This window comes from Phoenix dactylifera, unplaced genomic scaffold (genome assembly GCF_009389715.1).
Source record: "Phoenix dactylifera cultivar Barhee BC4 unplaced genomic scaffold, palm_55x_up_171113_PBpolish2nd_filt_p 000612F, whole genome shotgun sequence".
Lineage (NCBI taxonomy): Eukaryota > Viridiplantae > Streptophyta > Magnoliopsida > Arecales > Arecaceae > Phoenix > Phoenix dactylifera.
In genome coordinates this window covers 14,383-86,077 of record NW_024068008.1, presented here as the reverse complement: position 1 = coordinate 86,077, position 71,695 = coordinate 14,383, and the positions used below count along the sequence as shown (strand labels likewise).

The 71,695-nt window shown below is 43.8% G+C and overlaps 2 protein-coding genes and 1 pseudogene across 12 annotated transcripts in view; 2 read left to right on the top strand and 1 right to left on the bottom strand.

Annotated features, from left to right (window-relative positions):
- The first annotated feature begins 23,169 nt into the window (after positions 1 to 23,169).
- Positions 23,170 to 63,160, top strand: LOC103697743. 3 transcript variants are annotated; one of them, XM_039119774.1, is made up of 20 exons: positions 23,170 to 23,549; positions 23,642 to 23,730; positions 23,861 to 23,970; positions 24,054 to 24,102; positions 40,474 to 40,562; positions 43,358 to 43,424; positions 43,506 to 43,568; positions 43,672 to 43,842; positions 43,973 to 44,066; positions 44,147 to 44,226; positions 44,359 to 44,434; positions 44,566 to 44,609; positions 44,983 to 45,050; positions 47,499 to 47,584; positions 47,701 to 47,858; positions 47,954 to 49,268; positions 50,273 to 50,559; positions 53,443 to 53,667; positions 53,757 to 53,913; positions 61,727 to 63,160. In XM_039119774.1, exons 1-20 carry the CDS (start codon positions 23,438 to 23,440, stop codon positions 62,029 to 62,031), a joined length of 3,645 nt encoding a protein of 1,214 aa, XP_038975702.1. In that variant the 5' UTR covers positions 23,170 to 23,437; the 3' UTR covers positions 62,032 to 63,160. The 3 variants fall into 3 exon arrangements, with proteins under 3 accessions (XP_038975702.1, XP_038975701.1, XP_038975703.1); XM_039119773.1 differs by lacking the exon at positions 61,727 to 63,160 and adding an exon at positions 56,857 to 57,387 and having other exon boundaries at positions 23,176 to 23,549; XM_039119775.1 differs by lacking the exons at positions 23,170 to 23,549; positions 61,727 to 63,160 and adding an exon at positions 56,857 to 57,387 and having other exon boundaries at positions 40,481 to 40,562.
- LOC113461384 lies at positions 32,816 to 32,913 on the top strand (annotated as a pseudogene).
- A 3,455-nt stretch (positions 63,161 to 66,615) lies between the features above and the next one.
- Positions 66,616 to 71,695, bottom strand: part of LOC103699671 (polycomb group protein FIE1-like) — a 17,039-nt gene continuing 11,959 nt past the window's right edge. Inside the window, exons 8-12 of one of the 9 annotated variants that reach the window (XR_005508782.1) lie at positions 68,017 to 68,094; positions 67,851 to 67,907; positions 67,625 to 67,705; positions 67,196 to 67,431; positions 66,616 to 67,031 (exon numbers count right to left, since the gene is read on the bottom strand). Coding sequence is in view for 3 of the 9 variants with exons in the window: in XM_039119769.1 (XP_038975697.1) it covers positions 67,645 to 67,705; positions 67,851 to 67,907; positions 68,017 to 68,080 (182 nt within the window). In the remaining 6 variants the exon portion in view is untranslated. The other 8 variants (XR_005508781.1, XR_005508783.1, XR_005508779.1 and 5 more) reach the window with 8 other exon arrangements.

Here is a 71,695-nt window from a genome sequence, read left to right as displayed (position 1 = left end):
TAATTGGATTAGGATTCCTTAAGTCTAAATTAATTATTAATCTAATGAATCAACATGACTCCTAATTGGATTAGGATTGAAGAGTTCAATTAAGTCATGATTCATTCAAGTCCTAATTGGATCAGGACTAGCATAGATTGAACCCAATTTGGCCAATCCTAATTAGATTAGGATTAAACCATGAGAGAGGCACCTAATCCTCTTTGGAAGAGGATTAGGTTAACCAAGTAAGAGGGGCATCAGCCCCTCTCATCTTGGATGGTGCGGATTGAAGAAGAGAGGGGCCGGCGCCCCCCCTTCTTTCTTTGGAAAACCATCTAGGGCTCCTACTTTGGAGGAGCCCTTGATGGCTATAAAAAGCACCATGAGGCCGGCGCCCTAGGTATTGGAGTCCTCTTCCTCTTGCTGCCGCCACCCTCCCCTCTCCTCTCTTGGTTCAGCCGCAAGCAAAGGGAGAGCAAGGTCCAAGCGTTGGTGTCTTCCTCTTCCTCCAATCCTTCTTCCAACGCAGGGAAAAGAAAGAAGGCTGCAGAAGCTGTGTTCTTCTTCCTTGAGTTCCTTCTTCTTCTTCCTCCTCTCAAGCACTTTCAAGAGTTGAAAGAAAGAGAAGAGATCAGCCATCATAGGAAGTCTTTGCAAGGGAGCTAGCACCCCGGGAAGACAAGAAAGCTTTGATCGGTTCTCTACTTCGTGTGGATACCCGTAGAGGCCGGACGTTTGAACGGCTTCAAACGAACCCTCTTCCAAAACCACGAATTCAGATTTGCGGTGATCATCTACCCGCGCAAGGTGAAGATTTGATCTTCCTAATAGTTTTAAAAGTTTTAATTCTTACCTAATTACGAAAGATCTCGAAACAACGTTCATGCGATGAACGTCGAACCCGTGCATGCCGATTCCGCTGCCATCTGAAAATTTTTGAAATATCAGCGGCATGGGCGGGTTCCCAACAGAAAGCTTGATTACTTTGAGTGGAATGGTTGTTCTCTACCTTGCTACAGTCTTCTGTGGCTATTTAAGCCATCCTCCACGGAAACTAGCCGTTAGAGACCTTTTTCTGCCCGTTCTGCACACTCTGCACAGCCTGACAATATGTCCGTTGGTGGGTTGGAGTCGACTCGCGCGATCAGGAGTCGACTCGGCTGTAGCGGGAGTCGACTCATGCTTTTCTGGAGTCGACTCGGCAACTGTTTCGGATTTGAATTAAAGTCGCCTCTTCGACTGGGAGTCGACTCGCCAACTTCTGGAGCTGACTTGGCATTTTCGGAGTCGGCTCATCCCATGGAGTCCGCGGATCTATTTTTGAACTTGGTCCACTCGAGTCGACTCGACAATCCTGGGAGTCGACTCGGCGCTCAGAGCCCGAACTCTCGATCTACTGTCTTTTGGCTCGTCCAGTCTTGGAGTCGACTCGAACTATTCCGGAGTCGACTCGGCTCTCAGTTTCCGAAACTTATTCTTCTGTGTTTTTAGTGAAGCGCTGCCTTGGAGTCGACTCGAGCTGTCTGGGAGTCGACTCGAATCTCAGAGACAGCAAATTGGTCTTCTGTCTTCTTTGGGGTCGCGGTGTCTCGGAGTCGACTCGTGCAATGCGGGAGTCGACTCGAATCTCAGAGTCCGAAAAACGCTCTCTGACTTTTGCCTTGTGTACTGCTGAGAGTCGACTCTCACTATCTTTGGAGTCGACCTGCCAACCATCGGAGTCGACTCGCGTTCCACAGGAGTCGACTCGAATCTCAGGGTCGAAAACCGCTCTGTGACTTTTCTGCCTGTAACTCCTTGGAGTCGACTCATACTTCTCCGGAGTCGACTCGGTAAACATAGGAGTCGACTCGCGCACTTCAGGAGTCGACTCGCTGACAGATTTTGAGTTGATGCTTTCTGTTTGTCTGTCTGTTCTCAGTTGGAGTCGACTCGTAATGGTCAGGAGTCGACTCGAGCCCGTGCCAGTGATCCTGATACGCTTGGAGTCGACTCGTAATACTCTGGAGTCGACTCGAGTCTCAGACTTTGGTTCAAACTGACTTCTTAACTTATCCAAAATATTATGAACCAAGTCTTGAGACACTTAGACAAGATTTTCACTGAAACACTCAATTGAATTCATTAGTAAACAACATATATACTCTAATGCTTTGAGCTCATCAAAATCAAATAGGGTTTTAATCAATCACTCCACAGAAATCAATCGAACAAGTTCAATATTTACAACCATACATCATTATAATATTCCAAAATAAAACTTATCCAGTAATAAAATACTTCTCGTCAAATTCATGCATCATAAATAGTAAAATCTGAATTTATTAACATAATAATCTTATAATTTGTCAATAAATCTAGAACAAGGGTTATATTACTTATCTTGCAAGTGAAACCAACTATAGATCCAAATAATTTCGAGAATTCAGCTTAGAACCTAAGAGTTCGGTGAGTGCTCAATCGAAATCTCAGGTGAGCACTTTGAGCCAAGATCATTGAACGCAAAGAGGAGAAGGAATCGATGGTGGTTTAGTGGTAGTAATTGGCAAAACCTATCAACAGTGAGGCAAAAGGGGGTGTGGAGGTCCTTAAATAGCTGTTGGAGATTAGATTTTCTACCTCTCATAAAAAATTGGGATGGAAGAGGAGTCTGTCTCTTATCCAAGTCTAACTGGGTTCTACCCTTTTTTTTTGTTTCTATATCCTAATCCAAGTCGAACAAGGCTCTATCATTTTTTCCATCTCCTACTCCAACTCTTATATTTGGACTGGTCAACTAGACTAGGTTCAGTTTCTTATTAGCTGGGCTGGGTATTACATATTATTTTTGCAAAATTTTCAATTTCTAGATGCCACACCTCCAACAGCCTGTCCTGGCCTATGCCAATTCAACATCTCTTAGCCTACTTTCATAGGAAGAAAAGAAAAGATCTACTGAGATCCTCATTTTCTCCCTATAAGATTTAGGATGGCCTACTTTGAAGATTTTCATGTGACTTCTGCAAATGTAAACCTGGTTTGACCTGTGGCCTTGTGAATTCTATTGAATTGCATAGGATTATGCATACATGCTCTTGAAAAAACTTTGTTTGACTAGATGTAACTGCAAGAAATACGGTCGTGTTGTAAATAAAGAAGGGATGAGTGCAAGCATGTGAGACACAAGCTTAAATAAAAAAGGAAAAAAAGAAAAAGATAGTGGTGAGCTTACCTCCCAAGCTTCTTCAGTGCAGAAGATGAGAATAATGAAGCTTGAGATTCCTCCATTATAAGATTTTTGCAAATCTTTGTGTTGCTGGTGGTCCAAACCGAGAACGATTGGCACAGCGGTGTGAACGGGGTTCCCTTGGAGTTGGGTTGATTGCACTCCACCTTCCACCGGAAAACCTGCAGGCAAGCCTCGCACCACCACTCGGATAGTGGGGGCCCTCCGACGATCAAGTCAGAGGAGATTGAAAGAGAAGGAGAGATAGTAGTAACGGATAAGAGAATACTCTGGAAAACCTTTTCCTACCCTCCCCCTTCCCCCCCAGCCTCATATATATCAGGCTGGGGGGTTTTTCCGGGGATTCGTCATCGTGTGGCACGATGGGGCTGCCACTGACATGGCCGTTACAGGGCGTCGTGGGGCAGCGCTGGGTACGGCCCTGGCAGGGCATAGTGGAGCTCCGCTTTGTACGGCTGTTACAGGGGATCGTGGGGCAGCACCGGATACGGCCGTTGCAGGGAGTAGTGGAGCAGGGGGCCGCGACGTGCCTCAGAGGAACAGTCTGTTGTTGTCGAGAGATTGCCGACTCGGGGTCGGATGACTGGATCAGGGGGCAGCCGACTCGGGGTTGGGCTGCGGAGCCGAAGATATCCGACTCGGGGTCGGATTGCTGGATCAAGGGGCAGCCGACTCGGGGTCGGGCTGCGGAGCCGAAGATATCCGACTCGGGGTCGGATTGCTGGATCAAGGGGCAGCCGACTCGGGGTCGGGCTGCGGAGCCGAAGATATCCGACTCGGCGTCGGATTGCTGGATCAAGGGACTGCCGTAGTCTTCCTGGGCGCGCGTGCCGGTCACGTGGGGCATGGTGGCTAAATTTCCCCGTAACAGTAGCCCCCCACTTCCGAGCCTGGAACCAGGAGGGGAACGGGTGAAGGGAGTGATGCTTCGAGATTACCGCCATCCCTCGGAAAGGCGCGCGCGCTTCGAGCTCCCCGCCTCCTTTATGGCGTATAGCGGTTGTCGCTGATCTGACAGTCTGCGGATTTCGGCGGACATCCTTCCTTAATGGCGTCGATTCGCCTTTGGGGCGCGAGCGACCCTTCGGCAGCCAGGCGTCCTCTGGCGTCACCGAGGCGTCACCCGCCTTTCCGCCTATTTAACCGGGGGCCCTCCCCCGTCCGCTTTTCTCTTCGCAGGCATCTTCGAGTTTCTCCCTTGCGCTGCTGTCGTTGCCGTCGGACTGTTTGCTCGCTCCTCCTTTGACGCTCTCGGAGCCGTTCTTCCTTCCCTTCCGGTGAGTTGCCCCATTCTTCAATTTAGGGCTCTCCATACTTTCTCCTTCCGTATTAGTGTACTTCAGTCGTTCCGGTCCTTTCCCCCTTCTTGGCCCCGTCCTGACCGTAGATCCACTGGCCATTAGGTATGGACGAAGTAAGAGCGGACCGCATTCAGTCGGATCTGGTCCCCGAAGACTTAGATAGGTTCGTGGCCCGGTACCACCTTCCCGAAGCCTGCAACGTTACGCTCCCGGGGCCTGAGGAGAGGATGTCCCATCCTCCTCCAGGGAAGGTCGCCATCAACGAGGACATCCTTCGGGCCGGGTTCCGCTTTCCCCCCTCGGACTTAGTTGTGCAGGTGCTTCGGGGTTTAAGAGTGGCGCCGACGCAACTGGTGCCGAACTCATGGCGCGCCCTAACGGCCTTCCAGGTTCTCTGCCGCATGCACGAGGTTCCCGCCACCCTGAATGTCTTTTGGGAATGCTACGGCCTGAACGGCCACCCCCAGGACAGAGGGTGGTGGTGCTTTGCGGCGCGGCGAGGGTGCGGCCTCGTCAAGGAGGCTCCTTCCTCCATTCACGGCTGGAAGGAGCGTTTCTTTTTCATTGACGTAGATCCCTCTTGGGGAATCAGGGCAACCTGGGAGACGCCGATGAAGTCCCCGATCGGCCTATCGAGGTTGTCGAGGGAGGAATCCGATGGCGTCGCCGTCTTGAAGGGGTTGGTTGCCGAGGGCCGGCTCCCCCCGGTGTCTCGTCTTATTTTTGAGGACACCTTGGTGAACGTCGGCCTGAGCTCGGTCCCCGCTGACCGTGAGCCCGCCACCACTTCTTTTTTGGCTTTTTTCTCCTCTTTCGTTTCTTCTTTCCATCAGCTTCTCAGTCTCCGACCATCTCGTTCTTTTTGCAGAAATCGACGACGTCATGCAGTCGGACAAGGCGATGGCTGTTGGTAGGACGTCCCTACTGGAAGCGGTCCGGAGGAAGAAACGGACTCCTCCGAGCGGGGTCCCACCGGCGAAGAAGTCCCGCCAGCAGGCGACTCCGACGCCGACAGACGGGTCCGGACCCACCGATCAGGGGGACGCCGCGGGCTCGGACCGACAGTTGGCGCTGTATCAGCCCTCCGGTGATGAGACTACCGTTATTCCGGAGGTGTCATTCGAGCGCGCCCGAGACGGCCGGGTTGGACGCGATCGGTCCCCAACCCGGCCTTCGACTCGGTCGGCTTCGGATGACACGAGAAGGAGGGGCGCACCGAGGCCCCGGCCGAGCGGGACCCTGTCGATTCCTGGAGCGGCCCCCGCCCCGAGCACGGTCAGCATGACTCTTCCCCAAGCGATGGGTAAGGGTAAGGCTGTAGAACCACCGTCCGGCTCCGGGACGAAGTCGGGGTCGGCCTTCACTTTCGCCGGCGCCCGAAACCTCATCGAGACGGTGCTGCTGGAGAAGGACCGTAGGCAGGTCCGGCAGATGAGGATCCCTGACGTCGGGGCTGCCAGCTGCGTCTGTCTTATGTCGATGAGTGTTCTTTTGGTCGCTTCCGCCACTCATAAGCTCTATTGATCCCCGTCTGACGCTCTCATTTTTCCTATCTTTTAGCTCGCCCAGTACATGATTCGTCTGGAGGAGAGCCACGAGGAACAGGCGAGGCTCCAGGCGAGGGCCGAGAGCCAACTGAAAGCAGTAGAGGAGGGAGGCCAGGCTGCGGCGGGGAGGACGACCAGGGACCTCGAGACGAGGCTCCAGGTGGCCGAAGAGCGGGCACTCGGCTTCGCCGCCCTCGAGAGGCAACTGTTGGAGGCTCAGGAGCAACTCAAGGTTGCCTCGGGTCTCGAAAGCGAGGTCAGGAAGGCGGAGGAGCGGGCCGAAAAGCAGTCCCGGAAGGCTGCCGACTTCCGGGAGAGGTGGGAGAAGGCCCAGCGGTCAGCCGACAACGCCCGCAACCGAACCCGGTCTCTTGAAGCCAAGCTGGGCGAATTGGAGTCGGTCTTGGAGGAGTCCCGCGCGAGCGACCAGGAGCTTCATTCGCGCCTGGAGGAGGCTGAGGCTGCTCGCATTGCTGCCGAGGCGAAGCACAAGGAGGCTCGGGCTGATCTGCTGAGGGTCTCCTCCGAGGCGGACGACCGGATTGTGGCGAAGGTCATGGAGGTAAAAGCTCAGATTACGGAGCGAGCAGAGGCGGCGCTGGCCGAGAAGAGCGCGGAAATCGGGCGTCTGGCGGTACAGGCCTATCGTCAGTCCGCCGAGTTCATCCGTGACATGTCGGAGGCAGTACAGGCCTATCGTCAGTCCGACGAGTTCGTCCGTGACATGCCGGACGCGGGGTCCGACTCCTTTGTCTTAGGCTTCGATGAAGGCTTGGCAAGGGTGTCGGCTAAATACCCCGGGATTGACCTGAGTGGGGTCTCCCTCCTCGACTCCCCTCCGGCGCCATTGCCTGCTGATTTTCCAACCGCCTCCCTACCCCTTGCGGACGTGCCCGGCGTTCCCGACCCAGGGGTTCCTCCAAGCTGACCCTCTGTACCTTTCTTTGTCCTTTTCTTTGTATGTTGGCGTTTTGCCAAGTTGTATGGGTCTCGGCCCTGAAACAATGAAAGTTAATGCAAATAGAGTGTTTCTTCATTTCACTTTCGTCCTTCCTCTTTTTAACTCTTGGTAGCGTCTCGCCGACTCCTAACTCTTGAAGTTCTTCCGGCGCTAGGCCAGGCATCCGAGGGTTAGGCCTCAGGAAATTCTTCCGGCACTAGGCCAGGCATCCGAGGGTTAGGCCTCAGGAAATTCTTCCGGCGCTAGGCCAGGCATCCGAGGGTTAGGCCTCAGGAAATTCTTCCGGCACCAGGCCAGGCATCCGGGGGTTAGGCCTCAGGAAATTCTTCCGGCGCCAGGCCAGACATCCGGGGGTTAGGCCTCAGGAAATTCTTCCGGCGCTAGGCCAGGCATCCGAGGGTTAGGCCTCAGGAAATTCTTCCGGCGCTAGGCCAGGCATCCGAGGGTTAGGCCTCAGGAAATTCTTCCGGCGCTAGGCCAGGCATCCGAGGGGTAGGCCTCAGGAAATTTCTCCGGTGCTAGGCCAGGCATCCGAGGGCTAGGCCTCAGGAAATTCTTCCGACGCTAGGCCAGGCATCCGAGGGTTAGGCCTCAGGAAATTCTTCCGGCGCTAGGCCAGGCATCCGAGGGTTAGGCCTTAGGAAATTCTTCCGGCGCCAGGCCAGGCATCCGAGGGTTAGGCCTCAGGAAATTCTTCCGGCACTAGGCCAGGCATCCGAGGGTTAGGCCTCAGGAAATTCTTCCGGCGCTAGGCCAGGCATCCGAGGGTTAGGCCTCAGGAAATTCTTCCGGCGCTAGGCCAGGCATCCGAGGGTTAGGCCTCAGGAAATTCCTCCGGCGCTAGGCCAGGCATCCGAGGGCTAGGCCTCAGGAAATTCTTCCGGCGCTAGGCCAGGCATCCGAGGGTTAGGCCTCAGGAAATTCTTCCGGCCCTAGGCTAGGCATCCGAGGGCCGAGCCTCAGGAAATTCCGCTCGTTGGTCGGCCAAGGCTGGCGCAAGCCGAGGCGACCGGTCGGGGCTTCAGGCTAGTCTGCTCCCGAGATGATCATCGGGTTAGCCTGGCATCCGAGGGCCGAGCCTCAGGAGATTCCGCTCGTTGGTCGGCCCAGGCTGGCGCAAGCCGAGGTGACCGGTCGGGGCTTCAGGCTAGTCTGCTCCCGGGATGATCATCGGGTTAGCCTGGCATCCGAGGGCCGAGCCTCAGGGAATTCCGCTCGTTGGTCGGCCAAGGCTGGCGCAAGCCGAGGCGACTGGTCGGGGCTTCAGGCTAGTCTGCTCCCGGGATGATCATCGGGTTAGCCTGGCATCTGAGGGCCGAGCCTCAGGGAATTCCGCTCGTTGGTCGGCCAAGGCTGGCGCAAGCCGAGGCGACCGGTCGGGGCTTCAGGCTAGTCTGCTCCCGGGATGATCATCGGGTTAGCCTGGCATCCGAGGGCCGAGCCTCGGGAGATTCCGCTCGTTGGTCGGCCAAGGCTGGCGCAAGCCGAGGCGACCGGTCGGGGCTTCAGGCTAGTCTGCTCCCGGGATGATCATCGGGTTAGCCTGGCATCCGAGGGTCGAGCCTCGGGGAATTCCGCTCGTTGGTCGGCCAAGGCTGGCGCAAGCCGAGGCGACCGGTCGGGGCTTCAGGCTAGTCTGTTCCCGGGATGATCATCGGGTTAGCCTGGCATCCGAGGGCCGAGCCTCGGGGAATTTCGCTCGTTGGTCGGCCAAGGCTGGCGCAAGCCGAGGCGACCGGTCGGGGCTTCAGGCTAGTCTGCTCCCGGGATGATCATCGGGTTAGCCTGGCATCCGAGGGCCGAGCCTCGGAGAATTCCGCTCGTTGGTCGGCCAAGGCTGGCGCAAGCCGAGGCGACCGGTCGGGGCATCAGGCTAGTCTGCTCCCGGGATGATCATCGGGTTAGCCTGGCATCCGAGGGCCGAGCCTCGGGGAATTCCGCTCGTTGGTCACGCGCCTGTCACTTGCCGCTCGACGAGATTTCTCCGTGGCCAGCTACGATCGTGTTTCTCCTCTTCTCCAAGCGTCGCCTGGGGAACACCAGAAGGGTATTAAATGCTAATTGAGGCGTTACCTGGGGAATCGGATCGCCAGTTGCTGCTTGCAAGGAGTGTCAGTTAAGCGGCCGCGATACGCGCGTTCTTCGAGGCGGATGCGGCCTGGGCGCGAGCGGAGATACGTGGGCCGTGGGATACACACCGTCCGGAGTGTTCTGCATGAAGAATGCAATTAAGGAGAACGACGCTTAGGAGATCGTGGGAGGATACGCCTCGAGAGCTGGAATGGCTCCGGATTCGGTGCGCCCGCCTTTATTGGAGCCACCCGCATCGGAACGACCGGGGGGCCACAGTTTGGCTATAAATATAAGTGCAGGCGCGGTGGAGCCTGCCAAGCCGGAGCTATTCAGGTTACCATGGATCGTGGACCTCCTCTCCGGCGTGTGGCTGGGAAACCCCCGCCGGAGGAACGGGAGGCGCGCCCCTCGCGACTTCCGCCAACTAGCCGTTTCATCTGGGATCAACAAGGAGGTTCTCCCCGGCGGAACTCCGCTCTAGGCGTTTCATCCGGGATCACATCCCCCCTCCTTTCAGCCCCGCCTCCCGATTGAGCTCTGCGCCAGACGCTTCATCCGGGATCGCGCCTCCTCGCGCTCTTCTCCCTTGTATTCCTTCCCTCCCCTTCTCCTGGGGAGGACCGGAATATCCCTTGGAGGTGGCGTTTCTCTGGAGGCAGCGGAAACTCCTCCTTCGTCCACTTCTTCTTCGTCCGCGCCGGCTCTTCGTCCTTTGCGTGAGGCGTGGATGGTGCCTCCGGAGAGAAGCACCCACGCCCGGTGGGATTGCAGCTGCTTCGGATGGAGGGTTCGGGGTCCCAGATCTTCAGCTCCACGGAGTCTCCACCTCTTCCTTGTTTTCTTTACTCCCCAATTCCCCTCTGGAAATTCTTTGTAATCACACGAACACACCGTTGTAACCAGGAATTATTGAAATGAAAAGAATTGTGTATTTTTCGAACTGTCTTCCTGGCTTTGTCGCTCTACTGGTGATACACCCGCAGGTTAGCGGAATTCCAGCTCCTCGGAATTTCTCGACCATCTAGGGCCTCCAACTGGTAGGAGCCAGGTCGGTTTATCCAGCGAACCCTATACGGGCCTTCCCAATTTGGCGCCAGCTTCCCACCTTCCGCGGGTTGAGATGCTTTGGCTCGCCTTAGCACCAGATCTCCGATTCTGAAAAGTTTCGGTCGGACCTTGGAGTTATAATATCGGGCCACCCTCCGCTGATACATCGCCATCCGCACCTGTGCCATTTCTCTTGCTTCTTCCAAGAGGTCCAGGTTCCCTCGGAGTTGCTCCGAATTAGCCTCGGGTCGGTGCGCGGCGACCCGGGGCGAGGGGAGTCCGAGCTCCACGGGAACAACCGCTTCCGTGCCATAGGTTAGGCTGAAAGGCGTCTCCCCGGTAGGGGTCCGATGCGTGGTCCGATACGCCCAAAGGACATTCTTGAGTTCTTCGACCCAAGCTTGCCCCGTCCGATCGATTCGCGCCTTAATTCCTTGGAGGATTGTCCGATTTGTGACCTCGGCCTCACCGTTGGTTTGGGGATGCGACACAGATGTGAACCGATGCTCGATCCCGAACTCCTCGCAGAAGTCACGGAAATGCTTGTTGTCGAACTGTCGACCATTATCCGAGATGAGGACCCGAGGTACCCCAAATCGGACAATGATGTTCTTCTTCACGGACTTCCGAACTTGCGCCTCCGTGATAGTGGCCAGCGGCTCTGCCTCCACCCACTTGGTGAAGTAGTCGATTGCAACAATCAAAAATTTCCGCTGGGTTGAAGCGATGGGGAATGGTCCGAGGATATCCATTCCCCACTGTGCGAAGGGCCAGGGCGCGGTGATTGGTGCCAAGGGGACAGAAGGGACTCTCTGGACATTGGCGTGGCGCTGGCAGGCGTCGCATTTCCGTACGTGATCCTTCGAGTCCTCCAACAAGATAGGCCAATAATAGCCTTGCCTCATGATCTTGTGCGCTAAGGACCTAGCCCCCAAGTGCGATCCGCAGACGCCCTCATGGACTTCGCCGAGGACGTAGGCCGCCTCCGAGGGGCGGAGGCACCTTAAGAGGGGGGCGGTGAACGAGGTCCGATACAGCCTCCCTTCATAGAGTACGTAGTGGGCGGACTTCTTGACAAGTCGCCGAGCTTGATCTTCGTCTTCAGGGAGGATCCCTTCGGCGAGGTAGGCGACGAGCGGGTCCATCCAAGACGGCTCCGGATCAATCGCCATCACCGCTCCAGCCTCGCCGATGCTCGGGGCATCCAGGGTCTCCAGGTAGATTGCCCTCGACAAGTTGTGCGCCTCTGTGCCCACCAAGCGGGACAACCTGTCGGCCCTGGCATTTTCGCTTCTGGGGACCTGCTGAATGTCGACACTGCCGGGGTCGGAAATGAGTGCTTGCACCTTCCGGACGTAGTTCTGCAAGGTCGGGCTCCGGGCCTCGAACTTCCCACGAACCTGCCCGACAACCAGCTGGGAGTCGGTGAAGACCTTCAAATGCCGAATGCCGAGCTCTCTGGTGAGTTTGAGTCCCGTGACTAAGGCCTCGTACTCCGCCTCGTTGTTGGTCACTGGAAATCCAAACCTCAAGGCATACTCGGCTATCACTCCATCGGGACTGGTAAGGACCAGCCCGGCTCCTCCACCCTCGGGGTTCGACGACCCATCGATGTGAAGCGTCCAAATCGGGAGGTCGAGGCTGGGCGTTTCCGGCGGTCTAGGTTCCGCCTTCTGCACCGTGCACTCAGCGAGGAAGTCAGCGAGCACCTGGGCCTTGATGGCGAGTCGAGGCTGGTAGCGGATGTCGAACTCACCGAGTTCTACTGCCCACTTCACCAGTCGTCCCGCATTCTCGGGGTTGCTGAGGATCTGCCGTAGTGGTTGATCGGTTAAGAGGGTGACCGAATGGGCCTGAAAATAGGGGCGAAGCCTCCTGGTCGCGGTCAGCAGCACGAAGGCGATCTTTTCAGCCTTCGTGTACCGCGTCTCGGCATCCCGTAGGACCCGGCTGATGTAGTACACAGGCTTCTGGAGCTTTGCCTCTTCCCGAACCAGCACCGCACTGACCGCGGTTGGGGAGACCGCCAGATAGAGGTAGAGCATCTCCCCTTCTTCCGGCTTGGACAGTAGGGGAGGAGATGCCAGGTATTCCTTGAGCTGGTCGAATGCTGCTTGACATTCGGCCGTCCAGAGGAAGTCTTTTGGGCGTTTTAACACCTTGAAGAATGGTTGGCAGCGTTCGGCCGATTTTGCCACAAATCGTCCAAGCGCGGCGACCCTTCCAGCGAGCTCCTGAACCTCCTTTACTTTGGTCGGAGGGGACATACCTTGGATGGCCTTGATTTTGTCTGGGTTGGCTTCAATACCCCGCTGGTTGACAATGAAACCGAGGAACCTCCCGGCCGAAGCGCCGAAGGCGCACTTCGCTGGGTTCAGCTTCATGCGAAACTTCCGCAAGGTGGTGAAAGTCTCCTCCAAATCCGCGATGTGCTGGTCTGCATGGCGGCTCTTCACCAGCATATCGTCCACGTACACCTCCATATTCCGGCCGATTTGCTCTTTGAAGATTTTGTTGACGAGGCGCTGGTAAGTGGCGCCAGCATTCTTCAGACCGAAGGGCATTACCTTATAGCAGTACAGCCCCCGGTCTGTTATAAAGGCAGTTTTCTCCTCGTCCTGTGGGGCCATCATTATCTGGTTGTAACCGGAGAAGGCGTCCATGAAAGACAGCAGCTGATATCCGGAAGTCGCGTCGACCAGTTGGTCTATTCGCGGAAGCGGAAAGCTATCCTTAGGGCACGCCTTGTTGGTATAGTCGATGCACATCCTCCACTTCCCGCTCGCCTTCCGGACAAGTACAACATTTGCCAGCCACTTGGGGTAGCTTACCTCCCTTATGAATCCTGCCTCCAAGAGCTTGTCTACCTCCTGGTCGACCACCCGGATCCGATCCGGGGCACAGTGTCTCTTCTTCTGCTTTATTGGTCGGTGGGTCGGGTCGACGTTGAGGGCGTGAGAAATGACCTCCGGGTCGATCCCAGGTACATCGGCCGCCGACCAGGCAAATACATCGGCATTGGCTCGGAGGAATTCCACCAACCGGGCCCGAGCTCCCGGGTCGAGATTGGCGCCGACCCGGACCGCCCGGTCGGGGCGGCCTTCCTCAAGGGGGACTTCGACCACTCCCTCGGCCGGCTCCCCGTGCCGCAAGGCCACCTCGTCTCTGGCATCAAGGGACTCGACGCTTAGGGCTTCCACGGGCTTCTTCCCTTTGAGGGTTGCTAGAAAACATTGCCGTGCGGTCGGTTGGTCACCTCGGACCTCTCCGATCCCGACCGCCGTGGGGAACCGCATGAGCAAGTGGTACGTGGAGACCACCGCGCGAAGGGCGATCAGCCCGGGTCGCCCGAGGATAGCGTTGTAGGCCGAGGGGATACGGACGACCAAGAACCCGAGTCGCACCGTGGCTTCTGCGGGTGCGACGCCCGCAGTCACAGGCAGCTCAACGACACCTTCCGCCGGGACAGCGTCACCGGTGAATCCTACGAGGGGGGTGGACATTTTGTGCAACAACTGTTTGGACAAGCTCATCTTTTGGAAGGCCTCGTAAAACAAAATATCAGCTGAGCTTCCACTATCCACAAGAACACGCCTTACATCATAGTTTGCCATAGTGAGGGAGATCACCATGGCGTCATCGTGGGGAGTCTGAACCCCCTTTACATCCTCATCAGAAAAGGTGATTACATTGCCGACCCTCTGCCTCTTTACGACGGCCGTCCCTGACGCTTCCGTCGAGCCCCCTGCGTTCCTCACGGGCCGAGAGCAGCCCCCAGTGATAGTGTGGATCACGCCCGCAACGGGTCGATTCTGCTCCCGAGGCTCCGGAGGAGCCGGGTCGGCCGGACGCGGGTCTGCGGGGGGACGTCGGTCGCTCACATACCGACCGAGACGCCCCCGACGGATAAGAGCCTCGATCTCGTCCCGAAGCTGGAAGCAGTCCTCTGTGTCGTGGCCGTGGTCTCGGTGGTACTCACAGTACGCCCGGGAGGGCCTCTTTCCAGGGATCCTTCGTATCTGTCTCGGGGCCGTGAGGTCCTCCCGCCCCTTGATCTCCATAAGGATCTGGGCCCGGGGAGTCAGGAGAGGGGTGTACCGGTTGAAACGTCGGGGCGGAGAACGAGGGCGTGGGGCGCCGTGGTTCTTCGCCGGCGACGGGCTTCTGCGCCGACGCTGGGGCGTCGGGCTCCTCCTCTGGCGTGCCTCTTTCCGCCTTTTCTTCCCAAGCTTTTGTGGGATCTCGGCGGCCTCCTTGCTCCGGTGGGCGGCCGCCTCCTCGGCGTCCGCATACTGGTTCGCCCGGGACAACAGCTCTGGGAAGCTCCGCGGCAGGCGTTTGTCCATGGAGAAGGTGAGTCTGCCCTTCCGGAAGCCACGCTTCAGGGCTGAAAGAGCTACCTCCTGACTCAGGTTCCGGACCTCCAGCGTAGCCCTGTTGAAGCGGGTAAGATAATCCCGCAGGCTTTCTCCCTCGTTTTGCCGGACATCAAAGAGGGAGTCGGAGACCAGTCGCCGCCGGCTACTGACGGCGAAATGAGTGATGAAGAGGCGAGTGAACTGGTCGAAGGACCGGATTGAGTCAGCCTCCAGCCCGGCGAACCATGCCCTCGCCGGGCCACGGAGGGTTGCCGGGAAAGCCTTGCAGAGAAGGAGATCTGATGCTCCGTGGAGGAGCATAAGGGTCCTGAAACTCTCGACGTGATCCCGCGGGTCCGCCGCCCCGTCATAGGGCTCGATCGCCGGCATTTTGAACCCCGGCGGATTCGGAGTCCGCAGGATCCTCGAGGCGAGCGCCGGCTGGGAGGAGATCTCTAAGTCGGCGAAGGGATCTTTGGAATGGCCCTTCAGGACCTGGAGTTGTCGGTGGAGATCGTCCACCCGCCGGTCCAGGGAACGCGACCGGTGGGTGGGAGACAAGGAGCGGCGAGAGGGGGATCGACTGGAGCGCGGGTTCCTCGAGGACTGGGAGGTCTGGGAACGCGCCCGGGCCCGCCTCTCGTACCCCGCGCAGCTCCGGTGGGAAGGTCCCGGCAGAATAGAGCGTGCTCGAGAATCCTCCTCGCGTCGGCGCTCCTCCCCATGGGAGAGGAAGGAACGCGGGTTGGGGAGGACAGGCGAACGCTCAGGCAGCGGCGGCTCCTGAGCCTGCTGCGGCGCCCGGGACATCGCACCCTGCAGATTCTGCACTGCCTCCGCGAGGGTGCGAACCTGCTGGGTTAGCTGGTCGAACTGGGCGGCTTCGACCATCTGAATGGGCGGTGGGGCGGTGGAGTGTTGCTGAGAGCGTGTTGGGGATGCAGCGGCCTCCCGGCCAGTGGCGCGAGAGGCCCCGCGACCGGAAGCATTGGAAGCTCCACGACCACCTCGCCGTGCCATTACGATCGCTCTGAGATCCGGTGCCCTTCCTCTAGCGCCAACTGTTGCTGGTGGTCCAAACCGAGAACGTTTGGCACAGCGGTGTGAACGGGGTTCCCTTGGAGTTGGGTGGATTGCGCTCCACCTTCCACCGGGAAACCTGCAGGCAAGCCTCGCACCACCACTGGGGTAGTGGGGGCCCTCCGACGATCAAGTCAGAGGAGATTGAAGGAGAAGGAGAGATAGTAGTAACGGATAAGAGAATACTCTGGAAAACCTTTTCCTACCCTCCCCCTTTCCCCCCCAGCCTCATATATATCAGGCTGGGGGGGTTTTTCCGGGGATTCGTCATCGTGTGGCACGATGGGGCTGCCACTGACATGGCCGTTACAGGGCGTCGTGGGGCAGCGCTGGGTACGGCCCTGGCAGGGCATAGTGGAGCTCCGCTTTGTACGGCTGTTACAGGGGATCGTGGGGCAGCGCCGGATACGGCCGTTGCAGGGAGTAGTGGAGCAGGGGGCCGCGGCGTGCCTCAGAGGAACAGTCTGTTGTTGTCGAGAGATTGCCGACTCGGGGTCGGATGACTGGATCAGGGGGCAGCCGACTCGGGGTCGGGCTGCGGAGCCGAAGATATCCGACTCGGGGTCGGATTGCTGGATCAAGGGGCAGCCGACTCGGGGTCGGGCTGCGGAGCCGAAGATATCCGACTCGGGGTCGGATTGCTGGATCAAGGGGCAGCCGACTCGGAGTCGAGCTGCGGAGCCGAAGATATCCGACTCGGGGTCGGATTGCTGGATCAAGGGACTGCCGTAGTCTTCCTGGGCGCGCGTGCCGGTCACGTGGGGCATGGTGGCTAAATTCCCCCGTAACAATTACAATTATCTAACTTAAGGCTGATGTCTCTTATATACTTCATTATCAAACTAAATGTTCCTTTTAGTGAGTGGCCATTCTTCTTCTAGCTTCCATATTTATCATAATATTTTCTTACAACATTAAACAAATCAAGAACTGCTCTATGTCTAGCCTCTAAAATCCAAGTATTGAATGACTTCGAAAGCGTTAGGTGGGGGAATTTAGCTATGATGCATAACTGAGATATACACCATATTTCAATACTAAGATACTTGAATGCCTCAAGCTAGCCTTCTTAATTTTATTCATAACATCATTATGATGAACTTTGGTGAATCCCCTTGTAGCCTCTCATATCTTGATTTTAATCCAATGTTTTGGAAACTTTGTTTGGAAGTTTTTGTACAGATACCTCATGCATTTTCTATACTCTACTTGGGGGTATATATATTGTATTGCTTTTATTAGTCCCTTTGTCGATTTGATGCATGTACTAGATCTTTTAGAGTTCTAATTGTTATTTAAAGTACCTCCAAAAACCAAGACTAGCTATCACTATTTTAAGATTCTGCTACACCGAAAGGCAACTGGAAGCAAACTATTATTTCCATCAAGTGTTATAGCAGCCATCAACACACCCTTGAACTTTTTCTTTAAGTGGTGGCCATGTAAGCCTACACAAGGCCTACAACTAGCTACGAAGCCCATACTACAACCAGCTTTACTACGCTACTTGGGTTTCTTCTCAAAAGCTCTTTTTTGAAATCCTCCATTCTCTCAAAAGATTCTAGCCAATTATTGTGAAACATGGATATGACAAGCTTCTTTCCTTACCAAACTCTACGATATGAAAGCTCAAGATAATGGGACTGTAGCAATCTTCTTTTTAGTTCAATAGGTCATAGGTCACTCTCTTTTCTTAGCCTTATCCCAACTTGTGGAGCCTTCTTATTGCCACACTTGCTCACATACGAGCATGTATGAGGCTCCTTCATTTTTCCGACTTACGCATACAACAATATATTAATACATGCAACATTATCCATAAGTATTATACAGAAAAATTAATATTTTTACCGTAATACCGAAAATGTATGACTATCATATAATAGCAAAGTATGGAGTCTCCAATTACAAGTTTCATCTTTATAACTCACTGCCATTCTATCTGGCTCACTTTTGAGACTCTTTACAGCAAATTTATTCAATATAGCATACCGACTCGATGTCACCTTAAACTATTCTCAACTTACGTTTGTTGTTATGGATATGTTAGGATTCTCATTGTCCATCTCATATATCTCTCCCTACTATTCCATAATATCATCATTATTAGAGTTAGAGTCGGTACTATAAAAACTATGATAACTGCTCTCAGACCAACAAATTTTAGTACTTGATTTCTGCTCTTCTTAAAATATAGTTTCATTATTTACCCCAACATAGTCATTTTTCTTAATAGCAATAACTAAGATATCAGTCCCCATTGCAGTTAGTCACTCACTTTTATTTTGCCTTTGGTCTACGTTAGTTCATCCACTCGAACCTCTCCAATTGCAATTGCATTGCTTCCACACATTTCAATTTGGTCTTGGTTGCCTAGTGTTGATTGAGAAAGTTGTTAACATTCGCCTCTTTTGTGACAAAAAAAGCACTCCTTCAAATCCTTGTACTTCTCAAACGAACTCATCAATTTATTATCTATATCTAGTATTATGTAAGACTTGGGTGATAGATGTCTAACCGTAGACCAAATATTTATGGTCTCTTCAAGCTTTAAATTGAATGCATGTACTATAACGTCACATATGTCCTTGTAGCAATAGCAGTTAACATCAACTAACTAGTTCTTTTATTTCCCAAACTAAAACTTCATTTTTGTAGAATTCTTAACCTTTTTAAAATAGCCTCTAAATTTCACCTTAAATTTGAATAGTGGTTGCTCCATTTTAAGAAGTTTGCACATGGAATAAGCAAATATTCATGATATAGCTCATAAAAAGAGAGAGCTTATCAACCAAAGCTATACCAACAAAATAAAAAGTCATGCTTTTACCAATTAATGTGATGATAACCATAAAAAATTTGGATATAAAATTGATAGTGGTAACTTCCATGACCTAGAAGTCGATTTGAAGTAAACTTGTTTAGAAATTATCATCTCTTTACACTATAGATACAACAGGACCATGTTCGGCTCGTAAAACCTAGTAGTTATAAAATATGCAAAAGATCCTTTAGTGTTGAAAATAGTTCCGCGTACTTCAAAATATAATATCACTTTGCAAGCAGGGTAAAAAATAGGAACTGCTGATCAGCAATGGGAAATGATCATCAAACAGAAGACCTTTTTTTGGCAAGAAATATAAGGCCTTTTAATGTTTGTTTATCTTCCAATAGAGTTATGAAGGCATAAGCATTTATATTAGAAAAAAGATGAAGAATAAAAAGGTTAAATTGTAAAAATATGCAAATTAACAAAATACAAACAAAGGTTCGCATAAAAGAATTAAAATAAAAGATGGCATACAGTTTTGCAGGTTAACATGCTTAGGATTACGCAGAATATCTAAATATATAAAATAACAATGATGGTACCAAAGATGCTGGTATTGTGGATGTGGAGGAGCTAGATGTTCTTGAGCTCGATGAAGGCTTGGGGGATGAGGCCTGCCAAGTCGGAGTCGTACAATTCTAGGTTCTAGAGGCAGCGGATGTCGGCGATGGAGGGGAGAAGGGTGCCGCTAATGTTCCTCCGAAAGGTGGTGAGGCTTCTGACATGGCCTCGCTTGGCTTCACAGTTGATGCCGAGCCAGGTACAGCAGGGGGTGGAGGGGTCCAAGAAGACCAAGAGGAACACCACTTTTTCTAACGCTAGAAGATGATAGGCAGATTACGACTGCTCATCGCTTCTGGCCACCTTAGTCCGTCACCCAAGATCCAAGTTAGCACTGGCAACAAGCTCTTGATACCTCATGCATGGCCAGTGGAGAAGGGAGTCGAGGGGAGGTGCTCAGCGTTGTTGAAGGCAGCTATGATGGTAAGGAGGGTCATCTAGTCATTGCTGTTGCAGTGAAGGGAAGGGAACATCAATGAGAGAGTCGGATCCGGCGGTGAGAAGAACTCCGACGAAGGAAGAAGAGGGAGGGCTCTACTTTGATGGAAATGAGGGCTGTCTGATCGTCGTTGTTGCAACGAAGGGGAAGGGAATGCCAAAAAGGAGGGCGTCAGTGAAGGGAAGATATGGAGAAGGGCTACAATTGGAGGTGGAGGGAGCTAAGGGAAGGGAAAAACTGGAACCTGCAAAATAAGTGAGCGATGAGATCAGATAATTTTTCTAATGAGGCGGAGATTACAGAAACAGTGATCGCCAGCGGAAGAGGGGGCAATACACGGATCGGGTCATTTCCCACCAATACCCGTTAACCCATTACCTGACTTAGGGATAAAAATGTATTTTCACAATTCTAATTATTATTTTAATTAAATAAATGTGATTGTGACTAATGGCATTAATAATTTGGAAAAATATTCATATAAAATTGAATATTTAGGATGGTAGAAATCTGAACTTATTCAGTTGTTCTGAAGATAGCTTAGCTAAATTAAAAGTTGATCTCATACATGTTTGGGCTTGGTTAAACTTGGTTTCCTCTCGCCATTATTTATACATAAAATCTAGCAAGTTGGACATGACATAGTCTAAAGAGAAATGGCTTGTATTGCTATCGTTGGCTGATAGCGGTGTATCGAGCTGAGCCAAGTCGAGTAGCTAGAGACTCGAGCTCGACTCGATTCAAAATACTCGGGATCGAAACTCGACTCGACTCAAATATTAACCAAGCTATATTTGAGGTTGAGTTCGAATTCGAATTCAAATTTTAGTCATAATTTAAAAATGTGGTTAAAACAAAATATAACATAAAATTATATTTTTTAAAATATTAAATTAAATAATTTAAACTATAAATAAAATATAATACTATTAAAATATATATATACTCGACTAGGCTTGCAAGCTTTTGAGCTCAATATTTTGTTACTCGAGCTCGACTTGAAAACTATTTGAGCTACTCGAGTTCGAAAATAGTTAAGTAGAGTCGGCTTATCCCTATTAGGAAGATAGCTGATCTGCATGATCCACTAAAAGTGCATATTGTTAAAATCACCACTATATTTTATATTTTCTTACACTCCTCTTCATATGTAGGCTGGATTTTTTTTTTTCATGGGTGAGCCCAATATATGAAATTTTTTTAATAATGGAGTTAAGCAGTGTCAAGATAGGGTTCAAACGCAAAACCTTTACTCTGAAAATATGTTAAAATCACCACTTATTCCAAAAACTCAAATTGATAAGATGAGATAGATTTATTTATATATTTTATATTTTATATCACAAGATAGGCCCCATGATGCTCACTGCCAGTGACGAGCTAAATCTGCTGAATCTGAAAAATAATGATAACATGATTGCCAAACTAGATTTAACTTTTTTTTCTGGACATCCCTCTCTTCAGTACACGGTAGAGGCTTAAGGGCTCGTTTGGTTCGCAGGAAAAGGAGGGGAGAAAGTGTGGTCAACGGGAAAGTAATGAAATGCCTCTTGTTTGGTTGGAGTTTTCAAAGGAGAGAGATGGGAAAGTTGTATTTCCATGGGAATATGATTCCCACATTTCATGGGAAAGTAACTTTCCCATGTTTTTCACTCCTTTTTTATTTTTTCCCAAAAAGACCCTTTAGCATTAAAGAAGCATTAAAGAGGCATTAAAGACCTAATTTTTATTAAGGGCATAATAGGAATTATACTTAACTTTCCTAGGAAAGTGGATGGTCAACCAAACATAAGCACTTTGGAAATTTGTCACTTTCCCATGGTTAACCAAACATGCCAAAAGTACTTTCCTAGGTATCCTCTTCCTAGGAATCTGATTCCCAGGAATCATATTCCTAGGAGGGAAAATACTTCCCGCGAACCAAACGAGCCCTTAGGGTCCGGCATTCCGACCGGAGACGGTGACGAGCTAAATCTGCTCTAATTCAAAAATATTGGCGCACGATTGCCAAATCGGGTTTGGCTCGTTCGTGGACATTCCTCTCTCGACCACGGACACAGAGTATAGGCTTAGAATTCGCATAGACGGAGTCCAGGTTTATTACTCCAACCCCTGGCATTTTGACGAGAGAGATGGTTGATGGCGTGATGTCAGAAATTGCCAGCCGAATCGTGCTGAAACGCTAATAATCGTACAAAGCCTAACATGCAGGGGACGAAGCATCACGTGGCCACCGAAGCCGAACAGAAAAAGTTAACGTCAAGATGGAATTATTGTCCGAAACTATCTTTGGACCAAAGAGCCCATAAGTTTTGATTTAGTTACGATCGTCCCCGACCTAGTTATCGAGCCTAAAAAAGGTGAGGGTAGCACCTGCACAGCTTTTGAAGCGGTCCAAACCTTTTTTTTTTTTTTTTATGTACTAAAAATGGGCGCTTCATGCTGTCCGAGTACAAATATATTTAATAAAATCAAAAAACAGTAAGTTCTTAAATTCTCTAGATAACTTCTCTTCGATTCATAGAATACTTCCGGAGTAACAACCCATATAAAAAGCCACTCAGTCTGTAGCGCATTAGCCTTTCTAAAGTTTAGCTTGAATGGTCACTCTGTCACTTACCATGCCCAGTCCAAAATTCTCCGTTCGCTCGTCTCCAGCTTGCATACGGGTGAAGAAAGATTCATTTTCCTCGGCACAAAAGACAACTCTCGAGGTTCGACAGACTGTCAAGGGTATTTTTGTCATTCCATCAAACAGCCCTTATTCTTCGGTCTTAATTACGATCGACCCCGCTCGACTTTTCTGACAATCGAGCCTAAGGGCTCGTTTGGTTCGCAGGAAAAGGAGGGGGGAAAGTGTAGTCAACGGGAAAGTAATGAAATGCCTCTTGTTTGGTTGGAGTTTTCAAAGGAGAGAGATGAGAAAGTTACTTTCCCATGGGAATATGATTCCCACATTTCATGGGAAAGTCTTTCCCATGAGAAACATGGGAAAGTTACTTTCCCATGAGGTGGGAATTACTCCTTTTTTATTTTTTCCCAAAAAGACCCTTCAGCATTAAAGAAGCATTAAAGAGGCATTAAAGATCTAATTTTTATTAAGGGCATAATAGGAATTATACATAACTTTTCCAGGAAAGTGGATGGTCAACCAAACATAAGTACTTTGAAAATTTGTTACTTTTCCATGGTTAACCAAACATGCCAAAAGTACTTTCCTAGGTATCCTCTTCCTAGGAATCTAATTCCCAGGAATCATATTCCTAGAAGGGAAAATACTTCCCGCGAACCAAACGAGCCCTAAAAAGGTCAGGATATTACGCGCTAGGGCGAGGTTCGACCGACCGTCAAGGATATTTTCGTCATTTCATAAAAACCACAGCCTCTGACTATATGTTTGCATAAACATTTACTCTGCGTTAACAGATATCGTGCAACCGTGAAGCGCGTCACACGCCGTCTCCCTGCGTCACGCCGCATAAAACGGGTCAGGATGGCTCTAGATCAGCAACTCCAACCGGCGGATACGTTACCCGCACAAAACATTCCATACACCTACCCGCACATGTAAATCATAGCGTGTGCCAGCTAACCCGCCCATCGGTTTTCCGTCGCCCACCGGGAATCTAGATCGAATATCGTCCCGCATAGACATTTATATGCGGGCAGGCAGCTTGATAGATGCAAGACTGGATCTATTTTCCGCATAAGATTTTCTATGCAGATATCCCGATCTCTTCGCCGTTCCTTTGGCCGACGAAACAGTGAGAAGGGGGAAAAGGAGAAAAAAAGGTGATAAAGAAGCAAAAGAAAGGGGGCAAAAAAAATTCCCGCATCGAAAAGAGCGGTGGTTTTTTTGTTCCCTTCGTCTCTAATTTCCGATCTTCGCTCTTTCCTTTCCTCCCTCCCCTCTCCCCTCTCGCTCCCTTCCTCCCTCACCAGCCGGAGTTCTTCGCCGCCGGGATCTCGTTTTGCCGTCGGATCCGGAACGTTCGAGAAGCTTGGAGAAGGCTCGCCTGGGAGAGTGCCAGCATGGAGTCGATCCTCGCCCGGGCGCTCGAGTACACCCTCAAGTACTGGCTCAAGTCCTTCTCCCGCGACCAGTTCAAGCTTCATGGCCGCACCGCCCAGCTCTCCAATCTCGGTGCCCACTCGATTCCCCTCGATTCTTTCGAAAAATTGCAATTTATCCATGAAATCATTCCCCAATGCGATAATTCGATCGAATTGTTTCAGACATTAATGGCGACGCTCTGCACGCGAGCGTCGGACTGCCGCCGGCGCTGAATGTGACCACCGCCAAAGTCGGCAAGCTTGAGATCACGGTAATTTTTGCTGTTTGTCGTAAAATTTTGCTAGATCCGAGCTTGTTTGGGATAATTGAAAATGAGAGTCAGGTCAGTAATGTAAATGGGGATTTGCTGCTGAATTTTTTGTGTTATTGATATCTTTCAGCTTCCGTCAGTGTCGAATGTGCAAGTAGAGCCGATTGTTGTTCACATCGACAGGCTTGATCTGGTTCTGGAAGAGAACGCTGAGTCCGACAATGCGAAAAACTCGAGCAGGTGTTTTTGTTGTTTAGGGATGCGGGTTTGTGATTAGTGTCTGAAATTCGGCTAATTGTTCTTGTATGTGCTGTCTGTTGTAGTGCTCAGTCGACAATGGCGAAGGGAAGCGGGTATGGATTTGCAGACAAGGTATTGTGTTTTTATTCTTTGTGTGACAGTGTGTTGTAAAATTGGATGGTTGATGACTGTTAATGGATTATAACTTGAATTGCTTAGCACAATAGATGGACTCTTTTTTTTTTTTTGACTTGATCTTGAACATGTTGGGATCTTAGAGTGATCAGCTTCTTGAGCTGTCCTGGGATGAGTTTGCTCTTAAATGTTTAACCAAAATATTCCTGCATATAAGTCATTTGAGGATGAGAGTATGGAAGAATTATGGAAGTCCAAGGAAGAGCCATGAGTATCTAACAAACACAATAGAATTCTAGATCTAGAAGGTTTTTATAATTCTCTATAATTTATGAGATGGGAGTAGGAACTTAAGGATGCTGAGTTTAGTGGCTTGGAGCTTTCATTTATATATTGCATAAAAGAGAGAGTATAAAGCCAACTGGTAGTGCTTCAGGCTCATATGGGATGTCTGTGTAAAGGAAATTCTCCGCTATACTAATCAAGCAAAGTAAGTATGCACATTCTAAGCAAGTTCAAGGAATGGATCCTGTAAGAGCTCTACCAATTCTAGCTTGCCTTTATTTAGCCCTTAGTTTTGGTGTGAGTTGAAGTCCCAAAATTAACGTTAGTTTCATGCACAAAGCGTGACCTCTCAGCATAACAAATATGTTGTACAAGTACCTGTGCAAAGGAGAACTTTACAAGTTTGCATAAGCTTGGATTTATGAAAGATCTAAAGCTGACACAGTCAATGTCAGTGTCTGGAATTAAGACAAGTGGACACTAATCCAAGATTTGAGATGTTAGTTTATATCCAGCCAAGTGTGTATAAGAAAGGTACAATTCATGGAGACGAATGTTAGAGTATTGTGCGTTGTATGATGAAGTATGTCTAAGTCATTTTGTGGCATTCATGCATATGGAGAGGGGCAACTCAGTGACCTGGAGGGTAGGTGGGGGCAATGATGCGTCGCAAAACTGCTCTCCCAAGTGCAGGAGAATCGCACAAGTAGTATAACTCGAAAGTCCAAGGTCGATTCCTCAGGGAACGATCTATGGATTATTAGCGTAATTTCAGATGCAATTTCAGATTGTTTTCAGAATTAAAAAAAACAGGGAATAATAAGTAATTAACAAAGTTTAATAAAATAGAGATGGTTAGGAATCTGGAATCTCCCTTGATGATATTGCATTCAAGAAATAAACTCTATGGTTCTTGATTAAAGATCAACGGTAGGATAGATCTAATCATGGTATATGTTTCATGAACATATGAACTTAATTTCTAAGCATTCATCGTGCCTATTACATCAACGACAAATCAAATACTAAAGTAGTCCATGCATCAGTAAACATAAACCATTAAAGAACTATCTACAAAATAATTATGCAAGAATCCATAACACATTAAAAATATAAATCAATAAGAGCAAAGGTTCAGAGTTTACTTCAAAGAAAGCAATACATCAAAGGTTCCTCCATCACCCTTCACCTAAGAAATTACCCTCTCATTAAAAACATTCCTCTCTTTTTTTTTTTCGGAAACAGGGCATCCCTTGTTCCTCTCCTCTTCTTTTCCAATTGCTGAGGCTCTGTTTTTCCTTAGAATGAGAGTCTCCTGTTACGCGCCTGGGAATATCTTCACGCGGCTGGGATTCGGAAGATCACACGCGGATGACTGGATTGAGACGTTTGGGAGATTTGATCGCGAATCCAGGAGCTAGAGCGCATGAGATGCGTGGGAGGATTAGTCGGACGCAGAGGATCGCAGATGCTGAGATGCGTGGGAGACGCGTGAGGTGCGTGGGAGGACTCCAGGAACGGCGGAAGCTGCGGATGCGGATGGGAGCTGATCGCTGATGCTGAAATCGCGGAGTGAAGTCAGGATGCAGGGCTTCGCAGATCCGATTCGGAAGCATGGGATGCGGAGATGCTCGGGATGGTTGCGGATGCTGGCTCACGGACGCGGGGAAGATCCAATGCTGAGAGCTGGAACGCGGAGATGCTCGGGATGGTTGGATCTTGTATGCAGGAATGCGGGCGAAAGCTGGGAACGCGGACGAGATGGGCGGAAGAAAAGAATTTTTGCTGGGGGCTGAGACGCGGATGGACGCTTGGGATCAATCCAGAACGTTGGAACGGGGAAGGAAATCTGGAATGAGCGCTGATTCGGAAGGAGTGGGCGCATGGAATGCAAAGAAGAACATGGGAGGCAGTTGGGGCGCTTCGCGGAAGGTTGGAACGCGGACCCCTCCCCTCTTTTCGCATGGCTCAGGCTGATCTTCCATGCGGTGAACTTAGCCTCCTTCTGGTGTGCAACCGAGGCTAACCCATACGCATTTTAGCTTTAATTTACAATCACCTGTACCCAACAAAAACATAATATTAATTCAGTAAGATTATCATTATCTTGTTAGCAATAATACTAATCTAAGCGGTATGTAGATCGCATTTTTGTGCTCTCATCACACCCCCCAACTAGCTCATTGCTAGTCTCTAGCAATTAAAGAGCAAATGATAAAATGAGAGTGCAAAAGGTGTGGTTTAACCTATGACTTTTTATTGAAGCTAAAGACAAAAAACTGAGATACGTACCCATTTTCGTAGGAAATCACGATTGCACTTAGCACGTGCAACAAGCCGTTAAATCCCTAGGTTACCCTAGTAGACGAGTGTTGTCTCGTGAGGGTTTGCAGAGATGTTATCCACAAACATCATGAATGATATGACATGACATGAAATCCTAATAAAAATGTGAAATAAATTCTAAACTAATACACATATAATTAATTACTATATATTTTCAAGCATGGCAACTATCAAAGCAAGAAAAATATGATCATGTAGTGTGCATAAAATCGCATGACTTTCTCAGAGTACTAATACCTCCACCACGACAGGGCACCGCCCGAGTTTTAGGTGCACTATTCAAGTTCACAAGTGTTTTCTACAATTTGTTGGGACGCGATCCATCAAATTTTTAGAATATCACATGTCTAAATTTGTCAAGAATGGTTCGCATGTAAAGAAAGAGCTATTAATCCCAACTAAACAACCCGGGTACACAGAGGTCCAATACAATGGAGTCAAACCAGCCATTACCACATGTCACGGGGTTCAGTCGACCAACCCATTCATGCTTATTTTTATTTCAGTTTTTTCATTTTTTTATATATTTTCAATTTTTTTTCCAACACATATGACGACTACAGTTGTCCAACCCCATTAGGCTCTAGTAAGGTCCATGTAGCGAGCTTTCAGCCAATGACCCTCGATCCAGTTGGCTCAAGACATTAGGTGAAACACTCCTCGGACTTAATTACTCAAACCAGACTACGCCACGAGGCCAGACTTGTCATCATAAGTTTTTTTTTTTTTAACTATGCAAGAAAAGAGAAGGTAGACTGAACCATATAGATATTTTTATTATATACGTGACTGCATCGTGACTATAGGTCAACCAAGGTCGGATCGTAAAGCACTTAAGTAATCTAGCCGGGATATTCAACCTCTATCTTTATGTGAAAACCAAATCATGAACCTTATGGTACGAACAAAGATACTCTTACTTCTTTTACGGATAAGGCTAACAAAAATGCAGTTAACAAATGTGAACTCCTGAGGCCTTCCTATTGTCATTAAGTACACGTGCGGGGATCTAATAATAGGTTTCTGATCAGTTATAGTATGCATGTGTTCCTTGCCTTAATAGTTGCACAAACTCAATATGAAAATACGTGTGCATTTGCTCAGAAAAGAAAGCAATAGAATAAATCAAATGCAAAAACAAAATCTCTTTTTTTTTATTTTTTTTTGCAAAATATTTCCCTCCCCCAACTTAAACATTGCATTGTCCTCAATGTAAAAGATGCAAAAAAAATATATGTGAGAGACAATAGAGAAAATAATATTGGAGAGAAGAGGAGTATCTTGAGCTGTTGATATCCAAAAAAGAAGACCTACAAAATAAGAAGAAAACTAAAAATAAAAAAAAAATTCTAACTAATATACACATACCTTTGCCGTCATGCTCAGTCATAAGAAGGCTCCCCCAAGGAAAAGGAATCCTTTTCATCTGCAAAATTCTCAAGAAAAGGTTTTAATCTGTGTCCATTTACCTTAAAAATTTTGCCATCCCGTGGATTCTCAATCTCAACTGCCCCGTGTGGAAAAACAGTTTTTACAATGAAAGGACCTGTCCATCTTGATCGTAACTTTCCAAGAAACAGATGTAAGCGAGAGTCATAACAAAGAACTTTTTGTGAAGGTTCAAAAGATTTTCTTAGAATTGATTTATCGTGCCTAATTTTCATTCGTTCTTTACAAAGTCTAGCATTGTCATACGCATCCCGACGAATTTCATTCAACTCACTTAATTGTAATTTTCTAGCTAAACCAGCATTTTGCAATTCAAAGTTTAATTTTTTAATGGCTCAATACGATTGATGCTCTATTTCAACAGATAGATGACATGCTTTTCCATAGACTAGCCGATACGGGAACATGCCAAAAATAGTTTTATAAGCAGTACGGTAAGCCCATAATGCGTCAGAAAGTTTTAAAGACCAGTCTTTGCGTGATGGATTCACCGTTTTTTCTAAAATTCGTTTAATCTCCCGATTGGCTAACTCTACTTGGCCACTAGTCTGCGGGTGATAAGGGGTTGCAATTCTATGGGTGATGCCGTACTTTCGTAATAAGATCACAAACGGCTTATTACAGAAATGTTTTCCCCCATTATTAATTATAACATTGGGCATCCCAAACCTAGAAAATATGTTTTCTTTAAGAAATTTTAAAACTGGTTTGTGATCATTTGTTCGACAAGATACCGCTTCAACCCATTTGGATACATATTCAACACCGACTAATATGTATTCGTATCCAAAAGATGGCGGAAACGGACCCATGAAATCAATGCCCCACATGTCAAAAATTTCAATAGCAGTAATGGGCTGAAGAGGCATCATTTGCCTACGAGTTAGACTTCCAACACGTTGACATGGGTCACATGTCTTACAGAACTCGTAGGCATCTTTAAATAGTGTAGGCCAATAAAAACCATATTGCAACACCTTAGCTGCCGTTTTCTTAGATGCAAAGTATCCTCCGCAAGTACTGGCATGACAAAACACTTTGCATCTCATGATCCGGTATGCATCATAATAATAACTCCTGACTTCACGCAAGAAATTATTCTTATCATTCGATCCCTAATGCTCCGGCATCCGGTTCGTGACAAGAAAGTTTACAATGTCAGCATACCATGGCATAGTAGAAAGTGCAAACAACTGCTCTTCGGGGAATGAGTCCTTGATGGAAAACTGTGGCACTAAATCATTAAAAACTAGCCGTGATAAATGGTCAGCAACCACATTCTCTACTTTCTTTTTATCTTTGATAGTGATGTCAATTCTTGGAGTAGAAGTATCCATCATATTAAGAGTGGTTTGGCCTCTTTCTTATCCAGCAAATATTTTAGCGCTGCATGGTCCATAAAGATAACAATAGGAGCACCAAGGATATAAGAGCGAAATTTGTCTAATGCAAATACTACTTTAAGCAATTTCTTCTCGATGGTGGTGTAATTCATTTGAGCATCGTTTAAGATTTTGCTTGCGTAGTAAATGACATATGGCTTATTATCCTTGCGTTGTCCTAGGACAGCTCCTATCACATAGTCGCTAGCATCGCACATGATCTCAAAAGGTAATGACCAATCGGGTGGTCGCACGATGGGTGCAGTGCTAAGCATAGACTTCAACTTTTCAAATGCCTCTTGACAGGTTTCAGTCCAATTGAACGGTGTATCAAGGGATAGGAGGTTACATAATGGTCGAGCTATGACATTAAAGTTCTTGATGAATCTCCTATAAAATCCGGCGTGACCCAAAAATGATCTAACATTTCTAACCGTCTTGGGTGCAGGTAGCTTGGTGATTAAGTCAATCTTAGCTCTATTAACTTCCATGCCCTTCGATGAAACAATATATCCTAGGACAATTCCCTTTGGCATCATGAAGTGGCATTTCTTCCAATTCAGTATTAGATTCTTTTCTATACACCGAGCTAAGACAGCTTGTAAATGTAATAAATAATCATCAAAAGAATCGCCAAAAACAGAGAAATCATCCATAAATACTTCTAAAAATTTCTCGTTCATATCTTCAAAGATACTAAGCATACACCTTTGGAATGTTGCAGGTGCATTACACAACCTGAATGGCATTCGTCGAAAAGCGAATGTACCAAAAGGACAAGTGAAAGTAGTTTTTTCTTGATCCTCAAGTGAAATTTCGATTTGGTAGTACCCGGAATAGTCATCGAGAAAACAATAGAAATTGTGTCCTGCAACTCTTTCCAAAACTTGGTCTAGGAAGGATAGGGGAAAGTGATCTTTCCTAGTGACCAAATTCAATTTTCGGTAGTCAACACACATGCGCCAACTCGTCGGAACGCGAGTCGGGACTAACTCACCCTGCTCATTTTCGACTACCGTCAGACCTGCTTTCTTGGGTACGACTTGAGTAGGACTCACCCACTTGCTGTCGGAAATCGAGTAAATAATACCCACATCAAGCAACTTAAGGACTTCTGTTTAACCACGTCTCTCATTGTAGGATTCAGCCTACGCTACATTTGCCTTGTGGTTTTCGCATTATCCTCCAAATATATCCGCATGCAAATCAAAGGGTTAATCCCCTTTAAGTCTGCAATCGACCATCCAAGTGCTTCTTTATGATTCTTTAGGACCTTAAGTAATTTTCCTTCTTGATCATTATCGAGCTCAGTCGAGATAATTACGGGAAAAGTGTTATCGGGTCCAAGAAATGCATACTTGAGTTCCCTTGGTAGGGGTTTCAGCTCAAGTATGGGTGCTTGTTTTCGAGATTGTACAATTTTTGTCCCTTGTGGGGGCAACTGCTCGAATTCCTCTATTCTCGGTCTCCACCCATTGACCATCATGACATCTGAATTATCTAAAACAGGTGGGACCACATCATCAGTAGTACCTTCAGAACACCAATCTATTAAACCATTGTCGGCCGATTCAGTAAATGTTTCTTTTAACAAATATTCTTCCGCAATGGTTTCAACCCATTCAACCTCTTTACTTTCTTCATGATCACTGGGTTGTTTGCCTATACTAAAGACGTTCAGTTCCAAGGTCATATTGCCAAAAGAAAGCTTCATGATACCATTTCTACAATTGATCAATGCATTAGAAGTTGCAAGGAATGGGCGTCCTAAGATGACCGAAATCTGAGATGGTGAATTGGAAGCTGGATGTGTGTCCAGTACGATAAAGTCGACAGGAAAATAGAATTATCTACTTGGATCAACACATCTTCGATAATCCCTCTAGGGACCTTCACTGACCTGTCAGCTAATTGTAAGGTGGCTTCAACTCACCCAAACCGAGTTGCTCATATACCGTATATGGCAACAAGTTCACACTCGCTCCTAAATCTAACAATGCTCGCTCAATCCTAAAATTGCCAATGATGCACGAGATAGCTGGGCAACCTGGATCCTTATATTTAGGAAGAATGTTATGCTGTAAAATCGCACTTACATTTTCAGCCAGAAATGCCTTCTTCTTGACATTTAACCGACGCTTGACAGTGCACAAATCCTTCAAAAATTTTGCATATGAAGGCACTTGTTTGATTGCATCAAGAAGAGGTACATTAATTTTTACTTGCTTAAAAAGCTCAAGAATCTCAGAGTTTAGTTCAAGCTTTTGCAAGGGCCTTAATCTTTGTGACAATGGTGCTGGAAAAGGACATTCGATTTTTTCAGCAGATGTTGGTGCTTTGGTTTCTTCGTTATCCTTTTCTTTTATCTTGGGAGAGTCAGAATCAGGTATGACTTGTGTTTGTTGTGGGATTGGTCGGTCAATAACCTTTCCACTTCGCAAAGTTATTATACTCTTCGCTTGATCTTTATGCGAAGTTGAAGATGATGCATTGCTACCGCCGTAGACTTGAGGGTTAGGTTGTGGTTGAGCTGGTAGCTTACCCTTCTCTTGAGAACTTAAAGCAGTGGTTAGCGTTGTCAGTTGATTTCTTATTTCATCATTGATTTTGGCTTGACCTTGCATGAAAGATTGCAAAGTTTCTTCGAGACTGGGTTTTTGAGGGGGTGTGGGTGCATAATGGGGTTGCGGAGGTGGAGGAGTTGGGTAATATACTGGTTGAGGTTGGTCATTCCTCCACCTAAAATTTGCATGGTTCTTCCATCCAGGGTTGTAAGTACCCGAAAAAGGATTATTAAAAGATTTTTGACATGCATTCATAACATTGGCCTGATCGTGCAAGACTTCCTTGAATGCGGGTATTGTGGGGCAATTAGTGGTGAGATGGCCAGGCATCTCACAAATCCCACAACACTCGCTGTTATATTCTATGGTCTTGACGGGTTCAATCCTTCTAAGTTCAATTTTCTCTACCTTCCTAGTAAGAGCTGCCATTTTAGCCTGAATATCATCCTGAGTACTAAGGTTGTAAAGGCCCCCCCGTGTCCAATGCTAGTAGGCTTAGGCAAAGGTTTATTCACTCTATCCCCTGTATCCCATAATTGTGCAGTCTCTGCGAGAGAGTTTAAATAGTCCCATGCCTCATCGAGTTGCTTTTCCAAAAATAGACCATTGCACATAGTCTCTATAAATTGTTTTAACTGTGGAGACAACCCTTCGTAAAAGAAACTAATGGTTCTCCATGTTTCAAACCCATGATGGGGACAAAAGAGAAGCAACTCTTTAAATCTCTCCCAGCATTCATAAAATGTTTCATGGTCTTTCTGTTGGAAATTACTAATGTGACTTTTCAAAAAGTTAGTCTTTTGTGCGGGAAAGAATTTTTTCAAAAATTCTCTTTGCATATCATGCCATGATCCTAGCGATCTTGGTCTCAAGGAGTTCAGCCATGTTTTGGCTTTATCCTTTAAGGAAAAAGGAAACAAGGTCAATTTAAGGACGTCTTCCGATACATTTGGCACTCTAAATGTGATGCTAATTTCCTCAAAATCCTTAAGGTGAAGATAAGGGTTCTCGGATTCCATCCCATGATACTTGGCAGCAATTGAATTACCTCTGGTTTGATTTCAAAGTGTCCTACATTTTCAGGAATAATCATGCATGAAGGTTGACTAGTCCTAGTAGGGTGTAAGTATTGTCGAAGTGTCATAACTGGGGGTCTACCTTCATCACCATGGTGACTTCCTACATTGTCATCAGCCATCTCACCAGATCTGAGATTTTGCGAAAGAGTTTCAATAATATGATCTAAGGAATTGTCAAAAGTTTTTCGATTCAAACGCCCAGTGTTGTTCCTATTCCAACCTAGCATACAAAATTTAATTTTAATTTTTTTTTAAATGATCACCCTTGATCTTTTCTTAAAGTTTTTATCAATTTTCAATTAGCAACAAGGGTTAATGAGATATGATAATAATAAAATTCTGATTCTAAAAAAATTTTAACACAGAAAATTCAAAACAAATAGCAGCAAGGTTTCATATTAATCTAATGGTCTTAAAAGTCTCAGAATGTCAACCAGACCGTTCAGATTATCGAAACACGCGTCCTGCACCAGTCGACCAAATTTGAGTCCAATCAGACGACGAATTACTCTGATATCAGAGTTTGATACAGACTGTGCAGGGAATAAAAAACAGCAGTAAAGATTTTTTTTTTCAGTTTTAGTTTTTTTTTTCGAAAAAAACTAACTACTAAGGTACTAATTAAATCTAAAATTATATTAATAACTCAGCCGTTTCCCGGCAATGGCGCCAAAAACTTGATGCGTCGCAAAACTGCTCTCCCAAGTGCAGGAGAATCGCACAAGTAGTATAACTCGGAAGTCCGAGGTCGATTCCTCATGGAACGATCTATGGATTATTAGCGTAATTTCAGATGTAATTTCAGATTGTTTTCAGAATTTAAAAAAAACAGGGAATAATAAGTAATTAACAAAGTTCAATGAAATAGAGATGGTTAGGGATCTGGAATCCCCCTTGATGATATTGCATTCAAGAAATAAACTCTATGGTTCTTGATTAAAGATTAATGGTAGGATAGATCTAATCATGGTATATGTTTCATGAACATATGAACTCAATTTCTAAGCATTCATCGTGCCTATTACATCAACGACAAATCAAATACTAAAGCTATCTATGCATCAGTAAACATAAACCATTAAAGAACTATCCACAAAATAATTATGCAAGAATCCATAACACATTAAAAATATAAATCAATAAGAGCAAAGGTTCAGAGTTTACTTCAAAGAAAGCAATACATCAAAGGTTCCTCCATCACCCTTCACCTAAGAAATTACCCTCTCATTACAAACATTCCTCTCTTTTTTTTTCTTTTCGGAAACAGGGCATCCCCTGTTCCTATCCTCTTCTTTTTCAATTGCTGAGGCTCTGTTTTTCCCTAGAATGAGAGTCTCCTGTTACGCGCCTGCGAATATCTTCATGCGGCTGGGATTCGGAAGATCACACGCGGACGGCTGGATTGAGACGTTCGGGAGATCTGATCGCGAATTCAGGAGCTAGAGCGCATGAGATGCATGGGAGGACCGCAGATGCTGAGATGCGTGGGAGGACTCCAGGAATGGCGGAAGCTGCGGACGCGGATGGGAGCTGATCGCTGATGCTGAAATCGCGGGGTGAAGTCAGGATGCAGGGCTTCGCAGATCCGATTCGGAAGCATGGGATGCGGAGATGCTCGGGATGGTTGCGGGACGCTGGCTCACGGATGCGGGGAAGATCCAATGCTGAGAGCTGGAACACGGAGATGCTCGGGATGGTTGGATCTTGTACGCAGGAATGCTGGCGAAAGTTGGGAACGCAGACGAGATGGGCGGAAGAAAAGAATCTTTGCTGGGGGCTGAGACGCAGATGGATGCTTGGGATCAATCCGGAACGTTGGAACGGGGAAGAAAATCTAGAATGAGCACTGATTCGGAAGGAGTGGGCGCATGGAATGCAAAGAAGGGCACGGGAGGCAGTTGGGGCGCTTCGCGGAAGGCTGGAACGCGGACCCCTCCCCTGTTTTCGCACGGCTCAGGTTGATCTTCCATGCGGTGAACTTAGCCTCCTTCTGGTGTGCAATAGGGGCTAACCCATCTGCATTTTAGCTTTAATCTACAATCACCTGTACCCAACAAAAACATAATATTAATTCAGTAAGATTATCATTATCTTGTTAGCAATAATACTAATCTAAGCGGTATGTAGATCGCATTTTTGTGCTCTCATCAGGCAACTAGAAAACAGTTCACGAAAACCTCAAGAATGTCTGATGAAAACAATTGCATGATGAGAAAGTCTAAGGAGCCTTTGTTGATGTTAGATCTGCTGAGGCCTACACGGTCCAACCATAGACATAGAAACAAGCCTTGCTTCTTTCAAGAAGGGGGTGAAAAAATATACATTTATTAAAAGTTATTTATGATGGAATAACAGTAAAATTTGAACTCAAAAATCATCTTGATGTGTCTATTGGGAAAGGGGATATCAATGTGATGATAGGGGCCTATGTCATGATGTGTGGAAGGACAGGGAAGACAGAAATGAAAATAAGCAAACTCAAGGAAGTAAATAATTAATTGCTTCCCTATGATTCCTAATTAATTAAAGAGTTCATTTAGTTTAAATGTTATTTGCTTGTTTTTCTATCTAGCTTTGATGGATGTTAGAATTCGAGGCAAATAATTGACTATATATAACACATAAGTTGAGTATACCATTAAAAACCTTTAAAAGAAAAAAAAGATCAGTTTTAAGGGTTATTTATTTTTTTGGGTAAAATTGGCCTTAGGACATTTTCGTTAAATACTAAAGTGCAGTAGCAAGTATGTCCTCTGGACCTAACTCCTTAAGAGCTAAGGGGAGTTAAAGAGGATGATACAAGTTGCTCTTCTTGTTTTTATAGCCAACCAGTCTGCTAGTTCATTTTTTGGATTGAACATAGTAGATATTTTCATTCCGTATGATGGCTCATCCAGTTCTATATGATGTTCACAATGCTAGAGATATATCAGGTTAAGCGTGAGACATGATAGCATGCAAGGCTTGGAAATCTGTTACTACCAAGTGTGTTATAGTTGCATTAATGCAATTTCCATACCCATTGGCATTTGACTTTGCTTGTATCTCCAAAGTGTCTCTTGATTTTGTGGGGAATAATCCACTAAGTCTAGTATAACAGTATTCTGGCTTCTTAAGATACATCACCTTAGTTGGGGATGGCCTATTGGAGGTGGTATCCAATCTTAGTTTCAAAAACAGCCGAGACAAGATGGTACAACTAGAGAGTCCCACGTAACCAATCATCTTAACTTATTCCGATATGAGAACTAGAACCAACATGTGAATGGATCTTTATTTGAAGGGTCAGGGGCTATGGCAATGAGAACTTCCAAGCATATGTCTCCCGCATTGACAGTGTTGCTCCCATGGATCTTCTGGCTTTTGATATTTGATTATCACAATTTGAGTCCATAGGCTGTCAGATTTTTAAATAATGTGCCTTTCTAGTTTTGTCAAAAAGGCATTTCTCATTTTTCTCATTTTCTCAAGGTCATGTTATTTGAGTCCACCACGTTGTTTTTTCTGTACGACATATCTCCAAGCAATGAAATTAGCTCCATAGTGTTTTTTCTCTTGGTGCCACAAAGAGCATCTGGCATGCTTTGGCACCGCTTAATATGATTGACATTCGGACTGTTTTAAATGCTAGAATATGAATCAGCATAATAAGGAGCATGCAGTGATTAAGTGTTATTTTACCCTGCTATTTGGTAGAGTTTTAGCTTCCACATTTCTAAACTTAGTTGTTATATTATCAATTAGGCTTTGAAACCATCTTTTAAGGACATACAGTGAGATTGGAGCATCCAAGTGCTGCCCAAATGTGCTATCCCTCAAGGATTCCAGTGGCTTGTCAAAAGAAGCTATTTTAGATGTTTTTGTTGAAGGCGAGAAGATGAGCAAGGACTACATTTTGCTAATAAGGTGTCCTGTCATTGTACAGAAGCTTGAAGAGCCGATCTCATGGCATTCATGTTACCTAGTGTGGCTTGGCTACCACCACATCTTCTGCAAACATTAGATGGGAGAGTTTCTTTTGGTCCAAACTAATTCTAATAAATGGTGTTGGTTCTAAACTTGTTTTATGAGATACGAGTTTGTTTTGCTGCATGGCGCAAATAGAAATGGTGATAGAGGATTGCTTGCCTCAGTCTATGTTGTGCTCTGAAACAATGTGAGAACTCCTTGTTGATAAGTAAGGAAAAAGGGTATTATTAAGGTACATGCCTGAATCCATGATCGCCATTTAGGATCACATCCATATCCATAAGCGTGAAGTTAACTTCCAATTTCCAACCAACCAATAGTGTTCTGAATTTTTAGGGCAGAGAAAATGTTTCCATGAATCTGACAACCTGGCACAAAGCAATGCACTGCAAGCTGTCTTGTTTTTTGGAACTAAAGATTAGATGTATATTTGTAAGCAACAGACCTCCTGCCAAAATATTGACAAAAAGTATGTAGACTACCTTCATGATATTAATAATTTCATCAAGATGGTCTCTTAATTTAATAGCAGTTTAACATCATACTTTAATTGTTCAAGGCAAAGCACTCGAACTTTTTGACATCCTCAACTATGGAATTCACGTTAATGAAGTGCTTAGCCTCATGTGTGGCTGGAAATTTCAGGTACAAGGACTTGAAAGATCAAATTTAGTGTTAGTCCAAAGTTGGTCACTTGGGCATCCTGCAATGCAACCTAAGGACTTAAATGGCTTCCCCATGATGCTGAACATATAACACCATAATAAAATAAGAATATGGCATGAAACAAATTAGTATAAACACCTCGGAATTTTTCATCCTTGCTAATTAACTGAACGAGGAGCATTAGTATTATAATTGAGGTCAACTAGAGGCTTAAGTTAAAATACATGAGCTTCAAATGCTTTCAACCAAGGTTCGTTGAATTGGTACCGGAGGGTGTAACGGCTGACGACCGGTTTGGCACGATACGGGTTTGTACCTTGCCATTCTGGAGCGTTTTGAACTTTTTTTTTTGTTTTCAAATTTCAAATTGAAGACTGTAGATAGTTTACCAAGTTCACTAAAGAAAAGTCGGCAAATGGTTTGCTTACTTCAATTCGAAATTTAAAAATAAAAAAAGAGTTTCGAAACATAGGACTGCGACTGTGTTCCTCTTCTTCGTTCCCTTTCTCCCCTATTCCACAGAGGAGGGAGAGGGAGAGCGAGAGAGAGGGAGGGTGGGAAGGAGGAGCTTATTGGAGGGTGCACCGGGGGGCGGGCAGGAGGGGGGGTTCAGCAGGGACCAGCAATCAGCAGGCCATAGTTCTGTCCTGACTTAAATTAAGTGGGGAGAGAAAGGGTTTTAGGAGCTATAGTCCGAGGCTAGTATATTCTTTCTTAGCAATTCTCTTTTTCGAGAGCGAGAGAGGGTATAATCCTATCAGTACAAAAAAAAGATAAAATGGATTTGCCATTTACTTGGTTTATGCCATGTTTTCTCATGTGAGAAATTGAAAATTTTACAGAGATAGAAGTCTATGTTTTGAGGTCCATGCAGACATGATTTCCTTATAGGAGGCACCTCCAGATGAAATGACAGCTAAAGATCCCTTAGTAGTGGAATATGAATATGCCTCCCTAAACAACTAAAGATACTTTTCCCTTAGTTTGTCACTACCTAGCCTTGCATCTGGAGCCTTGTCTTTGTGAAGAAGAGTGATTTTCATGGGACCCATTCATGGGGGTTTCCCAAATGCGCCACATGCGCATTTGTATGCAGGGTATGCATGGAGGGTTATACAGAAGTATGGATCATAGCATTGTAACTCACCAACATGGGGCTTTATGCTAATTTATGAGTTATAACTGACATGATATATGGAAGACCTTATCTTTATTGATGTGCAAGACACGTGCTCGATTTAGTAAATGTTAGAACCCACATGTGTATGGATATAAAACTTGTGCTTGATGGATGATCATGAAGTTACATGAATGATCTTATAACGCATCCAATGCATGGTAAACATCATGTATAAGAAAGTTAATTTAGTATATGGTGGGCATTCAAGTTGTATATGTATATGAAATGTCCTTTTGGATCATTATCACATGTCATGGTCTTATGAGTTGTGATCCACTGATACATGACAAATCCCCATGTATCTGTGCAAGTTGTCAAAGAGCATTGAAAAATTTCTTTATAGTAACCCTGTCTGATATTAATTGCCTCTAGCCACTTTACAACTGTATCCTACCCATAATCTTCCTATCCAATTTGGAGTTTTATGTTGAAGTAAAGGAAGAAAGAAATTTGAGTCCTGTATGACACAGATGTATTTATGTAAGTGCAGACCACAAGGCTAGAGAATGTGGAATGCCCAAAATCTTTATGCTTTATTTGAGAAAGCCACTTTTATCATGATCCTGCTCTCTTTTCCCATTCACCCGATTTATACAAAAAGTCTTAAGCTTAAAACTTGTAGAGATATGCACGCAAACTAGAAAGAGAAGAAGAAGGAAACAAGAGGAGAAAGAAAAAAGGTGAAGCCATCACCTTTCAATCTTATTTTTTCTCTCTCTCTCTCTCTATCTGTATCTCTATCCTCTCTCTCTCTCTCCTCTCTCACCACCTTCTACCATCCGGTCCAATTTTTCCTAGAGTTTCCTCTTGGACCCATTCATACCCATACCTGTGTTTGTACGTCTATTTTGTGGTAAATAGAATGTTTTGTATATCATAGTTAATATTAGAAGTCTGAATATGTGGTGCAGATAACAACCTGATTCATCCATTCTCAATGAGCTAATATGCTACTAAGCATGTTAAATAATTATAAGCATCTTAAATGATTATAATCATGGAAGGTGCCAGCTGATCAATTTGGTAAAGTCTCTTTGTGGTTCACTGTGGTTGTGCCAAGAGACCTGGGTTCAAATTCTTTCCTTTTGGGGGGTTTGGGGGGTTATATGTATTTGGGGGAGGGCTTCTCCTATTGTGTAGCCAATTGCCTATGGCCTCATCTATATATACACATGTACAGACACAACCAAACATGCGGAGATATATGCACACATGTACATACGCACACAACCATAGTGCATGCACATTTAGACACTCATACAGCCATAATGTGTATGCACATGCACACACAGGCCTATTTTTATCCTATAAGTCTAATAGACATTGCAACTAGTCATGTTAGGCCAAGGCCATGAAATTTTCCTACAGTTTGATGGAAGATTGTAATTGCATATATGGGCTTTTGTTGAACTTTACCAAATTGATTTAATATTTACTGTGTATCTTAGATTGCAGATGGGATGACTTTGGAGGTGGGTACAGTTAATCTTATGCTAGAAACACGTGGTGGTGCTAGACAGCAAGGAGGTGCAACTTGGTAATTTTTATTTTTTATGATGAATCATTTACTTTATAGTTTATATTGTACTTATTGTATGTTTTGCCTTTATATTGTTATTGTTCTAAGTTGCAATGTTGATGACTTACCAAATATTCTCATAGTCAATTCGTATTAATATCTGGTGATATTTACACATATAATACAGAGATAAATGCATAACCTTATGGGTTTTGCCGTTTCAATACTTGTGCAATCTGACTGGGGAGAAGGACGTAACCCACTCAACTCGAATCTTAAAAAAAATAATAAAATAGAAAAATTGGTGAAAGTGGGATTTAGGTTCCCTTTTCTTTCATTAAGAAATCCCAAAACTGAGTTATAAAGCCTTTGTTTATACTAGCGAGATCTGTCCTTGACTCTTTGCACAATCCATGTCGGGTTCCTTTTCTAGTTGAAAGAGAACATAACTTTCTTAAAATAGATATGACTAGTGGAAATAATCATGAAAAAAACTGAAATTTTATAGGAGGTAGTCTTCGAGTTCTATACCAACTTTGTCTTTAGTTAGTTTGCTTCATTCTTCTTGGATTGGAAGATATACCCGGTCAAATTCTTTCCTTTTTTTTGTGTTGACCAACCTGTTTTGGGACTTGCATGATGGAATTTGGCCATGTTCACCTAGTGCACTGCATTCTTATGGGGGACGCCACATCATAGAGTTCGAAAAGTTATTTGATTTTTTAGAAAAAATGCATCTCAATTGGATATTGTATGGGCAAGTTAAGGCCTCCGGAAGTTTGAGTGTGATTTGGCCTTCCAATGCGCCGGATTTCGCTCTTGAACCCTATTTAGTCCTCTTCATAGTGGCCAAAATGGTCCACATCAAGTCTGGTGATTCTCCTAAATCAACTTTATCTAATCGGGGAGGAGGTAATTGCTTCAATCTGCTCAACTTGAATCTCTTAAAAAAATTTAAGAAAATAGAAAAAGTAGCAAAAGTGGGATCTTGGCCCTCTTTTCTTTCATTAATCAATCCCAAAAATGAGTTACAAAGCCTCTGTTTATACCAGTGAGGCATGTCCTTGCAAAATTTTAGTTGGACTCCACTTTTAATTAAAAGATGACACAATGATCATGGCTAAATTCCACCATTTGGGAAAGTGGGGCCGGATTGTTGTGCCCTCTTTTACCTAGAAGAGGAATTCCCCAAGTAGTGCAAAGGCATACCTCACTAGTATAAATAGAAGCTTTGTAACTCAATTGTGGGATTCACTAATAAAAGAGAAGGGGACCCTTTTGCCAATTTTTTTTATTTTTCTTAAATTTTTTATGAGATTTTAGTTGAGTAGATTGGAGGAATTATCTTCTCCCCGATCAGAGCATTGTGATAGTTATTGTTCAGCTAGCAAGATCATGCATGATATTTTGGTGACCACTGCTTTTTGGATCCATGCAATGCCAGTTCTCACCACTTCATGCTTTCATAGATCAAAGTGAAACACCTCATAGATTCATATTATCAATACATATATGATAATTTAGAAGGTTTGGAATAAAGCGGGATTCTTCAAGCTCTAAAAGATTATATGCAGTCAACTGTTTGATGGACGATTGGTATGTTATCCTTGTATAGAGATTAGAGACCTCACATACTTTATATACTAGAAACCCATCTATGGATTACCAATTTCCATCTCTCTCTCTCTCTCTTACACACGTGCACAAAATTTATATGGCTACCATGGTGTAATTAAGACAACATTTTACATTTTGTTGTTGGAGCTTCCATAGAAACCTTTTGAGCTGTTTTTTTTTTTTTTCATTTAAGGTTTGGTCGTGGGACCAAACAGTAGATGAAAACTGGATTTCTATCATTTTGCTTCCAAAAGAACGTGCACTAGTCAGTTATAGTGCCGCTTTTGCTTCATGAAAGAGCATCTAGATTGCATAGAGCTGAAGATTGGTTCTATCAAAAAAAAAAAAAAACGTTTCTTGTTAATGATCTTATTATTTTGACTGATTCAGTGTGAACTTCTTATGAGTTCGTTGAGATCTCATTGATGTAGTGACATCTACTGTCAGAAATTACGCTAGCAATAATGCCCTGCCTGGCAAGAAATGTCCCTCAAAACATCCAGTAACCACAACCTTGATGAACAAGCCTTGTCTCATCTACATTGTGTCAGCATTAGGGATCACAATATGGTTAAATAAAGTTGAACAGCATTCTGAGATGACTCTGTCTGGAAGTCAACCTTGTCTAACTAATTTCCATATATGGGGACACGTTAACGTTGGGTTAAAGAGGTGGTTGGCTGGTTTCCATGAAACTTTAAAAGCTGGTCAGCAAGTGAAGTGACCTATCTTATTGCTCGTGAAGCTTATGAAACTGGGGAGTGACCCTTCAGAGTTTGCCCAGACTTGAAAGAGTCAGTGATGAAGGATGGGGCAACCATTGGATATCGGGACCTATGCCACTCTTTAAGGTCAAAATCATAAACTAAAATTCATACATAAAATTTACTGAAGCATTTATAGATGGGCAGAAATTACTATGACGAGCTGATGGAGCTAGTTTAGCATCGTCTACTTAGATGTTGTCTGCCCACTATTGTTTTGTATTTCCCCATATAATATTACACCGTGCTTTGTCATTCAGCATTATAACGTGCTTGTGGTCCCTGAGGTGGGACCTTTCTAGCTTGATATAAACATCCTTCTTCATGGTTCTTCTCCTGGGTAATTTAACTCTTTGATGAATAAATTTAATACTAGTTTTCAGGTTTGTACCAGTAAAATTTTGATGCGAACATTCTCTCTCATATGAACAGGTCACCACCGCTGGCATCTATTACAATTCGCAACCTGTTGTTGTATACCACAAATGAAAATTGGCAGGTATTCCTTCATTGCTAGCATAATGAAAATTTGCTTTTGTTACTCCATAAATCAATTCAGTTGATGATCTATTGGTAACAGGTTGTCAACCTTAAGGAAGCACGGGACTTCTCCAATAATAAAAAATTCATATATGTTTTCAAGGTCTTCCTTCGATTGTTAATATTGACACCCTGATTCAAAGTTACTTTTTGTCTAGTCAATCAATAAAACTTGTATCCATATATATGAAACATTTCTTTTGCAGAAATTGGAATGGGAATCACTATCAGTGGACCTGTTGCCTCATCCTGATATGTTTGCTGATGAACGCTTAACCTCTTCTAATAAGGAAGAGAATAGGCGAGATGATGATGGTGCAAAGAGACTATTTTTTGGGGGTGAACGATTCCTGGAAGGAATTTCTGGACAGGCTAATGTAATGAAAAAAAATCTGATTACTGAAACTCTGTTTAGGGATATTGCTGTAGATTTCCAAAATAACAAGGTTTAGATTGATACTGATGAATTATCTTGCTCTTATCACAACTATATGCTTTTAACATCAGATAACGGTGCAAAGGACAGAACAGAACAGTCCACTTGGGCTTGAGGTTCAGTTGCATATTACAGAAGCTGTCTGTCCTGCTTTAAGTGAACCAGGTGCCTGATGACTCATTTACTCACCTCAGCTGTCATATCATATCGTAGTTTACTGGATTAAAATTTGAAGATTTGAGCAGGATTACGAGCTTTTCTCAGGTTCATGACGGGATTGTATGTGTGCCTGAACAGAGGAGATGTAGACCCAAAGGCTCAACAGGTATTATGCCATCTTTACGACCTTTTTCATCAGTATTATTATTTTCTTATGCAAGTCGGTAGAAGATGATTTTGCAGATCGAAATAATGATTTATGTTTCTCACTTTGGCACCTCAATGTGAATCTTGGCAGCGTTGTACGGAAGCAGCTGGACGTTCATTGGTTTCTATTATTGTTGATCATATCTTTCTCTGTATTAAAGATGCTGGTAAATATCCTTGTCAGAAGATTTTGACCCAAAGACTGGTTGTTGGTTTTTCTTTCTAAGATCAAAATTCTATTCTGTATTTCTGTTACTGTTATAAACCTTCCATTGATGACAATGATCTTACTTTGCAGACTTTCGGCTTGAATTTCTAATGCAGTCACTCTTTTTCTGTCGGGTAATTCTTTATATACATAATTTTTCCTCTGTTTTTCATTCTCCCTGTTGAAGGGATACAAATTATTACATGTGTCATTAATGATGTGTTTTGCAACTAATTTTAAACAGAGATACTCTTTTTTTCCATCAGGAGGGCTCTTTTGAGATTAAGAGGACTATTCTAGACCTTTATTTCTGAAATTCTTGCTTTTGATTCCAATGTGTTTCCAGCTTAGGAAAAGAAAATCTTTTTTCAGATTTCTCAGTTGCACTGCTCCTAGAGTTTTTGCTTGCCTCATTATCCTACCTGATACATCTATTATCAATAATGTGCTGTTTTTATTTTTTATTTTTTAATGTTCTTGCCCTTAAAATCATATGCTTCCTAACAGGCAAGTGTATCTGATGGAGAAACTACGAAGACCTTGTCCCGCATTATGGTTGGTGGAATGTTTCTAAGGTAAAACCAATGCTCTTTATGCTTGAATAGGTTTTACATATCCAAGTTCTAAGTTCATGTTTCTTTCCCTTTGTTTGCATATTAAAATGAATTTTTTTTCATGTTATATTATCAATATATATTGGGAATTATTTGAAACAATGAGCCATCTTCAATAAGCAATTGATACTACTTATTTTTATTCTGAGGAGTTGAAGCATCATCAAAAAGAATAAAAATTATACAATGCATATGTCCGTGCATATGCGAGTGCAAGTGCATGTGTATATTTGTAGATGTGGAAGGTAAGTATTTCATATTCATGTAAGGGGTGAGGGAGGGATCTTTTCTTTTTCTCTATTTTTTTTTTTTGATTTTTTTTAATGTTCTAGTTTGGTGCAGACTTCTCGACTATACATTTTTTTCTTATTTTTGTGGGGCTAAAATTTATAGTAAATCTAAGAAAGTCATTGTACAAACAGGCCATGTTAGTGTGGGTGACATCTTGTGACATGGGGAATGACTAGGCAAGTTGCTATAGAGGTGGGATAGCCCAAAGTTAAGGATTGGTTCTTTAGAAGGATTTTTTGAGGGTAAAGTTTGTTTACCATTTATCTGCATCACCTAGAAGAACATTCCTGTTCCTAGATATACTCAAGATACTTCTCCTATACCTCCAAAGTTAAGGGGACGGTGTTTTCTTTCTTTCTTTCTTTCTCTGTTGTCAACCTTTTAATGATGGATAGTCAATTTTGCAGTCTGTGAAGTTAATATTTAACTATCAAGTATGAATTATTTTCAGGACTTGAATGTTGACTAAATGATGAGCTTATAAAAGTTGATGTTATCATATAAACTATGAACTATGTTATTTTGATAGCCTACTATACTTTTATGGATGCTTTTTCATATACACACATGCATACATGTATATGTATGTTTTTTTTGTGATCATATATGTATACCCTATCCATATTGGTGTCCCATAGCTTTCAGTCATCTTCATACTTGTATGTTGTAGACTTAAAAATGGGAAAGGACATTTATGTCCCTGTCTTTTGTAGAAAGTGAAGAAGCCAATTCAAGGTTAGTATGTATTTTTAATTTTGAGCCAAGCTTCCAGATGCAGAAACTTAATACTTTGCCTTTCAAAGATTAGCTATACTGCTTCTTGGAAATTATTGCTATTTATCTTAATATCCATATCACCTTTTCTTCCTTAAAACCATAGAGTGACTTTATATACAATTTCATTAACGATGGTGTATAGTTTACAGTGTTATAGTTTGATCATGGTTCGCTGTACTAGCTCAAACCAAGCGGTACAGGGCGCGCTGTACCAAACCGGTTCAATACTAGTACCTAATACGGGTATCGGTATGCCGAAAAGCTTGCGTACCATATTGTACCAACATAGTACTAGTATGGCACCGATACAAGGTCCGGTACCGAGACGGCGAATCTTGAGTTTGATATTCTCTATAGTGCAGTGTCTTCCTTAATACATAAAGTAAAATGATTTGGATAACCAATGGAGCTGGCATTCCCCTCAAATTTACTCTTGGTATTCTATTGTCTTGACACCTTATCTTCTTTTGGCAAGATAGCTAAATTGATTTGGTTTTTCCTGTTATTGTACAATGTTTTGCATTCTGATTTGTCTGGATGCCTTAAGTTGTATTGGCAAACTATCTTCTAGATGTAGAAAAATTATTATTGTGATCAATCTGCCTTTGTGAACCTGCTCATGGTACATGATTAGAAAATGCCCACTCAAATATTAGTTAGTACTTACAACAAGATAAGTTTTTATTTACAAAAACTATTGAAAAACAATGTGATAGCACTAACTTTTTGTATCTTAGAGTCACCAATTATGAATTTGTCTAAATAATAGGATTAAAGTGACAGGAAAGTGTGACATTGTTTTATCCAATTGATATGCCCTTCATATTTGGGCTTGATAACTCATCCTTGCCGAATGATGAAAGCTGAATCGTGTTGTACTACGTGAAATGGTGTATCCAAAGGTTCACTCCTGCGATCCAACCTGCTTCTTGATTGCAAATTTTAACATGCGACAACATTTAGACAACTGAATGTTCGTTTTTGTAACAGAACACTGAAGCCCAATAAGGAAGTTCTTTCTTTCTTTTTTCATTTTGTAATGATTATTGTATCTAGTCAAGAGTTCATGGTAATAACTGGTATTAGATATATACTTCCTGATTTCTGTGATACAGGGTTCAGTTTTGAAGTTCCACATTGTTTGTGGCACTTAACCTCTTGCGTGACATATTAAAAAGAATACTGCAATTAATATCTTCTCTGAAAATATCTTAGGAGCGTCGTAGCTTGTCGTATTAGACTTTGAAGCTTGATTCAGAATGCTAGCATGCCATGCATTAGCTATGTTTTTTTGGAGGAAAAATATTTATTTTAACATGCAAAGAATTTGCCTTTATGCAGGGACACCTTTTCACGCCCTCCATGTGCCTTGGTACAACCATCAATGCGGGCTGCTTCAAAAGAATTTCTGGATGTGCCGGAATTTGGTGACCACTTGACCTTCCATCAATACTAAAATGGAATTTTTAATAGCTTGTTTTCTCTATTTTAAAAAGGCAATGATTGTATTTGAAGCTGACGTTTGTTGTCACATAATGAGCAGGTCAGAATTTTTGTCCTTCAATATATCCTCTTGGGAACCAGCAGGTGCAATCTAATGTTAGCGTTCCTTTGGTTTGTCTCCATTCTCTTCAGATCAATCCTTCACCTGCTCCTCCAAAGTTTGCTTCACAAACAGTCATCGGCTGCCAACCTCTTATGGTACATTGACTGCCAACCTAATGTCACAAGCAATTGTACCTTTTTTTACTGTTCTGCTTCTATTTTCTCTCTTTAAAACAAATGCTTTTCCTCAGATTACCCTTCAGGAGGAATCCTGTTTAAGAATTGCCTCTTTCTTAGCTGATGGAATTGTGGTCAACCGTGGTGCTTTGCTGCCTGATTTCTCTGTCAATTCCTTTGTCTTTACTCTCAAAGAGTTTGATCTCACTGTTCCTTTAGATGCTGCAAAGACTGCTGATTTCTCTGGAAACCATTGTTCCCAAACATCCTTTTCTGGAGCAAGGCTTCATGTGGAGGACTTATACTTCTCACAGTCACCATCAATAAAATGCACTTTGCTAAACCTGGATAAAGATCCTTCTTGCTTTAGTCTATGGGAATATCAGCCCATTGATGCCAGTCAGAAGAAGTGGACTACTCGGGCTTCGCATCTTAGTCTTTCACTTGAAACTTGTGGTGGATTAACAGAAAAGATGAGTTCTGCAGACTGGGCTACAGGTTTATGGAGATGTGTTGAACTGCATGATGCATGTTTTGAGGCAGCTATGGTCACTGCAGATGGAAGCCCTTTGTTGGATGTGCCCCCACCAGAAGGTGTTGTCAGAATTGGGGTTGCCTGCCAACAGTATCTATCTAACACTTCAGTTGAGCAGTTATTCTTTGTTTTAAATCTGTATGCCTACTTTGGTAGAGTTAGTGAAAAAATATCAAAAGTGAGCAAAAGAAACAGGCGGGGAAAGAATGGCAAGTCTTTGGGTGAAAAGTTAGTGAAGAGGATGCCTAGCGATACTGCAGTAAGTTTAGCCGTAAAAAACCTTCACCTTAAATTTTTGGAATCTACATCTATTGATATTCAGGTTATGCCTCTAGTTCAGTTTGGTGGGCAGAATTTGTTCCTAAAAGTCTCCCACCGTACTCTTGGTGGTGCTTTTGCAGTGTCGACCAACTTACAATGGGAGGCTGTCTCTATCAATTGTTTAGATGAAGTGGGAGAAGTAGCTTATGAAAATGGCATAGGGGTGCCTGCTGAGCGTTGCTTTCTGGTGGCTGGCAATGGCTGTCCCCAGATGAGAGCTGTTTTTTGGATTGATAATGGAAGTAACCATGAGGTGAAGTCAGTTCCATTTCTTGACATAAGCACAGTGCATGTGATGCCTTTCAATGTGCAAGATATGGAATCTCATAGTTTGAATATATCTGCTAAGATTGCTGGAGTACGACTTGGTGGTGGAATGAATTACACCGAATCTCTGCTGCATCGGTTTGGGATACTTGGGCCAGATGGTGGTCCTGGGGAGGGACTATTGAAAGGACTGAAAAATTTATCTTCGGGGCCATTGGCAAAGCTTTTCAGAGCATCACCTTTTATTAAAGCTGATCTGGAAGAAAGTATGGAATCCTTGAATCTTTGACATGCACTAAAGAATATTTTTAATTCTTTAAGTTAAAACAATTGCACTACTATTTTTTTTAAGAGAATACATACACATATATATTCTTGAATTGTTTGACAAATATTTTCTGAAAATGGTTAATATATGCATAGAGGGTGAGCCTTGGCATTGGTAAGATTGCTCCATTGTGACCTAGTGGTCTCGGGCTTGAAATACAGAAACCACCTCTCGGTACATAGGGATAAGGCTGCATGCATTTGGCTCTCCCCAGATCCCATAATGGTTGGAACCTGATGATGCACTGACCTGCCATTTTTTTTGGTTAATATGTGCATACAGCTAGTTATTCTTGTTTAAGCCTAGGTATTTGATCATTTTGTTCAACTTGCAGTATGCAAAAATAGTAAGAATCTTAATTTTTGCGTGGGGTTGCATTAACAGCTTTAATGTGTCTGATGAAACATGTATCTCATTAATTTTTACGTGGGGTTGCATTAACAGCTTTAACAGCTTTTCTTATTTATGGTTATGTCTCTAACTTAGCTTTAGATATACCTAGTTTTCCTCATTACAATGTTCTCCTGGTGGGGAATTTCTTGTCTTAATTCAAATTGAACTTTCATGGTATATAAGACTCTCTCTTTCTACATGAATATGATTAACTACAGTCTAGTGGCACCAATAAAACAAAATAGAGACTTTTTATGGAATGCTTACATGGATGTTCTGGTATATTTCATTTCAGTCACTCATTCAGATTTCTGTTCACTATTGCATTAGATTTAGCAACCTAGATTATAAAATGTGGCTTAGGATTATCATTAATGCTAATATGAAATCCTGTTTGTATTTGAATGTGAAACGTTAGTATTTGTATACATGTTTTCTCCTTTTATCTGTTATTCTTCTTTTTTTGTTTGGATATGCCCAATAAATATTTTCTCAGCAGGATTGCTATCATTTCTTTCTTCTTTTTTCTTTTTTTTTTTTATATTCCAGATGGATGCCTCAAAGAGGAAGATCATGGTATACTTTTGGAGTTGGGGATGCCAGATGATGTTGACGTATCTGTAGAGCTGAAGAATTGGTTATTTGCTCTTGAAGGCACCCAGGAGATGCAAGAAGGGTGGCGGCTTTCCAATGATGATTACATTACTAGAGAAGAAAGGTGTTGGCATACAACATTTCGATGTTTGCAAGTGAAAGCAAAAAGCAATAATGTACCTAATTCAAGCAGCTCAGGGAAATTGTGCAAGAAACAGAAGTTTCCTGTGGAATTAATAACGGTGAGTATTTAATGCATCATTTAAGATAAAACTTGCTTTCTATTTTATTTTTCTCGATCTTGAATAATTAAGAAATATTAGCTGAAAACATGTAACATTTTCTAGCTCTGGAGTTCCTCATTTGAAATCTGGACATTGTTAACCCTGTTACCAAAAATTTAGTTTGGTGCTCTTTACAACATTGCTATAGTCTAAGAAAAAAATTCAGTGTAGTGGTATTATCTATTTCAAATATTCAGGATCAACAGTGTTACCTCATATAGAGAGGACTTGCTTGGGGTTTTCTCAGAAGCCTGATGTATGCTTAGATGTTTTCATAAATCTCTTTGGGGTGGGAAGTAACTCCTTAGTGAGGCTAACCATGATTCTGTGGAGTAATGTGGTTCACAGACATTAAGACTGGCCATCATTACTTGCATTCGCTATAAATAAAGTTTTATGCTCATATCTAGGGGCCATTTTTTTAAATTTCTTTTATAGATTTGTTGCAACCAAAGATTAAATACTTTGTTAAAAGAAGGCTCAGCCTGCTTTTTATCTTGGCCTCCAGTAGTATTGGTTGCATTGGCCATACTGTTCACCTTTTTGCATTGATTCATCCTTCTATGGTGAATCTCTCCCTCTCTCTCTCGCTCCCTCTCATGCGCGTGCATGTGTGCACTCGCGCTCACTCGCTTGCTTTCTAGCTTCTTGCCTTTCTACCTCCCCCTTTTGTGTGCCTGAGCACATGCTCTCATGTGAGTGTATGTTTTCACCCTGCATTTGTTCTTGCATCTTGACTTTTATTTTATCTGGTGTGCTTGCATATTTTTTGCATTAAAATCTGTTCCTTTCAATCAAGGTTGGAGGAATCGGTATCGGGCACCGTACCGATTTTTCGGTGGCACGACTCAGTACGGGCCATGTTGGGCCTGTACAGACAGAAGGCACAATACCGTGGGAGAGAGGAAAAGAGAGAAAGGGGAGAGAGGGAGGAAGGCCGGAGGAGGGTGGCGGATGCCGGTGGGGGCTGGCCGAATCTGCGGGAAGCGAGGCCATGGCTGCTTCCCCTGGTTTGAACGAAACAAGGAGCCACGACCTTGCTTGCCGCGGCCTCCGCTGGCATCCTGACCTCTCCCTTTCCCTCCCTCCTCCGCTCGCTCTCTCTTTTCTTCTCGTTCTCTGGTTCCAGCAATGGGTCTCGTTTTCGTTGCCGGAACTGTACCGGTGAGGCACCGGTATAGCTCGGGATGGCCAGAACTGCCCGGTTCAGGACGGTTTTGCCAACCTTGCTTTCAATGATGTTAATGCAATTGTTGTCTTGTAACGTTAGACTGACTGCTTATGGTCACATAATACACCAAAAACATATCCCGTTTTATTCATCCTTCTCTAAGCAAGCATTGCATCTATTTCTTTGATGCCTATGCTTGCAATGGTATCCTTGGTAAAGAATCTTTTCACTTTCAGATTTATTTTGTTCATTGATTTTGACTGTAGTGAAGCATAAACATAAAAAGTAAGCCTTGCTATAACTATACAAATTTGGCTCTGTAAATACATTTTCAGGGTTGATTCCTATCCATGTCCAAAGCCTTCTAAGATGAATCTTTGTTCCATCACATCTTTGCAGTGGAACATGAACATAATAGATAAGCCTTGTTGTAGCTATATGCATCCAAAGTCTTCAAGATGAATCATTGTTCCACCACACTTTGCTGTAAGTTCATATGTGAGTAATTAGCTTAGTATTTCTTGTACACAAAAAAAAAAGCTTAGTATTTCAACTATTTCAGTGCAATTTCAAAAAAATTGTCTTTATTCTTATAGATAGGGTACTGCAATGCCTTTCCAACTATTTGATATTTTCCTTAATCTTCATGATTCTATTTGAAGGAACTAGTTAACCAAATAAACCAAACTCTCCCATAATTTCCCACAACTAGAATTTCATCTGGTCCAAATGTTTTATGAGTTCTTTTTTTTGTAGAATAACCATCTCGATCTTTTATGACTATAAATGTTGAAGTGGAAGTAAAATATCAAAGTTTGTGGCCTCAAGTACATTAAATTCTTTGCTGTCCTGCATGTAGGCCTTATGGCACATAATAAGCATAATAAGGTATATACTTTGGAGAGGTAAATTCTCTTAATTGAACATCAAAGAATTAAACTGTGTCAGGTTTCTAGTTCTTTTAAATGGATTTCTGACTGTTTGGTTTTGCTGTTTTGATGCTGAGTTGGTGGTGATGTGGAATCTGTTCAGACTTCTCCATGATTTTGTTCTTCATTTGTGCAGATGGTGGAAGAGAGGGGGGGGGGGGGGGGGGGGGTTTGTTTAGATGGGGTGAGGGGGCTTTGTAGCTAGAGCTTGGTCTCCGGTTTATGGCAAGCAATGCTCTTTTTTTCAATTTTTGTGTGTGTTTTCTTTTTTTTCTTTCGGGTGGGGGGGGGGGGGGATGAGGTGAGGTAGGTTTGGTTGTGTGGTGTTACGGCTAGGGCGTCTTGACACAGTGATAGGATGGCACCAGTATAAGGTCCGGTACCGAGACGGCATACTTTGGTTTACTGTATATGTGTTTGTAGTTGCAGTCGACCATGGACATCCTAGTCATTCGTCACTCTGCCCCACCTTTATTTGAGAAATATGGTGGGATTGGGAATCCCTACTCATTTCATGAATTCAACTAATATAAAACTAGAGACCTAATCAATCCTATTGTTATAGCCAATAATGTATATGTTTATATACTAGTTCTATGGAACAAATAATGTTCTAGCATCCTTCCTGATTTAGTTAAAATTAAACAACCATTTAGATTTTCATTTATTCCGACATATTAGTTTTGTTTCTCATTGATTACTTGTCTTAATTACGGATATATTGTTTGATGATGCTTTCAGGTGGGAGTAGAAGGTTTGCAGGCACTGAAACCTCGTTCCACAAACCACATATTCCAAAGAGATTCAAAAGATACTGATCACGTAGATAAAGATAGGAGGACCATTGGAATTGTTGATAATAGCGAGGGCATAAATATTGAAGTATGCTTAGTTATCAGTGAGGATGATAGTGACCTGGCAGCCAAGTGGATGATAGAGAACATTAAATTCTCGGTCAAACAACCGGTAAGACACTTCAAGTCCTGTGGTTTTATTTTTGTTTATTTTTAGTATAATATGGAGATCCAGTCATTTCCAATGTGTTTGCCATGCAGATTGAGGCAGTTGCTACGAAGGAGGAATTAGAGCATCTTGCTTTCCTTTGCAGGTCTGAAGTCGATTCAATGGGCAGAATTGCAGCAGGAATTCTGCGTTTGCTTAAGCTTGATAAATCCCTTGGCGAGGCTGCTATACATCAGCTCTGCAACCTAGGTACGTTTTTTCTGAAAAAAGATCATGAAATCTTTTTTTAATGATTTTGTTAGGAAATGGTTGAGACAGCTTCAAAAGGGTGTTAAGATTGTTCCCTATATTTCTCCCTTAGGAATAAGAAACGCTTATTGGTAAAAGTTAACATTAAAATATAAGAATGGAGAGAGATTACACCTTAGCTATTACTTGCACTGTTAACTTTTTTTGATCAGAAAAGTGACTTTATTCATATTAGTAGACTATACTTACATCACCAGGGTTCCTAGGATTGTAGGGAACTAGGGATATGTTCACATGAGGCAGTCAACCCAGCTCGGACCAGAACAACATGAAAGGTCAACCTAGCTTGAAAACACAATGAGAACAAAGGGAGACCGTGGGAACCACATACGATGACACTATAACAGCTTACATAGAGCTTGTAGATACAACGTGGACAAGCATTGCAGAGGTTGACGAGGATTCTGTATGGGGGTTGCGAACAACTGAGGGTTATGAAAGGACCTTGGAGGGCTAACCCAGCCCAGGAAATTGCAGCCCTAAGAACCAATTGCTAGTATAGGCAACACGAACCACTCCTGATGGGTAAGAATCAACCAAGAAGAACTAGTCATGGGATCAAGAAGGTGGAGCGAGGCCATTGGAATGGCGTCCCATGAGAGTTTTGCTTATCGACCACAGCATTATGCTCAGCCTTCCGGGCCTCTAATAGGCCAGGATGAGCTTGTTGTTTAGTGGTAGGGTCCAGCAGCTGCCCATCCGCATGCCTTTATCCACGTTGGCCTCATGGTCATGGATCTTCTCGCAGTAGGTAGGGCATGTTCCATGAAGGAAATTGGTGAACCAACTACCACCCCTGGGGTCGGAAGGCCTAGATCGCCAACGCTGGAACTTACATTGTGGTCAATGATAAAGTAGAATACTCCACCTTTGATTAATAGTCTATCTTCCTTAGTATGCGCAACCACCTTGCTCTTGAGGTGTGGTGACCTGCCCTGGTGAAGGACTGCACTATTGACTTGGGTTCAACATCTTGGGTTCTGTCGCTTTGCCTTATGCTTCCCTGCTGCCTTCCTTGATGAGCTTGGGCAAAGGGCCTCATGTCGAAATGCTGTTCTCCTGGCGTGTCCACTTTGACGGAGAGAGTCAAGCACCTTGAACTAGAGGATACCTCCATGGGACCTCCAGTTGATGTGTGGCTAGACTCTTGGTCCAAACAAGGAATCCACTGGGAGGTATTAAAGGCTGTGATGGTAGGTGGCATAGCACTGCCTTACCCCAAGTTTTGGGCTACATGACCAATTTCCCATCCTAGTCATGCAAGCTTTGGGTGAACTCAGACTACAACTCGGGAGGAGTGCACTAAATGACCTTAGCTTTCTGATCAATCATGTGTCTAGCCACCAATCAAGGACCATATGTTGGCTAGACTAGAGCAAGAGGTGTCGCCTCCAACAGTGAACTTGTCACTAGCATGGAACTTGGTGCAGCCGAATCCTTGGACATAATGTTGTCTAGCGCACTTCCTGACCTGAATGATCCTCTGGGAAGGTGCACCCCTGATGGTCATGGCCAAGTTGCCTGCAAACAAAACATACTGTATCGACACTCATCATACCACAAACTGCTGCTCCACCCCACTATCCAGCTGATCCCACTTGGATGCTAGGAACCAAAAAGTTGAAGAGGGCCAACCACAATGCGATGCCCACAGGCTGGCCCTCTGAGAAGGTGCACCCTTGATGGTCATGACCGAGTTGTCTGACCAAAACATACTGTATCAACACTCATCATAGGTGAACTGATGCTATACCCCATTTTCTAGTGAGTGCACTTGGATGCTAGGGATCAGAGGGTTGGAGTGGTCCAACTGCAATGCCAGCCTCATGAAGTTGGCTGGAGTCTCAGGTTCGGTGGAAACCACTTTAGTAGATGGGTTGGCACATAGAGGTGCATTAGCAGCCAGGGGGATATTAAGAGATGCCATTTTGTCCTAGTACTCATTCGGGAGTGTCGGCATTCTCATCGACACCATGGCTGTATTAACAACATTAGCAGCGGGGATGTAGTTGGGTTGCCATGCCTCGAGCACCCAGCCAGTGATCAACCCTGGCCCAGTCGCTTTGACCTTCATGTCTTTGCCGGCATGAAAAGCAATTGAAAACCATTAGGAGATCCTATTTAGCAAAAAGCTCGTGCATAATCACCTCTGGCGGTGGATGGAAACCAAATAACTTGCCCCTGAGACAAAATTGTGAGGCTGTTGTACGTGAGCCAACTCCGCATCATCAAAGCTCATGGTCTTGTTAAATTTCACATGTAGTCTGTAACCGTCAGGTGAGGTAAGAGCTTGTGTCTCCCAACTCGGTGAAGACCAGCCTGAGCCACTTCTGCCCACGTCTGCTGAGGTGCTCCAGCACCACCTTCCAGCTGCTCAAAGCCCAGCAGAGGTGAGGAATCACACCTGCACTAAATCATGGGCTTACTCATCCAATCTTGATGCCAGCATTTCTTGAAGTGGGGACAGTGTCAGCAAAAATGCCAGGGGCTAAATCTGACTTGATCATTTTGATTATTTTCTTAATGGTGACTGTAGTTGTACCTCCAAGGCTCCAACACCTGTACCTGTCACCTGGATTTTTTAGTTGTAACGGAAGAAAGGTTGGAAGCAGGACCACCTTAATCCGTGGTGGGGAAAAGGCCTTGTAGTTTCTGGGTAGTAGGCTCAACCGAGTGGTTCCATAAGCTTCCACAATGAGCTCACTGCTCTGTCACAAATGCCTTCAACATATCTCAATTGAAATAATTTGATATTTTGGAAGAACCTCAAGAGGATTTAAATCCATACAGCTATCAAATAGAAAAGGACCAACATTTCGGGCTATGTTTCAGTTGGTTTCATTGGGAGCTTGTAATCATTTGCTTCAAAATATTTGTTTGCAGGAAGTGGGAGCATAGACAATATCTTAACGCCAGAAAAGCTCAGCAGACGCGGTAGTGTTGGCAGCATCAGCTTCACCCCTGAAACACCCAACTCACATGCCATCATTGAGAGTCCAAATCAAAGCTTGGAATCAACAATTGCTTCACTGGAAGCAGAGATTGCTGACTCACAGATGAAGTTCGCTGCCCTCATTTCAGAACTGAGCAGTTCCGAGCCTTCTGGATATGTTGCAGACATGAAACAACTCAGTAAAAAGCTCGAAGGCATGCAACTTTTGTTGACAAGATTGAGAACTCTGGTATAGATTGGTCTGCAAATTGATGGTGTATAGGATCAGGATGGAATAGATTTTGTGGCCTTGGCAATTCTTTCTGTACATATTTATGTATGTTGTTGAGTTTATACAAGGCTGTAATAAACAACGGGTGACTTACCTTGGGAAATTTTGTATCTCCCAGACGTATCATCTTGTATCATTTTGATAGGATTTAAGAAAAAAATGAAAGGGAAAAATTATTTTGTTATTTTCAGTTATGGTTTACATGCTCAAACGAAATCTGATAATATTTGCAGATGCTCTGTAATATCAGGTGCGTATGTTAGTTATGAATATTCGGAATACTTGAAAGAGGAGGAACAATTTTTTAAAATTCTCAAATTCTGCCCTGCCGTTCTCCTCTTCTTCCTTTTTCTCATTCAAAATAAAAAAATATGGAACTCATGAGCAGAAGCTGGAGCCTCTACAAGTGTTGCTCAGAAAATAGAAGATTGTGTATCATAGAGCATCTAATTGGTATAGTATCCATGATCTCAAAGATTTTGAATTCCAAATAAAGAACTTCCAAGGGAGCAGATGGTTTTATGATTTAATAACGATCCAATATTCAATGACGAAGTCATGACAGCTTAAATTTTTAGCTATAAATCTAATAGTAGAGGTTGATCATGGATCATCCTAAATTTGATCTATTTTCTAAAAAAAGAAAGAAAGATCTAAAAGAATACTTCATGAAGATTTGAATGCTGATCCAATTGTGGATCCTTAAAATGCAGTCCTTTGATTTATGATAGTTATACAAATTGCATAAATTGAAGAATACATCTGGATCATCAAATATTTAGAAGATTCAACAGTAGATCATCAAATACAGAGCCACTGCGAGCTGGTTCAATGGTCCTAAAAAACCTGATTGATCGTCAACTTTGCTACCCAACCTTGTATGGAGAAATATCATGAGGACGGCCATCTAAAACAGTGTAGGAAAAATGCAAGCCAATATAAAGGTAAGGAAGAAATGGCAGCAAGAAAAATCTGCTACTGATCTTATAGTCCTAAAAAGGGCTAATCTGAAATCAGAAATCAATTGACCACTATATCATCAACCTGGACAAACCCAAATAAAACCGTCCAACATGTTATTAGATTGGGCAGATGACTGAAAATTAGTCCGTCCGAAAAATCTTTTTTTAAAAAATATCCCTGCGGGCATTGGCAGGAGAAGAAAACAAAAGTCATATCATATTATGGGTGAATGTAGCAAAAATATCTTGACTATCCAAGCCATAAGGTCCTTTAATATTAAGCAACATAGCATAAGTCTGTCACAGCATCCTAATTATAATGGGCATTTTTGGGCCATCATGAATTTAAGGTTTTGCTTGAAATTACCAAGATAAGGCCCCGTTTCAAATCGCCAAATGGGCCAAAGTAACAACTTGAAACAAAAAAGCATCTGAATGTCATACTTCGAATATCCTTTGTATTTTTAAGCAATTCCTGTTCAGATTCTCTTCAACCATAGATAATAAGGTCAAAGTACATTAAATAGTTAAGAGTAGGTATTGCAGTGCCAATACATTGAAGAAAGCATGAAGTACTCGAAAATTTAATTTCATTTCCATTATAACACGAACACTGGAATTCTAATAGACATAAAAACACAGTACGTTCAATGCAAAATCTTTTTTAACAATAAGATTGTAATTTGTGCAAGAGGCAGTCTATTAGTCCAACCATGCACTAATTAATTAGTAAGTGTTCTTGTTGGACTTCAGCTGGGTCATTCAATTTCTTACATGAAGAAGAGTTAGCACTTTCAATATTAGTCTCTTGCAATGGTTTACCCATAGTCAATCCACAAGAACTGAGATCTCAGTGGGGATCCATGCTCCGATATGATCCATCCAAATACTTATGGATCTACTTGCAGGAGTAGCTCAATATATTTGGGGGTCTAAGGCCGTTTTGTTTTTGAAGTCTTCCCTGCAGTGGGCCGGCCTAAGAGGCCTTTTTTGTTTTTATTTTGTTTTTGAGGCCTTTCCTGCGGTGGGCCTTTCTTGGGCTGGGGCCTTAGAGAACCGCCTAAGTTGCTTAAAGGGTTGGACCGGCCCTATCTGGTTGAATAGATCTATTTTGACTATATGCTTCTATGTGCACCAACTGCTCAACCAATATCTTGAGTTTTTCAATTCAAGCTTAACTGAAGGAGGCACTTTAATTGTAACAAAAATTTCTTGAATCAATCTAAAAATAAAGCGGTCAGAAGTAATGCAAAACATGTCCGCAATATGATAAAGACACGAGCAACGATATTGAAAATAATAATGATTATCATAACAATAACAGTAACAATTGTTTCCTCTTACACCCCTCGTACATGAATAGCTAGGATTTATCTAGCTGTCTCTCAAAGATAATAAAATAGCACCATAATAACAACAACAGCGATATCAAGAACCTATCCAAAAAACCATCTAGGATTGTAAGAACTAATTAAAAATCACAGGTTTCTTGTGCAAGAGCAACAATGCATGGAGGGCTTCGTTTTCGGCAGGCGCTAACATTCCTGTTTCCTCGCTAGAACTCTCTTTGTAAGAGTCGTCCTCGTAATTTAGCATCACCAAGAGAAGCTCCCCTTCCATGATCCCTCCATCACCCTCCTCCCTAATCTGGCAGCCTGCTCGCCGCTGCACCCTGATCGCCCACGTCTCGAGGATGTCGCCGGCCGTCAAGTGATTGTCCTTCAGGAACTTGTGGTAGTCGGGGCCCCTGAAGCGGAAGCATTTCTTGCCGCTGTGTAGTTTCTTCAACTTCATATGGTACACCCGTCCCAGCCGGTCAAGAACGCTCACCCTCAACCCATCTCCCACACCTTGCCGCGTCGCGAGCTGCTTCTCCCCCTCTGTCATCATCTCGAGGAGCACCTGTTTCACCTCCTTCTCCGAGTGCTGCAGACGGTTCTGGTCCGGGTTGACGTCGGTTTGGGAAAGCTTCTTTCCTAGCACGCGCACCGGGCGGTTGATGATGCCCAGTCCCAACAATGTTTGCATCAGCCATTCGCATGGCTGCACTTCGGTGCATAGCTTCTCGCAGGGGGCGCGACTGCGGTGGCCACGGTTGTCGCCGCTCGTTCCCGTTGTCGTATTTCTCGTCTCCTCCCCCACCTGGTTGGGCTTGTTGCTTCTTGGTTCTTGAAATGATCTCCTCTTCTCGGCGGGTTGGGCGGGATCTTCGAGGCCGTTCTTGGCTTCATGATCTTCTGTCGGGCGATTGCCATGGCTACGGTTGCCACCGCTCGTTGCTGCTGTGGTCTTTCCCGTCTCCTCCTCCGCCTAGTTGGGCTGGCTTCCTGGTTCTTGAATTGTTTTCCTCTTCTTGGCGGGTGGCTCGGGATCTTCGAGGCCGTTCTTGGCTTCAAGATCTTCTGCCGGGCGATTGCCATGGCTACGGCTGCCACCGCTCGTTGCTGCTGTGGTCTTTCCCGTCTCCTCCTCCACCAGGTTGGGCTGGCTTCCTGGTTCTTGAATTGTTTTCCTCTTCTTGGCGGGTGGCTCGGGATCTTCGAGGCCGTTCTTGGCTTCAAGATCTTCTGCCAGGCGATTGCCATGGCTATGGTTGCCACCGCTCGTTGCTGTTGTGTTCTTTCCCGTCTCCTCCTCCACCAGGTTGGGCTGGCTGCCTGGTTCTTGAAATATTTTCCTCTTCTTCGGAGGTAGGTAGCGATCTTGGGGGGTGTTCTTCGCTTCAAGATCTTCTATGAAACCCATGTCGCCACGGAACAAAGATTAGATGGAGTTGATGCTGCTTCTTGATATAGCCACGATCTGGAAAGGAAGCAAGAGAGATTGGGGAGAGGGTGTAAGCCCCGGTCCTTTATAGGGGTTTTCCTTCCTATTTCTATGATGAATCGGAGAGCTCCAAATCTGAAAGCGAAAAGGTTTCGGATTAGACGCATAACACAGGTGAAAGCGCTTAAAATCTAGATACTCCTCTTTTTTATGCGGACTCTCTTGTATGCCGCATGAGTACGTGGGGTGAGGAGCACAGAAATTGTACGGATCTTTTACAGTTGGCATACGTGGCAGATTTGGGTGGGAGAAGGATTTGAACTTCAGAATTTGCACACGAAATTGTCCAACTTGCAAGCGTTGTTGCCTAGCTGGTGCTTCGCACCTTCATTAAATCATGGACTAAATCTGACTTGATCTTTTTGATTATTTTCTTAATGGTGACTGTAATTGTACCTCCAAGGCTCGACACCTGTACCTGTCACCGGGATTTTTTAGTTGTAACTGAAGAAAGGTTGGAAGCAGGACCACCTTAATCCGGGGTGGGGAAAAGGCCTTGTTGTTACTGGGTAGTAGGCTCAACCCGAGTGGTTCCATAATCTTCCACACTGAGCTCACTGCTCAGTCACAAATCCCTTCAACATATCTCAATTGAAATAATTTGATATTCTGGAAGCACCTCAACAGGATTTAAACCCATACATACACCTATCGAATAGAAAAGGACCAACATTTCGGGCTATGTTTCAGTTGGTTTCAGTGGGAGCTGGTAATCATTTGCTTCAAAATATTTGTTTGCAGGAAGTGGGAGCATAGACAACATCTTAACGCCAGAAAAGCTCAGCAGATGCGGTAGTGTTGGCAGCATCAGCTTCACCCTTGTAACACCTAACTCACATGCCGTCATTGAGAGTCCAAATCAAAGCTTGGAATCAACAATTGCTTCACTAGAAGTGGAGATTGCTGACTCACAGATGAAGTTCCCTGCCCTCATTTCAGAACTGAGCAGTTCCGAGCCTTCTGGATATGTTGCAGACATGAAACAACTCAGTCAAAAGCTCGAAGGCATCCAACTTTTGTTGACAAGATTAACAACTCTGGTTTAGATTGGTCTGCAAATTGCTGGTGTACAGGATCAGGATAAAATAGATTTTGTGAACTTGGCACTTCTTTGTGTACATATATACGTATGTTGTTGAGTTTATACAAGGCTGTAATAAACAATGGGTGACCTACCTTGGGAAATTTTGTATCTCCCAAACATATCATCTTGTATCATTTTTATCGAATTTAAGAAAAAAATGAAAAGGAAAAAGTATTTTGTTATTTTCAATTATGGTTTACATCATCAAAAGAAATCTGATAATATTTGCAGTTGCTTTGTAACGATCTCCAATTTCTTAAAATTCTCAAAATCTGCCCTGCCGTACTCCTTTTCTTCCTTTCTTCTCATCATTCGAAAAAAAAAAGGAAAAATGGAACTCATGAGCAGAAGCTGGAGCCTCTTCCACTCCTCTTCCATAAAGAAGTCCCAGAATCCATTTGAAGAGGTTACAGACCTTGCCTCTGGTCATAATTTAGTTAGAAATCGATGGACTTGATGAAAGTGTAATATTTGTCTGATGAATCAAAAAAGGGTCTTGCTCTTATTTCAAATAGAATCCTTGGCTTCCATCAGTAAAAGTCTCTCTTTAAGATAAAGTAGGCTTCTTCTTGCACTTCAATTAGAAATTTGAATTTCATTAATCTCAAAGGCTTCTTTATATAAAGGAGTCCTAGGTTCTGTCTGCAAGAGGTCATGGACAGAGCTTCAACCCTTCTTTTACATGAGCAATCCACCGGATTACTGTCATTAGATAACCTCTCTTTGTCATCTCGAAGAACTGCTTCCTCAAGTGTTGCTCGGAAAATAGAAGAATGCGTATCATAGAGCATCTAATTGATATAGTATCAATGATCTCAAACATTTCGAATTCCAAATAGAAAACTTCCAAGGGATCAGATGGTTTTAAGATTTAGTAACGATCCGACATTCAATGACGAAGTCATGACAGCTTAAATTTTTAGCTATAAATCAAATAGCAGAGGTTGATCATGGATCATCCTAAATTTGATCAATTTTCTTAACAAAAAAAAGAAAGAAAGATCTAAAAGAATACTTCATTAAGATTTGAATGCTGATCCAATTGTGGATCCTTAAAATGCAGTCCTTTGATTTATGGTTGTTATACTACAAATTGCATAAATTGAAGAATACTTTAGAAGATTCAACAGTAGATCATAAAATACAGAGCCACTGCGAGTTGGTTCAGTGGTCCCAAAAAACCTGATTGATCGTCAGCTTTGCTACCCAACCTTGTATGAAGAAATATCATGACGACGACGGTCATCTAAAACTGTTGTAGGAAAAATGCAAGCCAATATAAAGATAAGGAAGAAATGGCAGCAAGAACAAAGTGTCACCTTAAAGAGGTAATTGAATGAAGGAACGTATTCCTTCCAATATTCTGGATGGGCATATACTGACTGAAAACTAGGGAGCAAGGAGAATGTTTATGCACTTGTCCTAAATGATTTGCAATGCAATCATATAAGTGAATATTCTCTAATTTCTATATATCCATTTAACAATTTGCTGCTCTTCAGATTAGTTATCCCATAAGGCCTAATTAACTCATCCATCATAATCTGAGCACAAACATTAAGCATTTAGAACTTCATGTGAACAAACAAGTGAACTGCTGCAGTATCTTCCTTTTTTTTTGGTACATCGGCGACTCACACATAATAAGTGTGAGTGTAGTCAATTAAGTCAGAAAGAAGCAGAAAGTGCAAAGTAGACGGGATGGAGTCATGTCTATCCCAAATAATACCTCCGGAGTGATGTGCTACATAGGAAGCCACCCATTCCATAGCACAGTTGGCCTCCCTGTACGCATGAGTAACCCAAAATGCAGTACATTCACCTAGTAGATGTCGAATATCGTGGATCAACCGTATCCCCTGGTCGGACCGCCCGAAACTCAGAATCTCCTTGATAACCTTGGCAGCATCCCCATCAAGGATGATGTGATCCACACCCAGCACCCATCTTGCATAGAAGACGCCCCCCCAAGTGGCTCCGACCTCAGCCCCAGCAGCAGTCTGGTCGAAGACGCACCGGTGCCCGACCACCACTAATTTGGCCTACTGATCACTGATGACAAATCCCGTGCCGCTGCATCCACCCGTCATGATACGGCCGTAGAAGTTCACCTTGAGAAAATCAGGGATGGGGGCTCCCAGGAGACGAGCATGATCATGGACGCTACAAGAGCGGTGTGAGAGCCCCAGATTTTTCTAGCCAGCCCAAGGGACGACAACGCAAAGATATCAAGGACCTCCGTCGCGTGACATAGGGCCCTATTCACCACCACACTAGGTTGCGCACCTCTATCTTCAAAGACCCGAGCATTTCTGTCCAGCCAGTAGCGGTGAGTCAAATAAGCATTCCTAATCTTCTGCTCCAACCGGTTAGGCCGCCGAGAGGACTCCACCATAAAGATCAAAAAATTCTTGATTGACTCCCACCCATAGCGCAGATTAGAAGAACTCGATGTGCACTCCCAAATCAGAGCAGCCCACTGGCAGCCAAACAGGACATGGAATATAGACTCCTCCATCTCCTGATAGATCCCACAACCTGAGGCGAAGCTTACACCCCTCGGAGCCAGTACTCCCTTGGTGGGCAAACAACCCTAGGCCACCTTCCAAACAAATAGTGCCATCCGGGGATGGATGCGTGACCACCAGATCCCCCCTCCCCAATCTGTCGCGCCGTCGGCCGTCTAACAAGCCCAAGAAGGTCCTGGGTCTGCAACACTGACGTGCCAGTCTGGCCCCACCCCGCCTGATCCTCCATTGCAACTGTCGGGAGTGGCAACGCCAACACCTGCTCAGCCAACTGCTCACCAAACACCCGCCTCACAAGGTCCACATCCCATCCTCGCTCACCTAGGACCAGTAGGTCAAAGACCCGGCTCCCCTCCAACCCTCCGAGGTCGACATAGGTGGGCCATCTGCTCAATGGTCCACTAGCCAGTCAATAATCCCCCAAAACATCCACTGCCCGCCCATCGTCGATCTCCCACCGAATCTCTGGTATCACCAAAAGAGTGCGGGAGCATATCTCTCGCCATAAGAAAGAGCGACGTCGGCCCACGCAGAAGACAGATGGATCCGCTGGATCCTCATACTTGGCCCTCATTAGAGGGCCCCAAAGGCTTGCAGGCTCTAGAAGAAACCGGGCTACCAACTTGGTCACAAAGACCTCTTGTCACTCAATCAAGGAGTGGATCCCTAGACCCCATATTTGGTCGACTAGCAGATGTCCCATGCCAGTAAGTGGATGCCGCTTTTTTCCCTCTGACTCCGCCAAATGAAGTCCCTGAACCCACGCTCCAGACACCGTAGTACTGTAATGGGCACCAAGATGTTGGATAAAAGATAAATAAGGATCAAGCTGAGAACTGATTGCACTAGAGTAATCCTGCCCATCATAGACAGAACGCCCGCCTGCCAGCCCTCAAGCCACGTCCTAATGCTTTGCTCCAAGGAAGGCACTCCCACCTGCGTAGGCGACGGCCTGTGATCGGGACCCTAAGATAGCTCAAGGTGCCCTCCTGCTTCCCAATCTCTACGATCCCCATAATGGCTGCCCTCACCTTGGCTTGGGTCCTTGGGGTGAAGCTTATAGCAGATCTGGTCAAGTTGACTAGTTGACCCAAAGCCATACAGTACTCCCCCAGCACCCTCCGGAGCACCCTTGCTGATCTCCTTGCCACCCAGGCCAATAGCAAGCAATCATCCGCAAACAACAAATGAGAAATCTGAATCATGCTCGAAACTAATCTGTAAGCCTCCAGCTCCTGCCTAGCCAATGCCAACCAAAGTGCTTGAGATAAGTGGTTGGCGTAGAGGATAAACAAAAGTGGCAATAAGAGGCAACCCAGTCTCAGCCCCACTGATGAGATGAAGAAATGCGATGGAGAGCTATTCACTAGAAAGGCAAAGGATGGCCCATGATGCACCCCTAAATCCATCTGATCCAAAGCGGGTGAAAGCCAAAATACTCCAACGACTAAATTTGTATAATTAACTATGAGATTGCTCATGTAGTTGTAGTTACCTTCGTAAACCTTATGTTAGATAGAATAACATCTTGTTTAGATAGCCAATCCCTGATTCATCCGCATATAATATACACAGAAAGAACATATACAACTCGAAGCTTTAGATAAAAAGATAGGTATCATGAAAAAAAAAAAGGCTAAAAGGAATAGCAACATGTTCATCATCCTTGCAGCCAATTATATATTTATATACTCATACTAGAGCGTGACTTATGATGCATGATATATAAAAGGACACAGAAGTATGAAGAATCTGATGCACCTCATGCATAGTAAATGAGAATAATCTGATGCTCCTTATGCATGGTAAATGAGAATTTGGCATTATATAGCAGACAAGTTAGATATGCATATCTATAGTTGTTGAAATAGTGAGATCTCAGTAATGTTGCGGTCGATAGTAGAACTTCCATCTATGGAGTTTCAAACGGTAAATTTTCGCTAGTGGCAACAACATTTCTAAAGTGTTATCGAACTTTAACATATGTTTGGTAACTAAATTGAGAGAGAATCAAAAAATAGTAAAGAACATTATGCAATGTTTTATTGTAAAAATAAAAGTTAACCATTGCTTATGTTGGAAAATCCATTTTATCCCCTTCTATCACATTAGATAAAAGTAAATTAAGTGCATGTTACAGATTTGGCATACAAATTTGAAAATTGAATGAACTGGCCTTAGATTGAATCATTTCTTGGTCTTCTCATCCTTATATTTGCCTGAAGCCTGAGATAAAATCATTTAACCAGACTCCATCATCACCACCATCATTGTTAGCCAAGTTCCTATAAGCCAAGAACATACAAGAACATAAATTTGAACAGCATGATAGCCCACAACTACACCATCCACATGCTGTCCTCCCCAAGTTAGATATTCAATTGCTGGTGGAAACAGACTGATTAGGAAGGACTCAGCATTCTCTGAAGTGAACCTGAATATACAGATGTCAAGAAAAAAGAGGGTCTGTTTTAATTCAAAAAAAGAAGAAAAAAAGGGGGTCTGTGACTCCCAAGTATACTAAACCTCCCTACTAGGTGCAACCTCTTAAAAAGGTACCATTAAATCCATAGCAAATTCATAATGCTTCTATCATACCTCCAGATTCTGGATAAGGTGATTCTTGCTGATCGCCCGTAGCCGCACTATAACATTGAGTACAAGAGCAGAAGGCTACAAGAACACAGGAAGCACAAAAATGAAGAAAAGATGGGGCTTTCTGGAGACGAAAATCTGATCCAAGCAGTGCAGCTACTTCTACATCATTTAGATACAGCAACCCTGTTGTACAAGTACTGAAAAGTGACCATCAAGTTGAAGTAGGACCTGCACAGCTAGCAGAGTAGCGCGACAATAAGTTAATGTGGCTACTTTCCTGGGTAGCATGGTCATATGTGATAGAACCACAGAATAAGACTTTCTTCCAAGTAACAAGCTGAAATTATGGATGCAAGACAATAAATTGTTCTACTCATCTAGCTTACAAACAAAAGCTAAAATCGCGCATTGGTTGCAAGGAAAGAGTACCTCCAAATTAATGGGTCGCATCATGACTGAACTACATCCCAGCGCCATATGGAGCCATCCTCACAACAGCTAAGGATGGTGCTGTAGTACAAAGACCAGTTTGAGTTCCCATGGTCAAACTAATATATACATAAGAAAGGTGAACCTATGATCTTTTAAGGATGGATGTGCTCAAAATTCAATTGAAGCATAATGTACTGATATGATGTGGGAGTGACTTAAGTACCTTCCATCAAAGGTCAGTGCTGTCTGCCTTATGGGAGATTTACAGAGCAGAGCTAGTCTGCAACAAACTGATTTGTCAGCAAAAGTCGCTATGCATAATAGGAAGAGATACAGCAATAAAATAAGAGAGATTGTGTTAAAATAACAAAGTTAGAAATCATAATAACCTTGCTATGAGAACAGGTGGGTTGGACTGAAGCTCCCAAACATAAATCTTTCCTTCTCGATTTCCTGCTCAGTGGAAGCTGTTACCAGTTCATGATATCAAGATCACCCAAACAACTGCCAAACATAAAACATTTAATAAAAAGAAATACTTTGATATAATCAGATAATATGGATGTATTACATCAATAATATTTATTTTTGCTAAGTCTTATTTTTTGCTTAGGAAATATTAGTTTCTCTAGAAACAAGATTGGTCCCCGCTTTATTGTGAAAGCGGATGGTAGATGAGGAAATTTCCGAACTCATTTTCTCTTCTTCTGGAACCTCTTCTTGAAGGACCAGAGAAGGAATTTCTTAGTTTGTAGTAGGAAATCTTCCTAGGAACATAGAGGAAGAAATTAAATGCCTATTATTTTTAATTCTGAGATGGCACATGATGATGTTGAAGCTTGGTGCTCATAGCTTCATTTTCTTCCAAGAGTCATGCATTTCTAAAGAGTACTGGATTCTCACCAGGCCAAACAAAGACTGAAAGGATAATATCATTAGATTCACTATCGATACTCTTATCCCAAAAGCTTTCATTGAGATTTGCTCTATTTTTCATCAAAAAAAATGAAGTTGAGTAAGCAAGTACTAAAATTATTTTTGCACTCATCGAGTAAGCTTTCTTACCAATTAAGATCAAACTTGATGATGCTTCTAGTATTAGAATGCTCAAATTTCAGGTACAGAGTTCTGACTTCAGTCATTCTTCTTGTTACTTTATTGTTAGTGGTATTGTCAAGAGTCACACAGACAGCAGGTTTTGTATTCACAGGGCATGACAAGCATAGTTATGTTTTGTAACCATAAAGCATAAGGATATTGAAAAAGATGATCCCCATGGTTCATTAAGGTGCCTAAGCTTGGTAACTTATTACTTGTGGATCATGTGATCGCTCAGTTTAACTTTTTTCTAGAGCAAAAAAAGTTATTTGCGCGAAACCATGTTTTGGGGACCGCCAAAACTACTTTTATGTACATTCTACAATATGTATACAACTAACAGTGTCTCATCACCTTGGCCGTGCATTTTAAGATGGGTAACAAGAAAGAAAGTTATGCCCTCAGTATGTTTTTCTTGTAGGGGGTAAGTTGAAAGTTTTCAGATGCCCCTTGATCCAATGATTAAGATTAGACATTAACTGTGGTTCTTATTGGCAAAGATGGTGCAAATCTGAACTTTCAGTGGCCACAACATATTTGATTCACCAATGGGGTTGACTAGTTTGTGGGTCCAAGAAGGCACCAAGAAAAGCTTTGGGCAAAGAAAAAGTAGTGGGAAAAAAGAGGCGAAAAAGGAGAAAGCAAGTAAAAGGAGGAAATAAAGAAATATAGAAACACAAGTAAAGAGGGGAAAGAAAAGAATAAAACGAACAAAAGAAAGGAAAAAAAGAAGGGAAGGCAGGCACTTCTACCGGGTCAGATCCTCCCATTGTTCTCCTCATCTCCATCTATTGGTGCATCCTCATTCTTATTTGTAGCCAAATCTCAGCAGACATATGGTCCATCAGATTTAGCTCAATCCCTTTAGGTTTAAAAAGCACGGAGCAGTGCAACAGAAGTTTCTCAAGTACTAAAAATATGCTGGTCAGTGCCCCTTCTCCAGTTTAGGGCTTAGAAAGCCCATGTGTCAAGCATTAAATGCCACATAGAATTCTATAAAAAAATGCAAATAAAACCCAGAGTCATCAGATCCAAATCAAAATTCAGACTGCAGCCTCTTGGGGATTTTACAATTATACAATACATCGTCTAATATAGCTTTCATGTATTAATAAATCTCTCTTGGACCAGGACTTTTGCCTCTTTAGGTTGCATGCCCACAAATTGCCTTCCAATGCATGGTTCCCTTTTACCTGAAAATTAATGGATAAAGACATCTCTTCAGTCCTGTTTGCAAATTTTTCATTTCAACCTTCCTTTGAGAATTGAGATGTCTAGTATGAGCTACTTCCTTATTGGATACTATGGTCATATTTATTAAAAAGGCTGCACAACGGACATCTAAATCAATACGTATTGGTGAAAGATTTGTTCTAGGTTCATGCAATCCTCTTCAATTAGTTCATCACCCACTTAAACTATATACCATATTATAAAAATCATACATAAATTGATAAACTCTAAAGATTTTCTCAAATAAGTCGTTAGTCTTGAAAGTCGAAACGTATGAATTACTTGAAAAAAGTTATTGAAGTTCCAAAGCAATCAAGCATGAGAGATTTGGAAATTCGCAAAGAATATAAATTGGAAAAGTGGACCGTAAGCTTGTAAGACTACTTGCTAAAACTGATCCAACCTTTTCAATCATATCATGGATTTAGTTCGAGCAACTAGCATATAGAAGTGCACACCATACAAAGGATTTTGGGTTGTAATACCATCCATGGAACATAGAAAAGACCTTGCTACTTATTAACTATTCTTCTGGCAACGTTATTTGGAAAAAAAATTATACAAGTCGGAAACTTATGACCCTCGTTGATACTACATGAAGCCAATCAAAGATGGCATCAATTGTCAGTGTTATGTACATATAGATAAAGGCAGAATAACTCTTCATAGGGGCCTTGTGGATTCATAGCAACTTGCTGGGGTAGGCTAGTCCAGCTGGTAATAAGTTATACAAAAAGCATGCATCGATAAAAGCATAAATATATTCTCTATATAGTGTTTGCCAAGTTGCCATGTCAAATTCTTGTACACACATTAAAGCTCATGTCACTTGTCCATGCAAAGTTTTAGTGCTGGTGAGATACTGGGGCATCCCACTATCACAAGAGATAGGGAACCATCCTTAGTGCCAAAACGGAACGAGTTGGGGAATGGACTGGGATTGGATGAGACATCCACCATCCTAAGTATAGATATGAAAGGCATCCCATTCCAAGAAAAAACCAAGATGACCCATCCAATAGTATTTAAAACCACATTCTACTTGGTTCAAAGAGATTCGAGTTGGGTCCCGAACCAAGAGGCCAGACCAACCCAATTTTGCATTCATTTGGGTTGGTACATCTCAACCTGGGTGGTTCGATTCAATTTGGCAGGCCATGTTATTTTGTCACAAACTCTTTCTATGGGGAAAGGGAGAGGACGAAAATGTGGGACAGAGGGAAAGGGACTAGAGAGCTAATCTTACACCATTCTAATTTTCGATAATTTCTACATGCCATTGATGGTCATAAACAAAGGTCTACGAGGCTATTAGTTGTAATAATACAACAGTTAAACTTATGAGCATCTCATGAAATATTTTTCCCAAAGATCTTGTTAGATCTTAAATTTTGCACCTAGAGTATGGTGCAAGAAGAAAATGACACAAGAAAAGAATTCTTTCCCTAAGTTTTGTGCATGTCAAAAGAAAAGTTCTGGAATTGATTTATAGACTTATTTAGCATTTATCAGGTACTTAATGAGTTTTAACTCATTTGATTTGTCCTTTGAAACACAAAGCAAATCTTGGGAGAAAGTTTGGTGTCAAAAATTTTAAAAATACCTTGTGGTCATCTCCCATAAACTATAATATGGAAGAATAAAATAAATTATTAGATTAGAAGGAGAAAAGGCCTCTATTAAGGGTCTTACATGTTTTTTATTTCCCTAGTATATTCTCCCATACCATTGTCTAGG

What these genes read in the sequence shown, in the direction of transcription:
- LOC103697743 (XM_039119774.1), top strand. Translation starts at nt 23,438, where the DNA reads ATGGAGTCGATCCTCGCCCGGGCGCTCGAGTACACCCTCAAGTACTGG. An exon ending in CCACAAATGAAAATTGGCAG is followed by an intron (nt 43,425 to 43,505) that starts GTATTCCTTCAT and finishes TATTGGTAACAG; the next exon opens with GTTGTCAACCTTAAGGAAGC. An exon ending in AGTCACTCTTTTTCTGTCGG is followed by an intron (nt 44,610 to 44,982) that starts GTAATTCTTTAT and finishes GCTTCCTAACAG; the next exon opens with GCAAGTGTATCTGATGGAGA.